We start from the raw sequence: 68205 nt of genomic DNA, 5'->3' as shown, positions 1-68205 counted from the left end.
ATTGCTTTTCATGATTTAAATTTTAGAGTGTGATCTTTTGCATGTTATACATGATGACCCTGTTATCTCAAACTGGCCAATCTGTTGTTTAAACCATATTAACCTGGGAGTTCTTTTCCAGTTAAATACTCCAGTTGATTTTTGATATATTTATTTAAGCATAACATTGAAGTAGCAAATTATTTTGAGATCCTTTATGATGGATGTAATGTAATTATGTAGTTGTGCTTGTTACTAAAGGCTAAAGCAGCAGAGCACACTCGTAGGCTTAACCGCTTGCAAGAAATATTAGAACGGGAGAAACTAGCATAATCATCATTTTGAGATGGTCTTTTTCTTTCATTGTCTTTTCAATTTTCTGCTTTATTTCTTTTCGTCCTTTGGGAATTAGTAGGAACCAATTTACTGGTTCAAGGCTGAGTTTGTAGTTATGAATGATAAAAACTGTCAGAGGATGTCTTCTCTATGAATGATAAAAATTGTTGCTGACCTGAACTATTGTTTAAATCAGCTCGCTCTTAATCAAGCAATGAAGGATGTAGAAGACAACGATGAAGCTCTCCCTGCTTCTGTAGAGGAGGAACCTGCACTTCCACGCACTCGAAACCGTCCAAAGCGAGGAGCTTAGACATGAGCTGTGTTTGGTCTTTTATACGATTTTTAATATGATCATCAGATTCCCTGGTGTCGATGAGACAGGGTAGAAGATTTCGGCAACTCACTTGGTTTCTGTTTCTTAATTTAATGCTGGTTTTGTATTGATAATAATCTGATCCGGAATGTAGATCTATCCACACTCCAGAGTTTGTATGGTATAAGATAGTTGTAGAATAACTGAATTTCTGTATTTAGTAATGATATAAACTTGTAATTTATATGAGCTCATACAGTTCCATTCGAAACTTAGAGATGGAAAGAGAGATGATCAGAGCTCAATTTGATTTTTCTAGGGGATAAAATTGACATTACCTCTGACAGATCGATTTTCTTTAAAAGCTCTTTTTGATTATATGTACAGAAAGTTGGCAATTGTTTACAGAACAGTTGACGACTTGAAGTTGCAGGGGTAAAGCAAAAAAGAAGTTGCAGGGGTTTTGCTTAGGAGGTAAGGGTCAACAAAACATATGAAATTTTGAAAAAGGAAAACCTGCTAAAATCAATTGCAACTAGCATATAATTGCGTATTGGATCCGATGACACCCGAATTCTGTTCAAGTTGAAAACCTCCTACTGAATTTGATTGCATTTTGAACCGGATTCGGGTGGTAGATTTCCAACGGATTTGCAGATTTTTCATTCTTCAATTCTGGTGCGATCGAACACCCCTCCTCATTCGGGTGATAAGCCTGAATAATTGTGACCTTGTTAGGTTTGGGTAGGGGTGCGTGCAATCAAATTGAGCTTTAACTGAACAGTTCAGCCTTGAATTCCAATTCAAGTTTGATACTAATCGAGTTCAAATCTCAGGATATGTTTTGATTAGTTTTTCGAATCTAATATAAAATATAATATATTATATAGGGTAAAATACAAAAACCTCCTCTGAAGTTTCTGACAATTATAAAAACCTCCCTTATAGTTTTATTTTAATAAATACCTCCCCTGAACTTTTGAGAAACTCAACAAAAACTTTCCTTCTGTCACCTTCTCAGATGGAAAACATTAGATTGATGCACCGTTTTTTCCAAATACCCATTCTACCCTTTTATAAATTATTTTACATGCAAAATTATTAAAATAACCATGTTTTAACTCGACAAAAAATGTTAAAAGATGATCATTAAAGGAGGTTTTTGTCAAATTAAAATAGGGTTATTTCAATAATTTTGCATGTAAAATAATTTATAAAAGGGTAAAATGGGTATTTGGAAAAAACTGGTGCATCAATCTAACATTTTCTGTCTGAAAAGGTGACGGAAGGGAGGTTTTTGTTGAGTTTCTCAAAAGTTCAGGGGAGGTATTTGTTAAAATAAAACTATAGGGAAAGTTTTTATGATTGTTAGAAACTTTAGGGGAGGTTTTTGTATTTTACCCTATTATATATCATAAAAATATTATATATATAAAATGCAAAAATATATTAGTTTTTTTTTTAATTTTCAATCTCAATTCAAAATTGTTGAATTGAACTCGAATTCAAATTTAAAAGTACAGCTGAACTGAGGTAAGATATGCTGAAGTTCGATTCATCTTGGCGCACCCCAGGTTAGTATTTTTTGCAATTCTCTCAATAGCTTAAGGCTACATATTTTTTTTTTCATGTAAGTTTTTCTGATTTAATAAACACATCAACATTATATTTGCTTTTACTTATATGGCAGCTGTTTTTGTTTCCAAAAACAAAACCATGCACATTATTGACAAATATACCCCTCAAAAGGGCATCCGCATTCCCTTAAAACCAATCAACTTTCCCATTTTCTTATTGAGCTTTGAAATATATCCTTTTCCAATCTCGTACCCAAGTCCCTAAGCATTGAATAACAATAGAACACAAATGCCAATGATGTGGAGACAAGAAATACTGTTAGGGTCGGGGTTTGTTTGGTTCGCTGGAATAGGGGTTTGGAATCGGAATTGGAATGGTCTGTTCCAATTCCAACTGTTTTAGTTTGGTGGAATCGGATTTCTATTCCTATTCTTGGTGGAATGGCCATTCCCTTCCCCTCTTGGGAATAAAATTCAATTCCAGTCAATTTTAATTCCCATTCTGATTCATGGAAATAGACTATTCCGATTTCAATTTCAATTCTGACTGTAAACCAAAACTGAGAATCTTCTTGTTGTGAGATGGTGGATAAGGCTATTCTGATTGACCCCCAAAGGCTAGAAGAAGATGGTGATTATTGGAGAGAGAGAGAGAACCTTTTTGGGTGAATGATTCATCTAGAATCTTCTTGACATTACAGTTAAGCATTGGAAATATCTTCCTTTTATCTATGAATAGGAAATTAGGGATGTGAGAATAGTTTGTGGATAGCAGATCTATATTTTTTTCTTCAACAAGGTTATTTTGTTCATCTTGCACTGCCTTGTCTAATCATAATTCGAATGTTTTTAAATTTTCAAACCAAGGCTCAAAATATCGATACATCCGATATGTCAATAAGGGCAAATCGATACTTTTTTTTACTTTTATTTTTATTTTTCTCAAAACCGATTCAGGAAGATCAGTTTAGGGCTCATTCATCCTGTAAATCAGTCGGACCCCCGATACACCCACTATAAGAGCATATCGGAGGAATGCCTAAACGATACGTATCAACCGATACAGACCAATACGTGCCAATACTTTAAACCTTGTTTCAAACTTACATTACTTAAGAGCTGTTTGACAGTAGTTGAAGTGGCTGCACTCAAAAAAAAAAAAAAAAAAAAAAGTGGCTGAAAGCCTATTGCTTTTTCTTTTAGCACTTTATTACCAACAAAAGCTTAATGCTTTTTCTTTTGCATTGGTTTGTTTCTAAGTATGATTTGCAATCTTATCTAATAAAAAACCTGTACATTGTCTCATTTTTGCAGTCATTGACGATGCAAATTGGAGATCACATCAGTGGGGCAACTCTGCATGCACATCTTAGAATTTGGGTGAGATGTTCCCAATACACGGTTGAGATGCATCAGTGGGGCGCCCCTACATGCATTTTACTTCTTAATTCTCTCTCGTATAAAACAGAGACCACATCACAAGGAGATACATCATTTTACTTCTTAATTTGCACAAACAAATAATAAAAGTCAAATATGAAACAAAAAAAAAATCAGAATTTACACTCGACCTACTTGATTACTTCTTGCCTCTCAAGTAAATAATCCTCAAGGCGATACATCATTTTACTTCTTAATTTGAAGTCACAAACAAATAACACAAAGTCAAATATGAAGTAACAGTGAATCAGAATTTATACTCAATCTATCTGAACTACAACCATTTACACCAGTGCAAATAAAATTTACATTGCAAACAGACCTCAATGAATTTTAATGAAGTTGCCTGCTCCTTCATTGCTGAAGCTGAAGTTGTAGGTAGAGTGCCATACTCTTGAATGCTTTATCATTTAATCAGTTTACCCATACCCGTGATTGTCATCTGATTCACTCATTGTGAGTATTGCTTAAGAGAAAAGGCAAAGCAGTTGAGTCCTGGAGTCAGATCATAATCATCTCATCTCATGACAAAGTACAATTGTTCAATGACAATTAAGTACTCTACATTCATTTTAATTTGGTTCCATTTTCGTGGTCCTTGTGGATCAGTACAGGTAGTTTTGGACTATCGAGTCCAAAACTCAACAACAAAAACGGGCTTTACAGAGTCCGGTTTTTACAAATGTTATTTGGTGCTATAAACTCTGATAATTTTCCCCGTTTTAGAACTCTCTGGGTTGGGCTTGAGTTGGTGAGTCACCCAAGCATGTGGACTAAGATTCTTGTCAATTTATAAAAGTGGGCCCAGCCAACTACGGCCAATGGGGCCCCAATGCAAGCAAAGCCGTAAGCAAGTTGTAAAGATTGGATAAATCCAGGCCCAACCGACAGCCACCCTCAACACCCAACAGCCTCCTAGTACATGAACTGCGTGTAATTCACTTTCCAGCAAGTACGATGCCCATTTAATAAAACACAATTTCACATGAAACTGAAATAACACCAAAAGGAAATGGATGGATTCGGCACCATGTTCATGTTTCTTCCCTTTTTCTTTCTTGTGGATATGGATAAGATACTGTTCTCATTGTCTGTCAACTCTCAGTCCACAAATTCAGTCTGGAAAGGAAATATCTCAGTAAATATCACTTGAGGGAATCTTCCCCACAGGTTGAAACTCCCACATAAACCATAAAACAAGCAAACATGCATGCAAATCAACAAAGATACCTGGCGGTCAGGATTCTGATTTCTGAAGAAGCTCTTTTAGAGCTGATTGATTGATTTTTCCCTTGCATAATTGCAAGTTTCAGGGAGAAAAGGTCAGAAAGCAATTTACAAGACAGACTACAGATTTGTTGTCTGTGACAACCAAGCATTTCACTATCAAAATCACAACATGGAACAATATATACCTGCTACATACACTTGAAAAGAACTCCCGCAGTTGAAAATCTCAGACGAGGCAACTATTCAGAAGCAAAGGACAAAAAACAACATCACAGATTCTATAGGACTCTGCCCGGCTGGTACCAAGTCTTCCAACTATTATGGAGCTTGAGAGAGAGAGACAGAGAGTCTCTTTAAAACTAGCTTTAATGCTTAAGAAACTGGGGGCTTTTCCCAGCCCCAATTATTGCCTGCATCACCAGATCCATGATGACTAAATGGTCCACAATAATGGACTGAATTCCACCGACTTGGAACCAAAGGCTTCTTATCAATCAGAGGGCGATCATAAACAGAATTCATCCTCCTCCTTCCTCTGCTGCCATTCTTCCACCATCGATCTGTTTGGTAGTCATTTCTATGGAATCTTGAGGTCTTGTACCTTGACATGTACTGAGCAGCACTTTCTCTCTTCCTGCAATTCCTGTTCCATACCCCCCAACCTCCATTTATTTGTCTAGTTTCGCAGTTCTCTAACTCATTAGCATTGTTGTCCCACGGGTCCAAACTCCATGAATTACCTCCATGGTTTTCCCATGTTTTATCCTGACTACCCTCATTTGCCTGAAGATTGTTACCAGATTCCCAAGGATTATGATCAAAGCTAGCATTTTGACCGCGAGGATTGTGGCCAGATTCCCCAGGATTGTGATCAATATTAGCCTCCTGATCACAATCTCCCAAAACTGGATCAGATGACAAATTTTTGGCCATTCTCACAGGATCCTCCTCTAAATCATCCCACCCAGTGCATGGGACTGGCCGATTCAACCATAATAGAGAATCACCAAGACTACCAGCTTTCCCATTCTTTTCCCCCTCATCAGTAGCAACGGGTTCTCGATCAAGGTCCAGTATCAGCTCAGGATCAATGTCAGAATTCCAATCAATTTCGTCAATGTAGATATCTGGGTCAGGCAGAGAAATGTCACAGGGGAGTCCATTGATCTTTGCCCAAAAACGGTTTTTTGCATTGTTGAATGCCTCTTCGCCAGCCGAGTCATTCCACTGAACCACATTCTCATAGAAGGACATTACCTTCTTTGCCTCCAAAAGCCTTCTCCATGGAACTGCACCCACAGAACTGCAAAACTTCTTCTCCCATGAAGGCACAGTGGGCTGCCAAAACCCTGATTTCATGACACCAGAAACAATAACATGACTAAACAGTCATCATTACGGAAAACAAGTAATTTAAGAGAACCTTACAACTCAAATTTTGAATACAATCATAAAACGAAGTTTTCTTTAAACAAGAGGAACCATCTCTGCAATTCAGAAATTTAGAAGATAAACTAAACACCCAAAATATGCCAAACTAAAAATATTTCTCAGCCCATAAAAAGCATTACAATTCAAAAAGAAGCAAGAAAATAAGTAAGACCACTTAACAGAGGCCATGCAAATTATGTCCTTAGTCCCTAAAGCTCACCTCCATGTAAGAAACAGCAAATGGAGGCAGATCTTCTTTTCTTCATTTTGTACATAATTAAGAAATTTCAAAAAAACTTATTTGCTTATACAAACCGCACCCCACCTCGATCAAAAATAAACAAAAACAAAGATTCCTTAAACAGAAAGGAACCCAACGAAGATGGAAGGAGAAAAAAAGAATGAAAGCACCATAAGCAGAAGCCCAAAGGAAAAACAAATAAATCCATTCTTTCTTTCGGAAAAACCAAAAGAACATTCAAAACCCTAGCAATATAAATCATAAGACCTCTGTTTCTCAAATTCTTGAACAAAAATTCAAATTTTCAAACAGAAAACTCCTTCAGATAACATCTTCGAACTATCAAATCTGTTACTAGGATCAAGATAGAGTTCTAAAACAATAACTTCACTCAACAAAAAAAAATGTTGAAGGAAGCTAATCCATTACAAACAAAGAAACAAAAAGAAAATTAACAACCCATCTCTCAACACTAAAGGCTTAGCACTCTCAATCAAAAACCCATCAATAGGAACACATCTATCAACAATTTTAGCCGACCGTTAAACGGCATAACAGGCTAATAAAGCACACCTGGCAGGAAACAGAACGTACCAGATGGTGGTTTTCTGTTCTGTGATTTTGGGGGTGTCCTCGGAACCTCGTGATGATGATAATCAGCTTGGCGCCTTTTCCAATCGTCCATTTTTCACAATCAAAATCCCAAAAAGCAAGAACAATAAAGTTTTATTTAAAGCAACAAACCTCTCTACTCATAAATCAAAACAAACACCCAGAAAACACAAGTCTCCTCTTCTTACGCAAAAACTAGAGATGGGTTTCGAAGTTTCTTCTCAAAAGGATGATCAAAGCCCAGTTTCGATCGATCGGATAGACATAACAGTAAGAAAATTTGAGGTAGACATCGAGACGAATGGACGCGAAGTGGCGGTTTTCAAACGAACGTTTCGACTGTTTATATATTGTAAATTGTAATCCAATCTGAAAATCTCCGGTTTCCGCAAGTAAAATATTTTTGTAGCCCCTCGGTTTTGATTTTAATTACGTTCTTGCCATGATGAAAGTCATGAAGGTAGCCAGGTAGGAATTCTCCCTTGGCCCTTTCCGAATTGGGGAGCATATTTTATTATTTTTATTTGGTAAATTGCTGAAACCTTTCGCGAAGTTTCTGTTTGTTGCTGAACCTCCCCGCTTAATAGTTGTAATACTAATCCTATTTTCTGATATAATGGTGAGTATACCACGATGGAATTCTTCTGAAAAGAGTGAAAAATGTTACTTTTGATAAAATTATCTATATTGTTACTTTTGTTAAAAATATTTTATTTTTCAAATATTTATTTTCTAATATTATTTTTTTTCAAATTTATCCTTCATATGCCAAAACGACATAATGTCTGAAAATTTTATGACTAATTAACTAATATCATAAATTTGATAACCAATCAGATTTTATTTATCAAAATTCATGAGTGGGTTTTGATTGGCAAAACCTCTTTTGATATCATATCCTTTTGACATCAATGATTTTTTTATAAAATTTGTTTTATTTTTTGTTTTACGTAAAAATCAGCCTCCATAGTAATTGTTTAGATATCTTAGACATTTTAATGATTTTTAGAAGATTACACTAGAAAGTTTAGGAAGATAATTGCAATGATTAAATAGAGGTTTCAGCAACAATAAAATATTTTAGGGAGGTTTAAGCAATTTATAACTTTTTAGTTTAATTATTTATTCAAAAAATAACGCGCTTGTTACATTCCTTTTCGGCAAGGTTCAAAGTATCGACATGTATTGGTCGATACGTATCATTCTGAAATCCCTTTGATACGCTCCTACAGTGGGTGTATTGGGGGTCTGACCGGTTTAGGGAGTAGAGGAAACCTAGATCGACTCCCCTGAACCGATTGCAAAAAAAATAAAAAAAAAAGCAACAAAAAACAGTATCGATTCGCCCAATACGTCCCTACCGATGTATTGATATTTTGAACCTTGCTTTTCGGTGGCTGAAAGAAAATCTATTCATTCCTTATATATTGACCGAAATACCCTCCAAATTTAGTATTATTATGATAAAATGGATGGTTTGCAAAATATCCGATTTTGTGTTGGTTTTAAGGCTTTCAAGGTCATCATGTGGGTAAGTATTAAGGAAACGGAAGATAGAGTATGAGGGTGTTTGGTTCTATGGGCACTTATTCAATAAAAGCTACCACATAGGTGCCACTTCAATAGTTTTTCTCTCATGTTCATTTCTACGTATCAAAAATAGCAAAAGGTGATTTTGGTTTCTATGCACACCTACCGTTTAGAGAAGTTATTTTTTAAAGGTTCCTCAAATGGTTAGGCGTTTTTTTCACTGTTATGTTGATGTGATGCGTAATTGTTATAAACGATTGTAGTTATTACCTTTCTCAGTTTTACAAGCAAATAAAGTACAATTGTTGAATGAAAAAAACGCAAACGGAACCAAATGCATACTATATGTTTAGCATCGATGCTGTAGTATGTATGGGTTGGAAGCACCATTTTTTAAGAAAATGGTGTTTTTTTTTGTTTGGAAATGTTGCTGCCAGATATAACGTTTCCTAGAGCATCAGTAACACCTTCTGTTTGGTACTAGTGCTCCATATCTGTTTTCAACATAAGTCCACGTCACTGCCACATCATGTCCTCATTGACAACAACGAGCTCTAATATAAGAAAATATCGAATTCAGCATTGCTCCAAACCACACCTTCTCGATTTTTAAGACATGACTTAGAGCATCATTGTTTTATGGAAAAACAATTCCAAATATATTGACATTTTCTGAAGCATCGATTTTTCTAATATGATACTAATGTGTCACCGTTTTTTGGAACAACAGCATTGATGCCAAACAAACGCAGAAAGAGCGCCTATAACTTGACCGGGGAAGGTGTTGTTAGACTTTTCATGCTTTTTCAAACGTATAAAAAGCAAGATTTGCAGTTGTTTTGCTTGTTTTACATTTTTATTTTTTTATGTGGAAAAGTATAAATAACATAAAAAAAGTGAAGCTTGTTGTTGATAATTGATGTTATTGAGGATTAAAAATACTTTATATTTTTTAAAAGAATTTTTGGATTTTGACCATCACTGAATTTTGCACAAAAAAAAAAAACATTTTAGACTTAAAAAATTAAAAGATTCATTTTCGCCTTCGAATTATGATGGAAAGGTCACTTAGGTAAAAGCAAATGCCATTAGCAGACCGGTTAGACAAATGAATAAAATAATAAAAATATTCTTATGTGACACTATTCAAATTTGAAAAAGCCAATTTTGACTCTGAACTTTGAAAAAGACCATATTAATAATGTTAATTAAGTAAATTACTTCAAGATCTATGATGGTATGAATTTAATTAAGTAAATTAAATAAATTACACTAATTAAAGTAATTAAATAAATTAACCAACTATATAAATTAAGCTATTGAATAAGTAAATTAAATTAGTTAAAGAAACTAAGTTAATTAAGTACAATCTCAATAAGCCAATTAAGCAAAATTTTGAAAATCAGCTCAAAAGGCGAAATTACTTTGGCCATTAGTTTTTGGGTCAACGATTTTGATGTTGCTCGATCCTAGGTGGTGCAAGAACCAAGGTCGCAATCAGATAATCTTTGCCAGTTGGATGGAGTCGAGGTGGAAGGATGGAGCCGTGCAATGAGATATGGAATCAAGAAAGAAGTTAGAGGCCCGAGAAATTATCCTCGGTTAGACACTCCGACACTTAAGTTAATAAGTTAGTAGAAAGCAGGTAGGTGATCAGGTCAAGCAATTAGAGCAGTGCTAGTCTAAGCAGAGTAACGGTATAGGAGTTAAGAGTTGGATCCTTTATTTTAAGCGGGAGATACATTTTATAGCTGAAGATCCATGCCTTGGTCACATAAGGCTTCTAGGGTTGTTGGGATGAGGTTAATCGTCGAGGTCTTCGAAATAAGACCTAATCCCTAGTGGAATTGTCCCCATTCACTCTCCTGTCTTGGTTGTATTTATCCTCATAACGTGGTGCCATCGTGGATGAAAGGATAAGGTGAGGCCATGGAGGTGATGTAGTGCTGATGTGGCCGAGAAAATAGAGAGATTACGTGGCATCCGGAACCAGTTCAACCATAACCCGAACAGATTTGATCAATCTTCCTATTTGAACAAATTGGCCCATAACAATTTAAAAAATAATTAAAATAAAAAAATACCCAAAAATCGTTGTTTGGATTAAATCGTTGACGATTCAACCACCTGAATCACAACAGGTTACTAATCAATTAAACGGTTTTTTTTGCAAAAGAACAGTTTCGGGTAGAAATAGAACTGATCTCCTAATCGATTTTTGAGATGGATAGTCTGACTGTTCGAGTCAATGACTTTGAAAATCAAAAGCGATTTGACTAATCGAATCAATGATCTGGTGATCAAGTCAAGATTTTGTTTTGGAAAGTTCTAGACCAAGTATAAAATAGACCTGTATAGTTGTCTAGTTTTTAGGTTAAATAGTTCAACCGCCTGGATCAATGATGATTTCTATGCAATTAAATCTATCCGTTATCATTTGGCCCAGAACTTTTACGTTAATATACTTTGGGAAAAGACAATATATTAGAACAGTTTGGTTATTAAAAATTTTTATCACATGGGCCTTCTCCCACAGCACATGTATTAACTAAAATAGTCCTTAGTTAGGATTCGTCGGCCATCACTTATAATTTGCCTCAAGAGGATAATGTATATACCATTGGATGGGTGAAGGGTGAAGGGTCCAAATCCAAAATCCAAATGAGGAGATTGTCCATACAAAGAGCAATGCTAGGTATACAGATTTGAGTTTTTGAATGCCTTTGCAAATGTACCAGTCCATGAATATCACTGTTTTTAAAATCGGATAGGATTGGACGGTTGGACCGGAAAAATCGAGAATTGGTCATCCGATAGGTTTCATTTCTCTCTCAAACCATTTTTTCTTTAAAATCGTTGATTTTGGTCAGTAAATCACTGAACTGGCTGATTAATCGTACGAACCATTCAAACTGTTTGAACGATTTTGATCGTTTTTAAAATTTTAAAATTGTTTTATTTTTTTGTCAAAACTAACTAGCCGTTCGGATCAAATAGTCAGACCGTTAGAACCGCTAACCGGACCCCTGACGGGTTCGTTTTTAAAAACCATGATGTATACTACCCAATTCCTACCCATCTAGAACATTGTGTCATTTTGAAGTGGGCCCTCCAACTGTCAATAAAAATATAAGTGGATCCCACTTTACAAAGATCATTTTAAACTAATATAATAATTCATCAAAATGTGAGTACTGAGTAGCACTGATCATGATGAGACAGACTGCCAGGTGGCCTCTGAAGTGTGAAACAAGTGGAACACATTTGGATTGAGTTCACAACATGTGTATCACCCAATACAGCAAATGTGGTAAGCTGTCGGCAAAGTTTCCAGACTTGACTCTTTGAGCCTCCAAATGAAGAAAACCAAGGAAAGGGGTTTTCCACCAAATGGCCATAGCTCATGGGACACTAGAGAGGCGGCTTAGACTCCTACCACACGCCATCGCCATGTATTGCTGCTTTTTCAACCTTGGCAGCTTTACAACACTTGTAGCAAATAATACTGCTTTTCTAATCAAAAGCTACTTGTTTGGCCAATCAGTGATGGGCCCAGAGTTGCTTTGGGGGGGCTATTCTGTTGCCTTAGCAAGCCTAAGCTTTTCCTTTGGATTTATATGAGTGTGCACCAGCACCACATTAATTTATTACACAACTACCCTCTCTTGAATGTGATATTTATTAGAGTTTTTGTCTTGGAATCGACTCTGCATTTCCTCCTTGCATTCAGTGCCTTATTAAGAGAATTATATGGAAGTTTAAACCAAGACAAAGATAAATAGATAATACTTTTGCTCTTTCCATATTTTTCGTTCATGCTTTATTTTGTTCTAACTTCTAAGAGAGTGCAAAATCCTTGGGTATTTCATATTTGTATTTCAAGTAGGGTTGCAAACTGATAGAATCAAATCAGATGAGATTTCTTATAAGTATTTGGACGTGAATATTCAAATCTTATCCAATGGAATTATGTTGGATTTGGATTGAAATTACATATTGAAACAATTTTTTTTTTAATTTAAATAAAATGAATTAAAATAACTCGAATTTTATATATCATTAACAAAATGAATCAAAAGTAACTTACTATAAAACATTTTTATAAAATTTGATTCCTTAATATAAAAGTTAAGGATATACAAACATATATATTTGAATGAAATTGAATAGCAGTGAATCCATATTCAATCTGATCATAATATTGAATTTGGTCATCTTTAACCCGAATTCTGACCATTTACATCCCTATTTTTAATCATATAAAACACTCCTGTCATTTCACATGGGTCATATATAATATATTTTTTTTTGTATTTTATTACCAGAGATTTTGATGACAAGGATTAAAAACCTGTTGATATTTGAAAAACCGTATCAGATCATCATCATCATCATTATCATCGAATTTCGAATGAAAGACCTTTTAGAGTTTGGACAAGTGAATTGATAATGCAATTTGTCCATATCAGGCTCGACCTCAAATCACCATGCAGTATATATTCATGCATTGCTTCCTTTGAAAAATCTTTTGACAATTGTTAAAAGTGGATATTAATTCTTTTTAAGAATAGGCTGTGGTGTTTTAAGGGATAGGTGTCAAAAAAATTTCTAAGTACTCATTTATCTTGCTTACAACGATGTACTTACCTAATCCGAACTGTAATAATAGATCCTGAATCATTTTTAAAAAAAAAATTATTGAAATATTCTTTAATTATTTTCATTTTAAAGATGTGAAAATTGTGCATATAAAAATTTGCAAGAAGGATAGAATTGACAATTTTCTGATCTCGGCTGAGAGGGTGTCACTTCAACTTGGTATTTCAGTTGCTACAGAACACCTATGACTAGAAGAGAACATAAGAGACCTCAGGGATTTCGGAGGTGTGGATTTTGAGGTCAAGTAAACAATGCTAAAAGTAAATAAGATGAGCTGAATAGCTTGATGAGATATATGATATGAGGTGAGGAGAGACAAAGTGAGCATTAAAGGTGTACAGTATGTTGAGGTATCGGATGTATGCCTTGTGTATAGTATTTGACGCAATGTCTTTAAACAAATGAAAAACTGTCTTATTTATAGGAGAGGAGTTTCATCTAAGAATGGGCACATCATTCAAATATGGTTGGATAGGAATGGCAATGGGCCGGAGATTATATTCCCTATCCCTAACCCCGACCCCCAAATCACCCCTCATCCCCGTCCCTAATCTCCGACGGGAAAAGAATTTCTCTTCCATCCCCGACCTCGATGGGGATGAGTTCCCCGTTAGAGACCCAAATCCCTAATTGTGATTTGTGAGTTTTACAGGAACTTGCGAAGTTGCTCTTTGGAAGTATTGAAGTAGACTTAGATCTCTTTGAGAGAGAAACTTCAAATTTGCGACTTGTGAGTAGATACAAATGTGTAACATCTTACATCTGTAATCTATTTGATATTTCAAAAATCAGAAATCGAAAGCACTGAGTTGAGAGAGAGAGAGAGAGTACCGACAAGGTGATGATAGACGAAAAAGGAAGAATATAAGAAGAAGAGTAGGGTACTAGGGTTTTGAGTTTTAGCCGCCACCTCTGTTCTTTCTTTTGTCTGTCGAGTGGTAGTAGAAGAGACTAGAGAGTCAAGAGACTCTCGAGAGTTTTTTGTGTAATGTTTAATTAATTGTTAATTGAAATTGTTATTTGTTAACCAAATAATATATAATACAATAATATTATAATATAAATATCCGGGCTAGGGCGGGGCAGGGAATGCATTCCCCATCCCCATCCCTAAACCCGATCAGGGATTCAGTGTTAGCTCCATCCTTGACCCCAACCCCGCCAAAGCAATCCCCATACCTGACCCCACTGGGTCGGGGAGCCCAGATACTCGTCAGGGATGGGGAAAGTTGCCATCCCTATGGTTGGAGCTTGGGCCACTTGTCAGGCTTTTAATTGAGACATTGTGTGCACATATTAGGCAATGGACCTGCATTGAATGTATTGGCATTAATGTTTTCATAAGCTTGGCCATGTGTAGCATCTATATGGATGTAAGGATGTCCACATTTTGCTTATTCGGTTGACTAGATGTACTACATATTTTGAATTGGTATCAGGTTGGCCTAATACAGATAGTCTTCTGAGGTGAATTCGATCAAGTTGGTTTGGACAAGTTAGATAGTTTGATCAACTTAGTTGCTCTTAGGTTGGCTTAGCGTTAGGTGATGTGAGGTCAATTAACGACTTCTAAGGTGAATAAACACTTCTTAGGTTAGTTTGGAATAAACACTTATTTAAGAAACTTAAATTTTGGGTTTATTTTTAAATACTTATTTTTTAAAGCTTATACCTAAGATTGTTTATTTATTTTCAAAGATTTGTTATAATTACAATGGGGAGTGATATGTAAGTATTCTGCATGGTTTTAAAAAATGATCTGGAAATGGAATCGTTCTGGCCACCGGTTCGACCGTCCAATTTGAATGGGCGGCCCATTCTAACAACAAAAATTAAAAAATAAAAAATAATTAAAAATAAAAAATGACCAAAAACGATTGAATAGGTCAATGAGTCATTAACCAATTCAATAATTTTTTACTAAGAATCGGGTTTGAGGTAAAACAGAATCAATTACTTGAACGATTCGCAGGCCGAACGATCCAACCATACAGGTCAACGGTGATTCGAAAACCATGCTGTTTTGAGTTGAATGGATAAACGTAAGGCTGAAAAAATTATAATTACAATGGGCCGGGACCGGCCATCGTTTGTTGGAGCTGCAAGTGATAAGTACATGAGTACATCATCTTCATTTTTTGCGCTAAAACTATTTTTATATGTTATCTTTTAATCATGGACCACCCATAAGGTCAGAACCATCTTCTGAAAAATGAACCTTCACAGTAATTGTGAAGCTGAGTAATCCGGATGAGGGGTATGGATCAAACAAAAAACAATGTGACCTAAACCTGGATAAGAGCATTTATTAGTTCAGAGAGAGAAAGAATGTGAGCTAAGAACATGAAAATAAGAATCAACCCTACCTAATTCAAGTGGTGTACAATGATATCCTTCCTGGGCACTAAATGCATGGTATCACACACAAAGATGAAAAGTAGTAGAGAGAAGGATATGTTTGGTTCCAATGACCCAGCAAGATGCTTGTTAAAATGCCCAAAACGCCAAATTTTTTGTGTTAGTCAAAATGTATGTTCCAAGTAGACACAAGTTTGGATTGTCCAATTCGAAGAATTTCAATTAGATTGGGATTAGAATTTGGCCCAATTGAAAATTTAACAAAGTCTCAACCCAACCCAACTCTTGCAACCTTAATGACATGACATGGGCTATAGATACACGAGAGGCTGGGTTGAAAATCGTGAAGAAAGGCAGGCCTCCACCGTTTGTGCAATGTGCTATGCCCATTCGTTGTAAGAAATTAAAGACCCTTTGCCAGTGTCAGTAGCACTGATTTAGCTAACTCTTTCAGTTTCAGGCCAAAGTGGAGTGGATTCCCCACAAGCCCATTGTACAGTGTACAGCCTTGCAGCACTAGAAGACGAAGAAAAAGCTCAATTTAGCTAGTGTCCTTTCCTCTTCAAGCTTCACCTTTTCTGCACTGTTCACTGTGAGTGGGCTTGATTCCGGTGTGTGATCATGCCTTTAGGTCAAAATATTGGATAAATAAGATACCATGTGAGCTTGGTAGTGACACAGACCATGCGATGAACATGCACAAGAAAGCAATAACTTAGATCTTTAGGAAATAAAATATTTTTCATGATCAATTAGTTATATTTAAGCGGTGTTTGGGAGTATTTATTTGAAAAATAAGTGTTTATTCTAATTAAGCGCTCATGAGTGTTCTGTCCCACGTATCTCTAGTCGGATGCCTTTCTGTCTCACGACTCCCAAGCAGAGATTTTGTTTGGCTGTATCAAGTATCAACACTACATTGGTGTTGGTTTTCATGAGAACACTGATCATGGGCCGGCTGGGCCAAGCTTAGTACCTATCATAAGAGCTATAGCCCAACTCTGGGTCCAGCCTGGCCTAGACCTAAAATATATAAAAACCCATTTGGGCCTAAGTCATTAAATACATTAGATTTACTATATATAATATTTGATATTACATAACATATAACATATGTAATAGTTTATACAAATACAATATATATTATGTGCTATTTTATAGATAAGAATTGGCAAAAGTTCTAGTTTCAGCTGCCATCTCGAGACAACTCTCCTCTTTTATTTGTGCTCAGGACTGGTGGTGTAAGACCATCAGTAGCACGCATAAAAGGAAGTGATTTGTTACAACTTGGAGGGGCTAGAAGGGTTAGGGGTAGATCAAATGGAATGAAGAAACAAGACTCATGTAGCCAATCCTATATATTTGGGTCCCTTGAAGAGATTCCCTTTTTCTTTTAAATGATCATTTTGAAATGGATATCTTTGATTATTGTGAATTTCTTATTTTTATCATTAAGATTTTGGTTGTTGTGACAGCATGCAAGAATTACAGGTGAAATCTACAAAGAGAAACGTTTTTTTTTTCTCTTCTTTTATTTTCATCAAAATTTGTAAGTGTCTCAACCCATGCAAATACCCTTTGGCTTGTTTGGTTCACAGGAACAAGGGTCTGGAATTAGAATGACCTATTTGGTGTGCGGGAATAGTTTGGAATCAGAATGGGCTAAACTGTTTGGTTGGATGGAATCAGAATTGAAAATCCTATTCCCATTCCTGTTGGAATAGCATTCCCCCATTTGAGGGAATGCTCATTCCCTCATCTCCCATGGGAATGAAATCCCTATTCCAGTTTATTCCAATTATTATCTGAACCAAACGGACTATGGGAATAAACTATTCATGTTTCTGATTCTGAGTGCAAACCAAATGGATCCTTATTTTCTTTTTGTGAATACCAGTAGGGAACCCATGCGATGCACGGGAAAACCCAATGTCTAATTTGCTGGTGAAAATAATCAAAATGATATATTGAATGTCAGCTCCTGGTAAATTTCTAAAAGTATATATACTAAATTATTGATTTTTTAAATATATTAAATAATTTATTTTCTTTTTTAAATATATTATTTACAAAATTACATTAATTTATCTTTTATTTTTCAATATAAGTTAATTAATAATTTCCTTTTCTAAAATTTTCCGATATTATACTAATTTATGTTAATAACAGAAATAATTTGTGTAATTATTGGTTCAAATTAATGTTTTCCTTTACCAATACTAATTTATCTTTAATAATTTAAAATGAAAACCACACAATTTTTAAATGATTTTCCAAAATCTATCAAATGTAATAAAAATTCCCAAATTCCCAAAATATTCCAATAACTTTCAATAATTATTCACTACATTTTAAAGAAAATTTCCAAAATTACATTAATATATATTTTTATTTTCTTCTCCAAAATTATGATATTTTGTTTGCCAATTTGCAAACTCCACCAACTCTTTCCTGGAGATATAATTGTTGAATTTATTTTTCAATTTTATAATTTTTAATTAAATTTAAAGGACATTTATAAAGAAATTATTGATTGAAAATTTTATATATTCATTGATTTTTAATAATTTTTCTAAAAAATAACACAATTTAATTGTTAGTGTAATAAAATTAATTTTAATAAATTGTAACTATAGTAAAAAATAACACAGCCGCCATCAATTGCAGTTTATCTAGACCGTCTTTGGCCTTATTACTGATTAAACAGCCCTTAACACAGCCATATCAATTGCAGCTAATCTAGACTCGCTTGTAAGAGTCACAACTCACAACAAATTATGCTCCTGGAGATGAAACAGAAGAAAGAAATCCGCACCAGATTTTATTCGCATGGAATATGCCTTGGTTTTCTTGTTTGGTGCTTCTTACGATGACTCGATTACCCTCTTCCTCTAACCATCGCTTGTTATATTGTGTGCACGTCCATGCTTTGGATGCTATTGTCATTATGTCTAGTGACGAGGTCATTTTGGTCATACAATTCTAAACATATTCCGGTGATGCCGGTGACAAACTGTACGATGGGAAGCTCTTCGTGCTGTTTTGCCGTCTGCGCCTTCATATGCGTGTCTCTCCTCGTCGCCGGAGTCGATGGCCGTGGGCTGAACCACGGTGAAGGCCAAGAAACCTTCCTTCTCCGAACGAGACCCCAGAAATCACTCCAATTTTCGTCATGTTCTTCGTTCAAGATCGCGTTGTTCGCAGATTTGCACTACGGAGAGAATGCTTGGACCGATTGGGGACCTCTGCAGGATGTCAAGTCCAATAAGGTTATGTCGACCATTCTTGACGAGGAGACTCCAGGTGCAGTTCTTCTCAATTACGAAACTACATAGAATGAGTTCGTTTCGTTTCTGGATTTGGAGCAAAACGAACTCATTCATCTCCATTTCTTTATCGACGGATTAATGCTCAGAAGCATATGAAATGGGGTTTCTGATCTGCTGATTAGTTTTAATTGTAGGATGAAATTGTTTTGCAGACTTCGTGATTTATCTAGGGGATGTCATTACAGCGAACAATCTACCAATTGCGAATGCAAGCCTGTACTGGGACCAGGCAATCTCTCCAACAAGAGCTAGAGGTGTACCATGGGCGACTGTATTTGGGAACCATGACGACGCAGCATTTGTGTGGCCAATTGATTGGTTTTCAGCCAGTGGAATTCCTCAAGTTCACTGCTCACCGGAGAATTCTCCATTTCCAGGTGAGAAGTTGGGAATTTACCTGTTTGACTTGTTAAATATCCACATCCAACCCAGTTCTTAAGCAAGAAAACTCGATCAAGAGAAAATCGTCAATAGGTAATTTGGGAGTCGTCTCCATGATCGTTCTGGTACTCTGAATTAACCTGAATACCGATTATGGTTCTTGAGAGGGTGTAGCGATTAGCCTCTTGCGGGGAAAAAAGTTGGCTGTCTTAAATTCGACAGCCTTGGCTGTCAAAGGTGCTCACCTCGGGCGATATGCTAGTTCACAGCTATCAGTCTTGGTGGATACATGATACATCGCAGGGTAAACTAACGTGTCACGCAGGGGATGCCATTTTGACAGTCCAGGCTGACGAGCGTGGACACCCAATGTTTAGCCTCCATCTTGTAATCGAGAAGACATTTTTCAACCCAGCCCGGAGATGGACCTCCATGGGCCTTTTTCTAATTCACAGTCAAGTTTCCTATTCAATTCACGAATTTAGAATGGGTTCTAGCCCATAAGATTTTTGTACATCTTTGACGATGATCTTGTTGACTGTTGTATACTGTGTTTGGGTTTGAAGTAAACGGGATGAAAAAAGAAAAGAAAATAATTTCTTCAAGAAAATGAGCTTCCCTTTTTTGCCGTCTCTCACTCTTTGCTATCTTCCTCTGCTTTCTCTACCTTTTTAGGAGATAAAAGGCAACAAAAATCAAAGAAAAAAATTTATTTTCCGTCCTCATCATAACTTTTTCTCCTGATTTTGATATTTTGAATTTACTTCAGTAAAATTAAGGTGGTGTTTGGTATGGCTTGCGTTTATTTGATAAACGGTGTCATGTTATCGCCAAATTAGCATTTATCCCATCATGCCAATTTGTACGCATAGGTATTGATAAAAGTTGGTCTTGATTTATGTCTGTTAAGTGTTTATTTACTCTTCTGCTGATGTGAAGCCTAATGACACCTAGTGGTGTCTAGTTGTCAACAAATCCCGAAAAAACGTTTACCAATCACTTTTTTTTTTATTTCGGTTTTGAAGACAGATCAACTACAAACGTTTATTTAACTAACAGAACCCATGTCAAACATATACTAAGTCATTGCCTTTTGATAACTTCTTCCTTTTCCATTTTCTTTGCGAGCAAGTTCAATTTGATTGGAATGTTTAGTAGGTACAACAGAGTCCCCATGAGAACTCCAAGGGGAATAGGGGAATTGATCCTAGTTAAAGTTGTTAACCATCTAAAAAACACTAATTGATTGGAAGGATTGGATCATCAACTTACCATCCTATTAATTACCTTAATTTTGGTTCACCTCCAACTACTTAATTTGATCAACGGGTTCTAATCTGATCAATATGATTTTGAATTTTTCCACACTAGTGACCAAGTATGTCATTGTGACCCTGTGTGCCTGTCAGATCTTGGCAGCAAGTTGGGTGAAACACCTGCTATATGCAAAAGGAGTTTTTAACATGGGCTTGTGTCTAACGTTTCACAGAAACAGAAGAGTGCAGCTTCAAAGGGACACAACGTTTGGAATTGATGAGGAATGAGATAGAATGCAATATGTTGTCTTATTCTAGTGATGGACCGAAAGAACTTTGGCCCAGTGTTTCCAATTATGTACTCAAAGTCTCTTCATCAGGTGATCAGGAATTACCAGTTGCATTTCTATACTTTCTAGATTCTGGTGGTGGGTCCTATCCAGAAGTGATATCAAGCGCCCAAGCAAGATGGTTTCAGCAAAAATCACAGGAGATCAACCCTGACCTGAGGTAAAATAAAATGGAAAAATAATTCCTTCTCTCTTTTAGATTTCAATGCAATAAACTGTTAGAAGCTAGGGAAGTCTGATACTTACTTATATTTTAGGGTTCCTGAGATGGTTTTTTGGCATATACCAAGTAAAGCTTACAAGAAAGTTGCTCCAAAGTTTCTAATACACAAGCCCTGTGTTGGTTCAATTAACAAGGAGAGAGTTGCTGCTCAAGAAGTTGAAATGGGGGTGATGGAATCCCTTGTAAATAGGTCATCAGTCAAGGTAACGAGATAGGTGCTGTCTAAGCCATAAGTCGAATTGATTTTACAAAACAGATATTTGTTACTAAGGTAGAAAGAGTTTGGTTGAAGTGGGTTTTGAAGAATTATAATCCTATTTTTTTTGGCGTTCAATTGGGCTAATAATGAATTGAACCTAGCAAAAAGAGTTCTGGGCTGATGAAACTTGATGAGCCCAAATGAATGCCCAGGAGACCAAGCTGATCTATAGTCATAAAGATGCAAACTGAGTTAATTGTCTTGCATGCATAGAGCAAAATATTTATCATGCTTCCCTCATGCATTCAGTGGTTCATGCATAAACTGATTATAGATACAACTGTAGAAAAAAGACGCAGATTATTTGCTTAAAGTTTACTGTATATGTCATGTTTTTGCATCCGTGTAGGCAGTCTTTGTTGGTCATAATCATGGATTGGATTGGTGCTGCCCCTATGAGAAGCTTTGGTTGTGCTTTGCTCGACACACTGGTTATGGTGGTTATGGAAACTGGCCAAGGGGAGCAAGAATTATAGAGCTAACTCAAAAGCCCTTCTCAATCAAGTCATGGATAAGGATGGAGGATGGTACCAAGCACAGTGAAGTGATCCTGAGTTCTTGATCTGTTTTGTCCTTGTCCCGTATATCCAAGAAAGAAAACAATTTCTTATTGTTCAAATCTGCATACAATCTGTAATTAACATAAGCTGAAGGGTGCAGCTGTCTATATGTAAATATGTTAGTCATCTATGGACGTTTTTTAAGGATCAACGGGCTTCTGTTTAGGAAATCCTACCTTTGCCATCCTTGGGCTGGGTCAAATGGGTTGCTTATTGCCCCTCGTATATTTTTAACACGTAGGAATACTTGGTGAAAGCTCCTGGCTGTTTACACATAGAGTGTAAGAAAATAAGAAAAATAACTACAAGTAAATGACCAAGCATGTAACTAATTCATCAGAACCTATAGAACTTGATTATTAAGGCTCTGTTTGGGAAGAATGCAAGTACAAATGCTGTCATCTTGGCTTGCATATTTGTATGTAGACTAAGAGATCAGGAGGCAACAATATAGTCCATAAGCTCAGCTTCTCTCAGGCTTGGATTGAGGCCATTGCAAGAAAAAAACTCAAATTGATCCGAATAGCTTGGGATTGTTTCTCGTCTTCACATGGGTTAGGGGTTTGGGAGAAGGCTACTTCTTATAGTCTCATTCTGTAGCCCATTTGCCTATGAAGTATAAACAAACAAATAAATAAACAGATATATTTATAGGTGAAGACCTGGCTCAAACACATATACCGGCAAAGTAGTAGTAAGATTGCTTTTCTCAGTGGTTACTCAAGTCGAGTATTTTATTGAAGGTCTAGTAGTTGAGAACTTGAGATTGTCCTTTGGCATCCTTCTAAGTGTTGAGGTGCGGGATCAAAGTCACGTGACTGCAGGTTCTCTATGAGAAGGTCAACGGACCTTCTGTGCATCCTTCTCTATCCCCACCCCTTAATCCCCTGTCAGAAGCATTGAACACTCAAGAGAATTTTATTGCTAGATGTGTAATCAAGGCGAACGCCAGCTGCCTGAAAAAAGTAAGCACTACTCAGGCCTAGAACATTCAGGGGCGGAGCCAGAGGGGACCGGGGGAGCCTTGGTCCCCCATATGACGTAGAAACCCCACTTATATTATGGATGGTTGGCCCCATCCATGTTTGTTCCCCCACCCCCAGAATATAAATAAAATTTGGGCTTTTTGGTTAGCTCCACCTTGATCATGGTTTTTAATATCGGACTGGGTCGGATGATTGGACTAGAAAAATCGGATATTTGCAAAAAATGTTGATTTGATCAATAAACCACTGACTCAGGTGGTTGATCCATTTTTATTTTTTAATTTTTATTTGATTTTTTTTTATTTTTTTGCCAGAACAGATTGACCATTCAACCCGAGAACCAGATTCCTGACGGATTTGGTCTCTGAGTTGGTTTTAAAAACCTTGATACTGATTATACATCCATCGTTGTGGTATTCAGAAGAACTCGTGTTCATGCAACTCTCATTTAAGGAGCCGACTGACTTGCACTTGGGTTAATGAATTAGTAACTGAAACGTAATATGATGATCGATTAAGAGGAAGTATGCTTTCCTGTCTTCATGGAGTTGTGAAGGCTTTCTCCAGCTGAATAATTGCTTCTTGGCCACCAACTCTCTATTTTTAACATGGAATATGCATGTATAGACGACCAACTTTTAGTATTTCTAAGTGAAGTTATCATGGTTTATAATTAGTTCCTTGAAGCGGTAGCCTTTATTGTCATGGCATTTTGCCAATGAAGAACAATGACAAGGATATGTTTCCTTTCCCAGAACCATAAACCGGCCAATGGATTACTGGATACTGCTCAAACTTAGTTAGAACTTACCCATGTTTTTTTCTTTCACACTAAGACTACACCTTTACAAGGATAAAGAGCCTGAAAAGTTCTTAACAGTATTATTTCAACTTGACAACACAACATTTGAGAAGTGCTACTCTTCAAAAATCATGTCTATTAGAGTAATATTTCTAAGATCCCCCAACTACAAAAAGAAAGGGGTAAAAAAAAAGAAAAAAAGCTGTAACACAAGTGTTGAAAAATTTCAGGCATCTGATTTAACTCTATCGGTAAAGAGGGATGTATTGATTGGAAAATATCGATTAAATTTTATATAGCTTGCAAAAGATATTGATGGTAGCATTAATATGGGTTTCTGAAGAGAGAGAGAGAGAGAGAGCTTTGTTTTTTAACCTTTTATGTTGTTCTACTGTTTTCTAACAGAAGCTGAGTACTATTGTAACTGATGGGTTTTAATATGTTAAGGCTTCTTTTATTCGTGGTTAAATATTACATGTGAAAGATGAAATGAGTATTGAATTGGTAATACAACAATTTGAATGAGGAGATTGAAAATAGTCCAAATTAGAGGAGTTGTGAATGTTAGAAATAGATTTTGGTAATGGGCATGAAAACATATTAAATGATATCGAAAGGGTATAGGGTTAGGCAGGCTGCAGACATGCGGTGGGAACATGTTGTCGTTGTTACAGAGAGTATTTGACGTGGGGAAGAGGTCTCAGAGATTTTTGCAGAAAAGCAGAAGAGAATAATGCGTGTGTATGAGTTGTTAGCAAGGGAATGACAGCTGTTGAAAGGGCCCAAGCCCAGACTTGTCATGACAAGCCCCTCATGTCTCATGTCTCATGTCTCACACAATCACCAAAACCTCTCTCTCCTTCTTTACAGTAAGATGAGATACTGTTCAAGGTAAAAGAGGGGTTTGGGTTTGTTCTTGGAAATTTGTGCAGATAAGATGCAGGTCCTACAAGCTTCTCCACATCACTTTCCTTCAGTGTTGTAAGATCAAATCCAGCATCAATTGGCCATGTGAGAAGAGATAAGTCATTCATTTTGTCTGTCTTTTTTTATTTTTTCCTTCCTTCTTTTCTTTCTTTAATAAAAAGAAAATTAAAGAGATGTGTTTCATCTTATTGTATGCTCTGGATTGTCATGTCTGTCCACAAATCATAGATAACCTAATAATTGCAGCTTTCACAGCCCAACTATGCATCATGGTTCATTTACTTGTTGAAAAACAGATGCATGATGAGAGATTTCTTTTGGCCTTCTTCTTCTGCGCCCTCAAACCCATCCATCTCCCCTTCAACAGTTCAACCCCACCCCATCAAATAAATAAATAAATAAAGCAAAAAAGAAAAAAAAGAACATCCTGTGGAGAAAAAGAAGAATGTTTTGATGCTTGATACAGAATATATGTAACCGCGTGGTTGAAGCATGAGAAATGAATTAATACAAAAAATGTCTAAAGAAAAGACCCAGAAACCAAGAGGAGGGTCACTTGGCATCATTTCCATGGCAGAGACGTGGGATCAAACCTTGGGAATTGCAGGCACTCCATGAGGGGACCTCACGTGCACCTTGCTTTGTCCCCATTCCATACTACTGTTCAGGTACCAAGATCCAAACAATACATAGCCATGATCGTGGGGAGTTAACGTAAAAGATAATAATTTCAAGACTGCTCACCTCACTAAACAATAACCTTTTGGATTAATCATCTATATCAACTCTATACCTTATTATGTCCTAATTCAATTCTTGAAACTTAAAAAAATTGTTAAGCTAAGTGCATTATCCCTTCCCTAAAAATTGTAGGATCAAGGATCAAGCAGTAGGTTACCTAGTAGCTATCTGGTAGACTATACATATTTTTTATTTTCGTGGGGATACAACATTGGGCAGTCCATCCCCAAAATCCATAACCCCTCAATCTCTGCATGTTGTAGAAATAAGTTAGTTGGTATAAGGAAGTTAATCACCTCCTTGATCTGACTAGTAAATGATTATAACAAGGCAATTGTTGGCGTTTGGCATAGGGAAATTCTCACAAGAGAATTCATTCTTAATTTGGTGGTTTAGATGGATTCAACAAGAGAAATGTGAAGGGTTATGGGGGACATGCTCAGTTGTTTGAATCCTCTACACTTTTGTATTCTTCATATTGGGCCAGAATTCTCTAGTTCCCCCTCCCCAGGAAAATCCATTCTCAAACTTGCCCTTCTCATTTAATATCAAGTATTTATCCTTTTCCTCTCCTTGTGCCTCCATTTTCTCACCTCTCCCCCTATTAAGAGTTCCATCTCTGTTCTCACATTGCACGTGTTAAGCATGTATTATGTGTAGTATTACTAAAGGAGCCCAGATCTTCTGTTAAACAAAATCTTTACACACACGGCAATGCCAGCTTCACGTAGGAAATATCTCCCGTACATATACGATAAATTCATAATGAGAAGTTCTAATGTATTATTCAAGGTTCAAAGTATTGACACGTATCATTCCAAGACCTCCTCCCCAATCTGCCCCTATAATGGATGTATCGGGGTTCTGACTGGTTCAGGGGGTGGAGGAGCCTTAAACAGGCCCTCCTGAACCTGTTTCAAAAAAAAAAAAAAGTATAAAAAACAGTATCAATATTATTCCGGGACCCCTTGCTTTCAGAGTTTTTGCTTGCAAGCCTTTTTACTGTAAAAAAAGCACAATATAAATGGTGAAATTACCTAATGTCACTCCAAAATCATTGTACAGGAAAATTTGCACAAATACATCCCCAAAACAAATAACAACCAAAACAAGTTCTTTAAGTTGAAGAACAAAAAAAGTAGATGGACCATTGAAAAGAAAGTGAAAGAAAAGAATCCCAACTCATACAACATAAATCTATTGGGAAAAAATAGGACCTAATGCTGAAACCTTTCTTACTGGGTTATTGTACATCTAATACTCTCCTTAACTTTTCCTCATTTCTTTTAAATTCTCTTAAATTTATCCTGACTTTTCAAATTAAACTCTCTAGAAACCCCACTGTCAGACAATTTTTGTTATCAGAAACTTACCTTCCATTAGGTCACCATAAGTGATCATTAACAAAACTATCCGGCTAGTCTATTAATTATTTTTGAATGACCAAACTAACTCTGATTCTCTCTTAAATAATTGTTTAAAAAAGAAAGCAGGTAAAAAAAAATAAAACATATCTCTTCTTTTATCCTCCTCCAACCCAAAGGTACAGCATGAACAGATGAACCACCAAATCTCAAATAGAGGGGCAATATAATAAATTTCATCATTGCATAATTCAACTTTCATTTATAGAAAATTCAATGGAGGGGTGGTATAATAAATTTATAAAAGACCATTCCTCCTAACAGTAGATCTCTGACGAGGAGGGATCTTTGGAGATTTTGAATAGTCAGGATAAGTTAAACAGAAGTGGGCTAATTTATTTGAAAATCATATAAAAATGTGTGCAAGCTGAATAAACCTATTGTCAAGTTTTTCAAGGTGAATTATTTTTTCCCTTATGAATTCCAAAAACAAATTGGTTCCTATAACAAAAAATACAAAACATGTTCTTGGTTGCATATGTGGTTTTTATTTTCAAAATTGACCCAAAACTGTGTTCTTGAATTTCTGATTTAAAGAAAATGTTTTTATCAGGTGATTGATGTCTTATATCACAGACCATGTAATCTCTCTACTCCAAAATTTTGTTTTTGTTTTAGAAACTATTATTTTGGTGCATGGATAATTTCAAAAATATTGATTGATTTTTTCTGGAAACAAAATGGTTGAAGAATCTGTTTTAATTTTTCTGCTGATGTAATGGATTTTAACACAAGTAAAAAAAAAAAACAAAAACATTCCTGTTGTAAAATGGACATCAAAATAGTGATATTGGTCCTGGGTAAGGAATCAATGAAAAATGACTTGACCAGGAATCAAGTGATTGTCACTGGACTAGGAGTCAAAGAAGTAATTAGAGTTTTACAAAGGCAGAGTCAGGATTAGGGAAGGGGGCACTCCATTTGCATGGGTCCACCTTCCGCCAGCTCCCAATGTATATAAAGGGTGTTTTCAAAACTTTGTGGGGGACCATGTCCTCTTAGCTCCTTGGCCCTGCCCCAAGGAATCTATCACTTCACTCAGAGGTCATATGCAGTTGGAGACATTACTATGACTCAGTTCCCTATGCTTGGATGGAGCCAATATAAGGGATTCATAGAGTCAGCTAGGGAGTTGGGAAATTATAGTATAAACCATGGATATATACTTCACTATAGTATATGAAAGCTCTAGTTCATTTAATTTTTGAGATAAGAATCAACTTTTCAGTCCATTTCCTTTAATTACTAGTTTACTACCCATTTGATTAAGAAGAGGTTATTTACCAATTAACTATAAATAAAACACATACACAAAGAGGAAGAGAATGAATTCAAAGTCTTTGATGGGGGGGGGGGGGGGGCATGAATTAAGAGGTCTCCCAATCCACAGACAAGAAGGAAATAGGGTATTTCTCTTTTCTGAAATTTCAGTTGCTTCAGCACCAAGGTCTAGGCGATTGAGCTTGTTTATGCCGGTGAATAAAGAGTTAGATGATTCAAGCTGGAGCTTTCTTCATAGATCCTTTAAGGCTGTGTTTTCATCATAGATCCTTTCCCTAGCTTCTCTTTCAAACCAAACATACATGCTAATTGTCAACTAAACACATTGAATGTATAGGTTTTCCTACCTTTTCCTATCTTTTCTTTCAAACCAAACGTACACATAGTATAATTGTCAATTATACATTGAAATAGTTGATTTTTTGTCTTTTTCTTTTTATTTTTAAAAGTATGCACCATGAAGAACCTTGAGTGAAGAAAACAATATAGCCACTACATTTAATTCCAAAAGAATACTGTGATTTTGTTTTCTTATACTGGTTTTATGAATTAAATTTGCACCAACGTCATTTTTTTCTATACAGTATTTTCTGCCCCACTATCTTTTGGTTATAGTAGTGTTCACATGTCATGCACATTAAGAGACTTCAGACAAACTCATTAAGGTCCCATCTGTGAATATCATACCAAACCATTTAGGGTATTATAAGAAAACTTGTTTCAAACCGTTTTAAGACCTTCAACTTTCTGTTTTTCTTCTATTTTCTATTGAATCAAATGCGACCTTAAGTTGTATTCACTCGGTATGTTCCTAAATCCTAACTGGGTTAATTTTAGATTCGGGTTTAGCAAAATTCAACTCATCAAATTACTTTTAAGAATTACTTCATATAAGGCATTTCTTTCTTTCCTCATTGATCACTTAATTTGTTTTGTGTTGCTTTTATTGTCAATTTCTCTTTGCCTTTGGAAGCAACCTCTCTGTCTGTAGAGGGGCAAGGCTTCATACATCTGTCCCTCCCCAGACCCCTTATTGACAGGAATTTGTAGCATTGGACTGCACTCTCTGCCTTAACTTCATACAGCATTTTACTTCCAACGTTGTTCTATTGGCAGTTCCATACCCTATCTTCAAAGGGAAGAAGACATAAAAGGAAAGTAGCCAAAAAAAAAAAAAAGTAGGCTACCCAAGAGAGCCAAACCAAACCAAACCAACCCTAATAGGATCTGGCTCTGAATCACCCGTCCCAATTATAATGAGTTTGGAACCAGTAAAGCCCCGAGCCAATTATATACAGGTTAAAAGTAGAGTTATCAAATATAGTTGAGTCCTAATGCCTTATTTATTTGAGTAAAAAGGATGCTTTAGTTGGTTCTGAGCCTATTAATATGATTTGAGACTGGTTATGCATATGTATTTATCAGTTCAGGATTGGATCTGCCCAAACCCAACCCGTCCAATTGACAGCAAATCTTAGAAGGATTAAATATGTGTAGCCACCAGCAAAATGATCGTTGCTAACTACTTAACTGTCATATTGAACAATTATTAATTTCTTCAATTTGGTATTTTTTTATGTTAAACATGGTTAATTTAATAAATGTGCTGAATTAAGTGATGATAAAGCAGGGAAATCTATATTTTGTCCTCATGTGGGTTGTGATTCAAATTAAGGCAGCTACATAGTGATCATAGAGAGAATTATTCTTTCGCCTTTTACTAAAAAAAATGTAATGGATCAATTTCTTCTGGTATAAAGATGGAATTTGGTGATTCTTACTTCATTGTGATAAAATGGCTACAGTTAGATTATGATGAACCTCTGTTAGCATAATTTTTCGATTTGATTTAATTTTTAAGATCCCAATAGTATTGTTCTTGAATTTGCATCTCATAAACAAAGATTGAGCATTGACTGAAGCTGGTTTAGTTAACCGAGCCTAAGCTATATCTGAAACTGGGGTTCCTTTCTCATTCTGTCCGAGATAAAGGGGATAAGACTTACCTAGAGAGCAAAGCCAAAAGAGAGTTCGCTGATTGTTGTCACAAGGAGACTCTCCAATAGTAGTGGGTCCTGTTCTGCAGATGTACTTTCCCTTGCTAAAGTTCCACATACAAGCACATCTGCCATTGCAGCAGTCCATGTGGAGTTTTAAAGTTTATTCCTTATCAGCCAATGAGGGTGCCCAATGTGGTAGCCAGAAGGGCTACTGCTCGTCGTGGCCTGATAGCTGAGCCCTAATCCATCCGTAGCTCCCTCCTTTCTAGACAAGAAAAATGTCAACTACTGTATAGTAAAAAGAGCAACAAAGGGAAAATGTACAGAGTCTGGACCTAGAAGAGGCTCACGTAGCTTGAAAAATTGACAGCTCTTGACTTGATGGAAGCTTTCATCTTCACCTTGTTCTACATTTTTAGTACTCTTCGGTGTTCAAATGAAAATAAATTAAATACCTATGAGGATATATGATTCCAATCTCTTGGCTTGTGTGATTTGATAATCTCCTTCCTGGACCCACTTAAATGATACATGATTCAAGAACACCCTCCTCTTTAAAAAGACAGTCTCAGTCTGCTTCATGTGATAATTAAAGGGTCCATGCTTCCATCTGATTAATCAAGGCAGGAAAGAAGGGAAAAATAAAGGAATGTTTGATACTTTGGTTTGTGATGCGTAAAATATTACAGGGCTCAGGGCTCTGGGCATCAGGACCACCACTGGAGGCCCAGCAAAGAGAATGTCCACACCAAAAATCTGAATGATCTGATTGACTTCTAATTTATTAATTAAATTGTGCTATTTCCTAAGCTTTCCAGGAGCTTTAAAAGTGGAAAACAGAGTGATGCAACTCCGTTTACAGTTGAATTTTGGCAATGTAATTGCTGGTGGGTCATGAATAAAATGAACCAAAAACAACTATGAGATTTGAATCGGATAGAAGTGAATCCATATTAGACCCAGTTATAAAGCTAATGAATTCAGATCGCCCTTAACGTAATGGAACTCTTACTTGAATTTGAACAAACAAAATACCACTTACAGCCCTACCTATAAATATACTAAAAAAGACCCTAATTAGGCGAGCCTCTGGACGATGAACGGTCCACTTTATACAGATCTTCAGTCCAAATCAGCCTGTAGCTCCACTTTAATTGATGTCTTCCACAAACAAATTCACTACTGAAAATCTGTTCTGACCTCTGAGGCTCTACCATGTGGCAAAGGTGTCGGGCTACCCGATTACCCGCCTATCCAACATACCTTCTACATTCTACAAATCTTGGATTGGTTTTGACAAGCGGATCCATCTTGGCTCCATACGTTTGAGGCGTAATAGCAAATGGGTCCACCGCCGGACCTGGTTACCAATGAATATTCAAGTATATATATGAGTCTTGAAATTTATAGGAGGTAAAAATGCATATATATATATATATATCTTATTTTGCTATTTATTTCTAACCCAATACATATTCAATAAAATTTATATTTTAGAATTATTGTTTTAGAATAGTGGATACCCGGGTACAGCCGGTAAAACCAGCACCCAACCCGTTTTGAATCAAACCAATTTGCCACGTGGAAACCTCTTTCAGTTTTCTTTATCAAAAGGAGACCCACCAATTGACCTGACTCCTAAAATAATTTCATACATAATATTTAACTATTGAATAATTCTTTTTCTCTTGTTCTGCTTTCGGGACTCCAGGATGCTTTGTTCCTACGGCTGCTGGATTTCTCGAAGACATTAGGTGCTGTTTCTGAACTCTAAAACCAGGTAGGATAAAAATTTCATACCCCGTTTGGTTTGGTAGAGAGAGAGAGATCTAAATGCAAAAAGCTATTGATGACAGTGATCTAAAATTCTGAATAGATGGGGCCTGTGGCTGTAGGCATGAGATTGCGTTGATGTGGCTGAATCAAGCTCCAACGTCAACAAAAAATTGACATGTAACATGGAGAGGCACCATTTTCCACGATGGGTCACTTTCACATGCAAGATTTCCTCAGAGGTGAAGGGGGCATTACAGTCATTTTGGTGTCAGAATTCAGACTTTCAGAGACACTTGAACATGTCAGTTACAGTTAGGACTTAAAGAGAAGGGAAAGCGAGAGTTGGGGTATAGTAAGAGAGAAAGAGAGCCAGCAAGTTAAAAGGACCCTGTAACAGAGCCATGAGATGAGAAAGTAGCTGCACCACTCCCTCCATCATTGAAGAGAAATGGGTCTGGCTTTTTCTTGACAGTTCTTGCCTGCAGGCCCACGTTTTAGGTAGCTCAGTTCATCCTGAAAAAGAAGATGAAAAAACTAAATAAATTCAACAAAAGAATAGGAAACCCACTTTGATTATTATCCACTGATGATTGCTTCAACAGGTACCGGGTGTTTTTCCAGATCAGAAAGAGAAGAATTCTGAATTGAAAATTAGAGTTTTCCGGAAAGTTGGTTCTGTTAACCCATTTCTGCGCAGTTTTTTCCAGGTACACCTATTGGATTCCTATGAATTCGGGATTTTTGTTACTGGTATTTATGTTTCAATATCTGTGAATTCTAGGAACCAAGCTGCTTGATGTTGTGATTCTGGATTAATTTATCGAATTTCAATGCTTATTCGAAATGGGTAAGAGAGCTCCTCAGGTTTTATTCACAGACAACGGCTACAGAGTTTAAGATTTTAGAAGTTCTTCGTAATCCTCACAGGATTTCTCTGCTTTAGCAAATGGGTTTGAGAGATTATGAGGAGAAAGAAAGGAACTGTGGATTTTAGAAGATGATGTTATAGTCTTAGCATAAACAAAGCTGAGTTCTTTATGCAAATCATCAAATGGATTTTTCTTTCTTTTTACCTTTTTATATTTATTTTTTTTTTCTGGATCTGATTCTCTCCTTTTGGTAGAAATTAGATTTTCTGTTGACTTGAATGAGACTGTAAATTTGGGTATGGTTTAATTTATGTGAATGAATCGTTTGGTTCTGAATTCTTTTGTATAAAACTGAGGTCTGCTTGATAATTGCAGACAAATTTGGTAGACACCATTACAATATACTCCTTTTGTTTGAATTGGTCAGATCAGTGATGTCTGTTCATCCTTCATATTCTCCTTGCCTCGTATGATGTGATGTGATGGTTCTCCAATGGCAAAGAAGAAGAGCTGGTTTAATCTGGTGAGAAGGCTTTTTATTTCAGAGGCAAAGGAAAAACTAGATAAGGTACATATGTGGTGAATTTCATTGATTGTGCTGCTGTGCTCTTTTGAGCATCTCTATATGTTAATATTTATAACCATCTGCAGAAGGAGAAGAGGTGGAGATGGATGTTTGGACGGTTCAAGGTCAAGCGCCTTCATGTACTTGCAGCTGCATCTCCAACAAAGGAGAGGACACTGAGCGAGGTAGAAGATGAGCAGAACAAACATGCTATGACTGTTGCAATTGCAACAGCGGTTGCTGCTGAGGCTGCCGTAGCTGCGGCTCAGGCTGCTGCTGAGGTTGTCCGTCTCAGGGGGACATCTAAATCATATGCTCTATGCGAAGGGAGAAGCCGAGAATGGGCTGCCATTAAAATTCAAACTGCTTTCCGTGGTTATCTTGTAAGCTTCTTGGGACTCTAGACCAGAGTTAAAGCATCCTCTTTGTCTTGTTTATGGTTTTGTCCCTATGAATTGTCAGTCTCTATCCTACTAATTGCCATTAACTGATAAGATTTCTGTACTATTTATGCATCTGTACATTTTGGAACTACAAAGACAAAAGTAATATCTAAGTTAATTTGGTTTTTCCATCTCCACCTATTACGTTCTGTCTATGAATTCATATCCACAAGTATTACAGGCAAGGAAAGCACTGAGGGCGCTCAAGGCACTTGTGAAGCTTCAGGCTATTGTTCGAGGTCGAGCTGTGAGACGCCAAGCTATGACTACACTGAAGAGTTTGCAGTCCCTTGTAAAGATCCAATCTCAGGTCCGTGCAAAGAGACTTGGAATAGTGGAGGATAATTGGACGGGTGAAGAGCAAAAAGAGTTGATAGATCCAAACAAGGAATTGGAAGACATGGGAACAAGGGTAAGTGAAGTATTAATCTGTATGCAATTCAAAGAGATGACAATGAACGTTGTTTTGCCTCATTCATTGGGGCATTAAAAGATGCAATGTCAAAGTTATGTTACAAGTTAGACCATCCATGTCTTCTTTATTTTATTTTATTTTTTGTTGCTCAATTTGTAGTTGGGGAAACTCAGATTGGAAAGTCAGAGAAGGTGGGATGACAGTTTGCTCACAAAGGAAGAAACAAATTCCATGTTCCTAACCAAGCAAGACGCCATGATCAAGAGAGAACGCATAAAAAGATACTCATACAGCCATCAGGTAAGCCTGCTTCATTTGAATTCCTTTAAATTATTTAGTCCTATGTTGATGTTTTGAGATTGAATTAATATTATTCAGGAGAGGAGGCGAAGAGAATCTGAACCAAATAATGTAGATGGGATGCTCAGCAACTGGTTAGATCATTGGGTGGATACCCAAGCATGGAAGCAGGAACAACTAGAGAATTTTGACCGAATTGCCTATTTAAATGCCATAGACAGAGATGTAGGAGTGGCACATCTTAGACCAAGAGAAATTCAAAAACATGAAGACTTGCTAGGAATGAATTCCCCATTGTCGCTTCCAAGAAGATCATTTCATCAATCAAATCGGAGCTACAACATGGACAATGATCTTTTCTCTGGTTTTTCTGCTCTTCCAAGTTACATGGCTGCAACCGAATCTGCAAAAGCAAAGGTGCGATCGATTAGCACACCAAGGCAGAGGCTGGGAGCTGCTGATGCTTATTCTGATCATGGTTCTCCATCTAAGAGTAGGCATTCCTTTTGTTCTACAAACGGTAGTGATGCAACTTTCATCAATAGAATTTGCAAGCCGAGTGGTTGTCAACAGAGATCCCCACGAATTAGAGGCATTTCAGCTCCAATAAAATCATACCAGACATCTAAAGATCTCAGCCTTGATTCCATATTTTCATTGCAAAACTGGGACCAACACAAAGCTTTTGGCTGACTTCCAACAACCACGTCTGCCAGTTGATTGCTGGGTTGTTTACTAAACCTAACAGTGCAATCCAAAAGCTCCAAGCTGAAGATACTATGTTTTCTTAAAAAATGGATCTTATAGATATCCTAAAGACTTGAGTGAACAGAATCTGTCACCAGTTCAATGGAGATGGAGTTGTGAATATCTTAATATCTGGTGTTCCTAGATGAACATTTGAAGAGTAAATTTAATTTTTGACAGTCTTTCTGTTTGCTTTTCTTTTTCCCTTCTTTTAGGAGGTTGCTTGTGTTCATTTGTTAGTGTAAATTGCAGATTGATGATATTCTTTGCAGAAACTTTGGAGGATGTATCCCTTTTGTGTGCAGGAGGTACGGTTGGTTTTGAATGAAATATCATACCAGTATTCTTAATCCAATAAGTGCTATATTGTTTCTTTTTTTTTTTTTTGAATTTTTTTGGGTGAACATCCAATAAGAGAATTCGTAAGAACATTGTGGCACAAGCAAATGTTATCTCAATGTTCTGCACAAGTGTAAATGCATGGGATTGCAAATGGTGCAAGTTGTGGTTTAGTTTTGTTTCAGGTTTGACTTTATTTTATTTGTTTGTGAGAAGTAAAATGATGTGGTCCCTACTTCATTTAAAAGAGAATAAAGGCAGGAGGAAGGTTATTTATTTAGGCTCTGTTTGGGAAGAGTGCAAATGCCGGTTCAGTGCATATATGCACTCTGGTTCAGTTTTTCTAGTGTTTGGCAAGAATACATTTGTGCATTTACAATAACAGAAAACACAGTTTTCGAGGCATATTTGCACCCAAAATAAGAGGGAATTTTATATAAAAAAAAATCAATGTACATTTGCACTCAAAATTGATCAAATGTTAAAAATTTTATATCAAAATCGATGTACATTTACCATGTTAAAAAGGCATATTTATGCCTTGGGATTTGTATTTGCATCCATTTCTATTAAAACTCGTTTGGCAAGAAAGTAAATTTATCACTGTAAAACTAAACTAACTTTTCATTTTTATGGATATTTGCCCCCACTTTTTAGGCTAAAAGTTTGCATTGCCACCAAGTGCAAATGAGATAAAAAATGCAAACTTCCAGCAGGTATAAGTGTAAAACATAGTAAAAAACAAATGGATGCAAAGCTAAACCAGGTGCAGATTTTGTATAGATTTCATAATTGCACTATTCAATCCAAACGGCACCATACAGATATACTTTTGATTCCAATGCTCATGATTTAAGCTACAAACACCTCTGTTTGTTATAGAAATCAAGATAAAATAAAACAAGAATGCAACAATAGAGAAGAAAATAGAGGATTTAAATGACATGTTGTGCCTATGTCTACAGATGAAACTTTGAAAAATGTCACTTTTCTCAATTAAAGATTGCAGCATTGCAGAGAAAAAAAAGATTGCAGCACTAGTAGAAGAGCTAATTCTCTGATAAGTGAATGAGGTTTCCCTATACTTCCCTAATTCAAAAAACAATCAAGAGATAAAATACCGTTATTACCCATTTATGGAGGATATATGGTCAAATTTCACATACATTTTTGTTTTTTTTTTTTTCAGTCCAATCAAATACTTGTTTTAGAACCTTCTCAAAAGCTCCATAACAACTTTTTTTTTTTTTTTGTGAGCATAGCATTACCAATAGGATTTGTACCTTGTAACCCAAAAATTTCTTTTTGTCACATACAGATTATCAAATTCTGCTCAATCAGACAAGTGGTGACAAGGCATTTTTTCCCCCAAGCAATTAAAACCAAATTAAGAGGCTAGGGTATTATTGGAACAATAATCACTCATTAACATAACCATTCTACTATGGACACTTTTCTAGTAAACAGAGACAAAAAGATGGAGATGTAATATGATGCTAGAGGTTTTGCAGTTCATTTGGTAGCTTTCTAAGATTGAGTCTTCATTTTCATTATTTTGTCATATAGTTAATACAATCTTCAGAGTTCAGACTAATGGAACAATAGTTTATGAATTGATATCAGGCTTAGGTAATTGAGAAATAGTAGGAATATTTCTTTTCCCAACCCAACAAACAAATAGGTCAGTTGTTATGTCGGCAAAGTTTTGGGCATGAAAATTTCAAAGGAAGCGGGTTTAGAATCAGCATTTGGAGGATGAAATATTTCTGCTTAGATTGTCAGAGTCGTGGACTCCACCTCAAGGCCGTGGATTCCTTTGTTAGGACAGCATATCAAGTTATCAACTCGTCAAGCTTGCCTGCCGATTCCACCACAGTGACCTGACGCATGCTGATGGACTCTACCCTCTAAAACCTGCTCCAAATTCCAATGCTTTTAGAACACAGACTCTGACTCCTAGCAGCGGTACCAAGTTTGGTGATTGGTACTAGTTTCAGAGACATTTCTGAAATATCACTCAAACTTAGCCCAAATAACCGTGTAATTCTGTCGATCTCTGTAACTAGGGCCAAACCAAGTTCAGCTTTAGGTTGGATTTTGCTGGCTTCTTATTGAGGGTGCATCTTGGGTTGGGCCAACCTGAAACTGTTTTCAACTCAAGTTTTAGACAACGTTTCTGTTGTCTAAAAAGTTCTAATGCCGTTTAATACTACCATTAATTCTGATTTTTGGAAAGAAGTCCAAACATGGCCGAAATTGGTTGAGAAGAGGAACTGAAAGACCATACAGTAAACCCATCCCAACACGGCCACATTCACTTGGTATTCTCAATTTACTTTAGAATTTAGATTTTAGACAAAGGACTTCAACATGGGCCAGGCTAGACCGGCCAAAGTGGTGCTGAACCAGTCCATTGGAGACACAAAAAATACCTTCATCTTCTTGGAATATTGCATAGGTTAAGCCCTGACATTGGACCTGCCTCCCAGCCCTGCGAGAGGTCTCAATTATTTGAAGTTTAAACATTATGTGAACAGAAAACCAGATCACCTTGCTATGTTGAATCTGAATCAAAGGAGAGATCTGTCCACGCTTTTATCAGATTCTTAGGAACGGTAGTCACAGTTGATGCAAGCTCGTTTAAACTTTAGAGCCTAAACTCATAATTCATCCTCTGTTTAGGAGTTCATTTTTGCTCCTAGAAAGAAGGGAATCCTCCTTTATCATGAAAAGTTGATTATCTCAAGCATACAGCAACATGGTTCTTTCATCCACCGTGGAAAGGAGCAATTCCAAATACTGTGCTGCTCTTTTCATATTTAAAGGTGTTGCTGCCAAGGATGGGCCGAGGGCAATAAGATAATTTTACTTTGTCCAAGGGTTTCAATATCCAACATAAGGATTAAAGAGCAACTTAGAAAAGCTCTTGGTATTATCACAAGAGCGAAGACTCCAACAGTCAAATTAGTCAAGTGCATATCAAGGGGTTAGACGATACCTGAGGGGAGGATCTTAGATTAGGTCACTCAAATGCTAAAGAACTTGAGAGTAGAAAAAGCCAAAATAACTTACATAGGGAGTGACACATCTATTTGAGCTCGCCTGGGCGTTGGTTGAGGTTGTTAGCAGTGAACAGCCAGGATTTATTTCAGTCGATGCCACATGGCACCATCCTGGTCCTGCCACATGCACCTACATCAAAAGGATTTTGCAAACTTTGATTTCAAATTTCGAAGACAGTTTGGTGGGTTCAAGGTCAAGGGATGCTATAACTTAGATCAGTATTACCGATTCTTTGACCCAGAAATCTGAAGAGAGCTGTGCAAACAGGGAGAAGAGATATGGAGAGGATGAGGAAGAGAACGAAGCAATAGGGAAGGAATCAGATAGGTGACTTGAGGAACTAGGCTGCCATCATCGTTGCAGTATGGACTCTAGTGTGGAGAGGAGATTAGGAGAGGTGAAGCAGAGATCAGGAGCTAGAGACGTGAAAGGGGAGACCATGGGCTTCAGCGGGCCGGTCTGGGCTTAGCATCTATAATAAAGGGACATAGCCTGGGGCTGGTCTAAAAGTGATCACCCCCGTAATGCAATGAAATTGAGTGGATTGAACCTAGATAAAACTCTGCATAATTTCTAGTTTTCGATTTGGGGTAACTACAAAGTCTGACCCGGGCTGAATTGACATTCTCCATTTGGGTTTTACTAAAATAATCAAAAAAAGAAAAAAGGCCTGAGTAGACTGGATAGTTACTTTCATGGATCTTGTATAGATTTGGATCAGATATGGATTGGGTGTGAGAGTGAAACCCATTTGGAAATTATCTTCCCTATGATTTTAAACATAAAAAACAAAAAAAAAAAAAAGAGTTTAATGGAGGGTGTTGATAACTTTCTGTTTGACATATCACTCCAATTATATCTGATTGCATAAACAGCAAGCTACGTGGAGCAGTTCTGGAGATAAGGCCTTCTATATTATGCTTTATATTAAGCATCAACATACATAGAAATAGCGAAGCAGGACCTACCATTAAATTACCATCACATTCATCTAGTGAGGGGATAAACTATGAGGGGCCCTCCTACTGCCCTTAATTTAAGTGTACCCTACCCTTTCTTTAACATGAACATACATCAAAGCTTCAAGCAGGAGTGCAGGACCTTCTTAATCAATACCACAATATTCACATCTCACTCTTATATTAAGTGAAACTTATTTGGTACTTGGGCTGTTTATTTGGAAAGAACAGCCCAAAATGTTTCTCCCTAGCATGTCCACCCTTCTTGTTCTCATCGAACATTGCAAATAGGTATGTTTCTATGGGCTTTCGAGGCTTTCTTGGAGTGCCTCTTCCAGACTTCACATGTCCGATGAGGTTTTTTGTAGTATTTTCTTGCATTTTCTGAAGTGGAAATAGAGTCACCAGAATTTGGCCAACCAGTTTCTGATACAACCACATCCAACGAGCGCCCACCCACCTTCTCAAGAGCATAATAGAAAGAATCGACCATGGCGTCGAATAGATTCTGGTAATCAACTTGATTCACTGATTGGCAAGTAAAGGCATATTCAGGCTTGATGTCTCTTTGATTATGCAAATATGCGAAGAAGGGGTAGACATTAGCAAGTAAAGGTGCCCGCGTTTGGACCAAGAAGAAGATGATTTCACGCATGCCTGCTGAGAGCACCTGAGGTTTGAAGATAGAGCTAGAAGGAGGGTAGGTATCAGTGAGGTCTCCTGAGTAAACTGCAGTCGATACCTTGATTTGGTCATGGAACCCAGCTGTTTGAACTGCAATGTACATGTTTCTCATGGCAGGGAGGATATATTTGAAATCATTTGGATGGGTGCGACTGACTTGATTGCCGACAACAACAAACTTGAATTTGATAGAATCTTTGTATCTTACTATGTATCGTTTGACCCATTTGGATGCATTGTTTTGATCTTTTGCTACAACTTGAAGTTCATGGTTTGGGACGCCTAGCATGAGCTCAATGCTAGAATCTTTCAGAGCTTCAAGAACAGATTCATTTGGAGCATAAAGCCTCATCTTCTGAATGTTGTTTCTTTTATAGAGATCAATGACTTCATCTGGGTGTGGCAAGTTATTGCCACTCATTCCATAGCAAACGCCAATTGCTTGTGTGCCTGCACCCATATATCCATGGTTGGAACTCCGTTAGTTTATTCATCCAAATTTGAATCAAAGATATTACTCATAAAGACAGAATCAGATTATCGCATGATATTTCCTATTACAAGTTATGGGTTGTGCAGCAAATGTTAAAATTTCTCAAAAAAAAAATTGTGGACTTGAATTTCAATCCAAATACAATAAGGTTTTGAGCCTTGGAAGCTGGCCGTCTGATAAGTGATTACAACCAAATGACTTAATGGCTCACAACTTATTCAAGTATGTTGATGACATAAATATAAAGGGACAAACAGCTGTTACACACCAAGATTCTCGCACCTATAAAGTGAAAACTAGAAACATACACAGAAAAAGAGAGAGAAAGAGAGAGACCTGATGTAGCCATTAGCAGAAGCAGTCCAAGATGTAGTAGAAGAAGGGGGTTGATTGTGGCTCTGGGTCAAAGAAGGATGCCAAGATCTGTATCTCTTGTAGCTCATCACCATTTGAGCCCGTTTTATAGGTGCCAAAATTGAAAACTTAAGAGCTAATAACTTCATCCTTTTGGATTACTTTACTGCCTTATCCTTTCAACAAAGGGACTAATCAATTGCAACCTTTTAGCATTCCCAATGACAACATAAATGCAAGACTTAAAAACCCACTTAAATTTGATGCACCACTCGGCGTGCAAATCTTTCTTTTCTTCAACTGAAATTCGTGTACAAACCCTTTGAGTGGACTGAACTAACCCATCAAGGAGATCTGCAGTGACAGAGTACATGATCAAATGGATCGTCGTCTTTGTTCGCTTCAGAACAAAACAATAAATGCTCACCAGTTTTACAATTTCAATGGCTAGGATTGAAGTTATTTTTTGTTAAGAGAGAGAGACCTGATGTAAGCACGTAGCCATTCATCAGCGTGCAAGTCTTCTGGACTCCACAAACTGTGATGACGGTGTCGAGATATTCGATATACTCCAATTTAAGGCAAACGATTCATATATTTCTTTTATGCGTAAGGATTGACGAGGATGGAAATGAAGGGTCCAGTACGCAAAATTTTGGGAGAATGACAAATTAGCCCAGATTACAAGTCTCATAGTACAGGGGAATCCATCCTGACCATGAATTGATATCAAATTCAAGGGCAAGATGTGGTTTATAGGGGGAGTGGGCTAACAGTAAGCGGGGGACTGGAATTCAGAATTCTGTAACGGATGTATTCGTACTTCACAAATTTTTCTTAGACTTGGGATGAGTTGATCATATCATGCATCAGCTCTAACAAATTCCAATGGTTTGATGTGGATATACGTGGCAATTGGCAATTGGGTTGGGTGGGTCGGATTTGGATTGGATCAACATCCTACGAGTTGATTTCGAGTTTAGTTGTCAAATGCTAAAACCTAATCGTAAATGTCTAGGTCAGGATTGACCCATGGGTCAATTTAGGTCATTCTAAAAAATAATCGAAATTTAAAAAAATAAAGAAAAACTATATATAAAATGCCAAAATTAAAAAAATTAATCTTAAAATTCCAAATATAAAATACAAAAAATTGAACATTTAACAATTTAAAAAGTAAAGACTAAATAGAAAAATTAAAGAGTGGAAACTTTTAATAATGCATAAATAGTCTTAATTAGACTTGACAATCAAATCAGCAGGTTGATTCATGACCCAACCCAGTTTTTTTCGGATTAAATCGAGTCGGGTCATTCTCATATTTAAGTAGCTAAATATGAGACCCTAACCCTGTTTTTTTGGATTGGATTGGTTCAGATTTGTACGTTGGGTCAATTTTTTGCCAGGTCTAAATGTGGAGGAAGAGCTTGCTTGTCGCATTGGTGAATGAGTTCATGCTGCATTATCCAACTAAAGAGCTCAAAGCATCACTCTGACCTTGCCATATTTTGTTTTATTTCTTGTCATTAATCATGGACAGAACTTTATATATACGCAATGGGAGAGCAATATCTGCCCGATCTCTCCAATTGAACTTCTTGAGAAGAGAGGAAAATGCTTGTTTTACATGGAACCACTGTCACCTATTTTGTCTAAGCTATGCACTATGTCCACGCATTTTAGATGGTGTTTGGAACGGTGAGATTTTGTTGGGACTGATTTTTAAGAAAAAATGTCCATGTTTTTAAGACCTATTTTTCATAAAAAAATGTTTTAATTTTATTTTGGAGTATTTCTGCCATATAGACGGTGAACAACACTATGTTGTTTGATAAGGTGATTTTCATCACCGTTTTTCATATATGCGCTAACAGGTAAGCACCACATAAGATACACGTAATCGTCAATCAATCAACCGTTGGGGGCAACAGTTCACTGATGCATGAAACGCCAAATTTAACATTTCATACATAGGTGGGGTCCCAATTTACAAGGAATGCCCACAGTTCAAGCATTTTTTCAAAAAACGGGTGAACCAAACAATCAAATATATTGATATTTGTTGAAACACCTATGTAGATCCAACATGGTACTGTTTTTCAGAAAAACGACCACAGTTCCAAACATCTCCTTAGTTAAATAGGGTGGTTCACACAATGGGTCAACTAATAGATATATTGCTTTTTCATTTCCTTTTTTAACGAATAATTATATTAAGCACTTACAAAGTCAGATCTGACTGAATGCAATTCTTCGTAAACATGACAACTAAAGATTAATTAGGATTTCATTATTATGATGGCATGTCTTCTATTCATGTGTGATCATTTCTAGTTTCTAAATTGGCATATAAGCCGTGTCTCAAAATATTATATGATACATTATAAATGACAAATATAATAGATAATATAATATTTTATTTTAAAATATATTTAAGTGTGGAAATAAATTGAGCTTTTTATGAGCCATTCGAGTTCGGATTGTAAAGCTCGCGTGCCTAATTGAAACTAATTGGGCCAGCAGTATGAACCGAAATTGGACTTACATTTCAGGCCTGAAGTTCAAGCTATATATAACCATTTTCATAGTAGATAACCCTGGCCCAGCCCAACCCAATCTATGACCAGGGAGTATGCCTACCCCGTGAAATATGCCCAAATTCCCAAAACCCTTTATTCCCTTTATCAGTACCCCACTGATACAATATGATATGCCTGTTGCCCGATATGGGCATATAGTATCAAAAGTTTAAACTTGGATTTTAAGTTGTTGAGTTGGAAAAAATAAGTAAGAAATTAAAGATCATATTGGGATAAGTTTCATGATTTGTGCATTTAAAACTCAACATCATGAAACCCTAATTTTGGACTCTATGCTTTCGGGCTTAAAAATGTTTTCTCTTTAGATTGTTATGTTTTTAAAAGTAATTCATAACAAACGCTTAAAATACTTACAAATTTTTGTTTTTCCCAGTCCAAAGCTCAAAAGCAAAATTTTAACCAAACAGTAATGCTCAGATTGGAAGGAGTATAAATGTAAATATGTACAGTGCAAATACATATAAAATACAAGGTCTTGCATTCTACATATTTGTACTTGTACTCCTTTCAAACTGTGCCTAAGGAAACATGCAAAGGGTAGGGATCGATATAGTTGATACGATTCCTAGAAAACTGTTAGAATAAAAATAATCCCCATTAGCAGTCGGATCTTTACTCTTCTGTCTTTATCACTTTACTAGCGGGGACCTGGGCGATGCAAAGTTATTGTTAATATCTAAAATTTTAATAATTCTATTTTTCATTTAATGTTGATTCATAGAAAATAATTGTTGTTAATTTAATATGAATAATTTTTTTTTAATAAATTTAGTTTTATTAATAATTTGTAGTGATTTTAATAATTGTTATTATTTTTAAATAAAATTTTGATTAACTTTAAATAAATAAAAATAATTACAAAAGGTAACATTTTTATTAATTTCACTAATAATTAGCAATTATATAGAAATGACAATGAGGTGGGTTCATGGTGAGGCACCCCATCCCTGTCCCTACACCATAGTCAAGACACTCTACCCCATCCTCACCTCGTCCCCAGTGCCAGGTAGGTCCAGGGCTAGGCAACCATTCCTCAATATCGGTTATCAAGCGAGTTCAGGGGCAAGGCACCCCACTCCTCATCAAGGATGGGGAATCCTCAAATTCCCTGCCCCGTCCCTAGTATTGGGTGGGTAAGGTAGATGTGTAAATCGGGTTGTGTTGTGCCAATACGACACCCGCATGCAGCCCGCACTGTGCTGTGTTGGCCCATGGGGCATCTCGGGCCGTGCCTCCCTCACCTATAATAATTTGGGGGGGGTCGGTTGGGCACAACCCACGACCCAAGCCTGCATGGGCCCATGTCGGGCTGGTCCATGGCCTTGGGTTAGGCCAAGGGGCCAAGCTATGAAATGTCCATTTTTAAAAAAAGTTGAGAAAGATGTTTAAATTTGTATTTTATATGATTTTTTATATATACAATTGTTTATATATACAAATTAGACCTATTCATGGGTCAAGTAGCCCTGATGGCCCAACCTAGCCTGACTTGTTATTTTTCAAGCTTTGACAAAATTTTAGGCCCATGGGCTTGAGCCCAGGCTTTCTCAAATAAACCTAGCCCGACACTATTATATATATAAAAAAGTACTTATGTTATAATATATATATATATATATATATATATATATATATATATATATATGCTTCTTAAATTATTAATAAATATCAATTCACTATCAGGAAATATAAATTAGTTTATTAATTTATTACTAAATTAATATAATATTAGTTTATAAAGATATATTTAAATTAAGACAATTTGTGTACAAATCGGGCTCCGGCCTTAGGCTTGAGATTCGGACTTTATATAAGGGTTGGCTCAAGCTCAAGATCTAGGCTCGATGGTTAGGCCGGGCTCAAGCTCGGGCTTGCACATTTTCTATTGATAAAGAGACTTGTGTTAATTATAAAACTATGATTTTTTAAAAAATAAAATTTTTATTTAATTTTAGTCTATTATAAAAAATATATAACATTTATATATATATTAATATAAATTTTTTATTTAAATATTATATAATACTATTTACCATATATACATATAACTTCCAAGTTGAGCTTATTAGGGGTTGTTTAGCTTGGGCCTTATCCGCTAAAGCCATCATTGGACTCCAAAAGTTTGATACCCAATTAAACTTGGAATCTAATTATCCCTTATAATGTGTGGGTATGGTGCATATCTCAGTTAGACCTAACTCAAAAGAAAATAGTTGCTTGAGCGTGCAAATTTATTGATCTAATCGGGTTAGGTTAAGTTATAAATGATTTGTTACTCTTTATTATTAATTATTATAATAATATAATTATTAAATTATTGAATTTTTTAAATTATAGTAATTTCTGGAAATTTTCATATTTTCAAAAGTATTGCTAATTTCTTGGTTAAAACTAATTAAATATAATTTTTTGGTAATTAAATATAACTTTTTTGTAATTAAATGTATTTTTCTACTATTTGTAGCTTAAATTACAATTACTGTTAATTATAATTTAAAAATAATTATTGTTAATTATTTTTAGATCTAATTAGGTTATGTTAAGTTATTGTTAGACCTAACTCAAAAGAAAATAGTTGCTTGAGCCTTCAAAATTATAGATCTAATCGGGTTAAGTTAAGTTATAAATGATTTGTTACTTTTTATTATTAATTATTAAAATATTGTAATTATTAAATTACTATATTTATTCAAAATACAGTAATTTTTGGAAATTATCATATTTTCAGAAATATTGCTAATTTCTTGGTTAAAACTAATTAAATGTAATTTTCTAGTAACTAAATATAACTCTTTGGTAATTAAATGTAATTTTCTACTATTTATAGCTTAAATTATAATTACTGTTAATTACAATTTAAAAATAACTATTATTAATTATTTTTACATCTAATTGGGTTAGGTGTAACTCAAAAGAAAATAGTTGCTTGAGCCTTCAAATTTATAGATCTAATCAGGTTTATTTAATTGTTGTACTTATATAAAATACAATAATTTCTGGAAATTAGCATTTTTTCAAAAATATTGATAATTTCTTAGCTAAAACTAATTAAATGTAATTTTCTGGTAATTAAATGTAATTTTATACTATTTATAGCTTAAATTATAATTATTGTTAATTACAGTTTAAAAATAATTATTGTTAAATATATTACAATTAATAATTAAAATACATATTTTTTTTCATTTTTATTTTGTATTTTTGCAATAAAATACAATTATTTTAATTTATATATTTTTGGTATTTTAATTAAGCTTTAGTTTTTTTATAATTTTTGGATTTTTAATTAATTTTTGGTGTTTTTTCATTATTATTCAATAATTTTTTTGCATATGAGTATTTTCAATAATTTTCACTATTTTCAGCATTTACTTTTTTATATTAGTCACTACAAAATTAATTTGCAATTGCTTTCAATAAAAATAAATTAAATAACTAAATAAATACCATAGTTAATAAAAGAATACATCTAATTTTCAATATTTTTCAATAATTCTGGCTTGGGTACTTTTAATAATTTTTGGTAATTTTTAATAATAAAGTACTATTATTTGTACTTTAATTATTTTGCGCAAATACTCTTATTAATATAAAATATTGTTAGTTTTGAATATTTTTTAATTATTTTTAGTATTTTAATTATGTTTATGTTTTTCAGATTTTTTGGATTTTTACTTAATTATTGGTATTTTTTCATTATTATTTAGTAATTTTTGCATATGAGTACTTTTTGCAATAAAAATACTATTAATAAAACAGCTTTTGAATTTTAAATTTTCTTTAATTTTTATCATTTTAATGAGTTAACTATGCACAAAAATGGTTTCAACTCATAAGTTATGTAATAATATTATTAAAACTATCAATTAATATTTAAATTTCTTATTTTTATTAGCATTTATTAAGTTTGATTTTTAAGTGGAATTGAAACACATTTTTAATATTTACTAAGTTTTGTTAATATTTATTTTTATTGAAAGTTTAGTGGATTTTTAAATTAATATATTTTTGATTGTTTATCCCAAGGTTTTTAAAACTGAACCGTACAATGAATCGATTAGGGGTCCAGTTCCCGTGCATCTCATGGGTCTGACCGTTCAAACCGAATGGACGGTCTGTTCTGACAAAAAATAAAATATTTTAAAAAATAAAAACCGGTCAAACTATTAAACGGTTCGACCGCTTGGGTCGATGGTTTGGTGACCAAATCAACAGTTTTGGGAGAAATAACAATTATGGGGTAAAACGGAACTGATCACATAACTGGTTCCTGTTTTTTCTGGTCCGACCATCCAATCCGGTCCAATTTTGGAAACCATGGTTTAACCTCAACATATTTATATTATTACTATTCTCTCTCTCTCTCTCTCTTTTAAATGTAATAATAAACATGCATTAAAATAAAAGGCTTTGAAAAACCCAAAGGTCTCTTTCTTAAATGTCTTTTTTAAATGTAATAATAACATGCATTAAAATAAGAGTCATTGGAAACCGAAAGGTCTTTCTAAGAGTGTGCAACTTTATTAATTTAATCAAGACAAGCAATGATTATTGTTTTATATATTTAAAACAAAAGAAAATAAGAAAAAACGCAAAAAATGAAGAAAATAGAGATTACAAGCAGTTTAAAAAAAAAAAAGTTGTTGTTGAATTTAAAGAACCTCATTTTTGTTTTTTTATTCAAAAACTCGCAAAACTTTAAGGGGTTGAAAAGTAATGTGATGTAAGGCGACGTGGATAACATAATTATAAGTATATAGATTTTCTTTTCTTGTTTTCAACTCTCTCTTGAAGGAGATGATGAGAATTGAGGAGCAAATTATCAAACTGATCAGCCGATAAAGACTTTATTCTTTTCTGTTCAAACTTTAAAATTGAACTATAATATATTATTATGATAGTAAAACTAAAAAACTTTCATGCATTATTGTAAACTTCACATACAAAGAAGCCACTGGTTAGAGTAATTTTTCCTTATTCGACTCGTGATTCATAGGTTTCTAACCTTTATTTAATATGAAAATACATTAAAATAGATACTTGGGTTGTTTATTTGGGAAGAACAGCCCAAAGTGTCTCTCTGTCTCTGGAAGAGGCTTTTTATTCTCATCGAACATGGCAAATATGTAAGCCTCAATAGGACCATTTGGCCTTCTGGGCGTACCTCCTTTCACATGCCGGATCAGGCCGTTCAAATAAGTCTGTGCATTGGCCGTGGTTGCTGCAGATTCACCAGCATTTGGCCAACCACTTTCAGATACGACAATCTTCACAGAGGGTCCGCCTGCCTTCTCAACAGCAGCATAGAAAGAATCCAACATGGCATCAAAAAGGTTCTGGTATCTGAACCGGCCATCAGTTACCACAGTCCCTGGTGCAGTAAACAAGGCATAATCAAGCCTAATAGAGCTGGGGTTTCCGATATAAGCGAAATAAGGATAGATATTAGCGCAGAGTGGTGACCCTTTTTCTGCTAAGAAGCCGATGATAGGCCACATGTATTGCAGATACTCAGCTCTGAAGACGGAATTGGAAGGAGGATAGGTTTTATCCAGGACTGCAGAGTAAGTAGCAGTTGTCACCTTCACTTGGTTTTGCAACCCAGCTGCTTCAACTGCCCTCTGAATGTTTCTCATGGCAGGGAGGACATATTGGAAATATTGGAGGTCGACTTCATTACCAACAGCAATATACTTGAAGTTGATAGTAGCTCTGTTGTCGACTATATTGCCATAGACGAAGTCATATGCCGGGGTTAAGTCGTTGCCTGCTATGCGTTGAAGGTCTTCGTTTGGGACGCCAAGCATTACTTCAATATTGGAGCCTTTGAGAGCCTGAAAAGTGGGTTGATGAGGCGCATAAAGTCTCATCTTGTTTATATCATTGGCTTTATACAGGGCCACAACTTCCTGTGGTGATGGTAAAGGGTCACCTAACAAACCGTTGCACACACCTATAGAATATGCACCTGCAAAAGATGATCGAGAACAATAAAATCTTAGTTTAGTTGTATGTAGTTTCAACACTAATTCTGGAGGTCTCAATAGAAACTTGAACACGAATCCTAACTCCCCCCCCCCCCCCCCCCCACTTAGAGTCCCAAGCGCTTGGGAGAAGCTTGTTGGAATTGAAGTCTTGGGTCGTGCAGATATTCTTGTTGTTGTGTTCAAGTTCTAACATAATAGGCCTTCATTACAACAATTAATAATTCTAGGTTATATGGGCTCATTGGAGTCATATATGCCCAGATCAAATCAGCCCCCCACAAGATTGCCCCTCACGGCATCCCACAGCACATCCTCATCATGTATTGGGAATATCTCCCGATGATGATATCATCTTTCTGATATTATCATTAGGAGATGTTCCCAATACATGGAAGAAATATGCTGTTGGGGGCTGATTTAAGCTCATATGTACCAGCTAGAGCTAGGCATGACTCCGCCTTATTCCCCACTTTTCTTCCAAGGGTGCAAGTCAGGTTGTGTTGGATTGGATTGGATTAGACTAAGGTAAGCCCCTGCCCCAATTCGATTTGTTAAACCCTAAAGTCACTTGGCCATTATTGAGTTTCTACGTACTTGGGTCGGCCTACATTCCTCACTTCTTTCTGCTCTAAATGAATTTTCTCACTCTCGGAATTAGATCTAGTTGGTTTGGAATTTAATTCGGAGTCCAATCCCCTAATCCCCACCTCATACAAAAACAAAAATACAAAAAATATCTGATAACTTTCATATATCAAATAAGAACTTAAGCTATGTTGGATTTATCAAAAATAAGAGAGAGACGGAGCGGAAGTTCTTAAGGCTCAGTTTGGAAGGGGTACAAATAAATGCATATAAAATAATTCAAAATATAAGGTTTTGCACTCTACATATTTATATTTGTACTCCTTCCAAACTGATCCTAAAGGAAACTTAGGATTCTACTTTTCTGGTTTGCAACCAAACATAGACTTAGGGTCCACAAGTTACAAGCACTTCTTTGATAATATTGATTAGACTAATCCATAATATAGAAGTCTAGAGGCATGGAGAGAGAGAGAGAAACCTGTAGCCATTAAATTTCAGTCGGAGATGTATTTATTGATTCCTGCTATACACCCAAGAAGAGCAAAAGCCTGGATGTATCTCGTTATGTAGCTTGCCACCATTTGGGCCCCTTTTATAGGGGAAGATGGGGTTTAAATTTAAGAGCATAAACAATTCGGATAACTGCTATTGTCTAATAATGAAAGACTAAAAAAAAAAAAACTCAAAAAACTTCACCTACTGTGTCCATTGACATGCATAGAATAAAACTATAAATGCAAGACTTCACATCTTCATCATCTTTCTTCAAACACAAAACGTTGCTGGTGGGTTGGTAGTTTGAGTTCGATACGCTGGGAATATGCTTATTGGATTGCTAAGCCCAAGCCCAACTACTAGATTGACCTTTTCTTTTCCTCCTTTTAATAAAGAGTAGGAAAATCTATGATGTGGAAAAAATCTTTCGCTTTATCAGAAAGAATTATATAATTCAGTAATGTAATATCAATTACATTGATTAGCTATTTATTAGCAATTAATGCATTCGCCCTTCGATTCTTCAAATATGGTGGGATCCATAAGATACGGTTCCAATTGTCTTCAACGTATCTTCGGGAAGCCAACGGATGATGATGATGATCCCATCTCATCAGTCCAAATCCCAATTGAAATCAACAGAGACCCGGCTCGACCGGTATGAGTGAGTCATGAGATAGTTGGACTTGTTGAACAATGGGCCTCCCCTTTGCTCGGTCCATCTTCGGGGTTAGAGATAGAGACAGCAATTAGTTTCATATTTTCGCATATGCGAAATACGTACCCAGCCCGTCGTAGCCTGTTGACCCATTCAATCGAAGCATTGATTAATTCATTAATACGTTTTCATCCAACCAAACAGGTCCATGTCCCACAATGTAACCCAAAATAATCATAGACAAAAGGAGTAACCCCAATACAACGTCTAGCCCATGGGAAATCTTCATCTGATCCCATTTGTTGTTTCTTCCCTACTTGATAATCCAAAGACTTTTAACCAGTGTGGAGGCAAACTAGCCATCCGATCGTTGACCACTTAAATACATGACTCCAAGGTTAATTAATAAAATGATCCTATCGATTCACTCCGTCCTCCACATGCGTAATAAAAACCTATTCAGATATCTCATCTAACAACAGCTTGAGGTTGAATGGTTTTTTAAGATGGTATAGGCTTGTATTTGTCCACATTTATTAAAGTCCATTGGGTTTTCGAATGAATGGGCATGTTATAAAATAAAAACCTAGTAAGAGCTAAACCTTTGAAATTGAACAATTCCTTAGGTTCAGTTTGGAAAGAGTATGAATACAAATTTATAGAGTGCAAAAACGTATTTGTATTCTTTGTATATGTTTGGCATCAATATTGTAGTTGTAGTACTGTTTTCTCTGCTGATGTGTGATTTGGAGCACCGTTTTCTCAGAAAATGGTGCATTTTTTTTGGTTTGGAATTGTTGCTGCAAGGTAGGACGTTTCCTGGAGCAACAACAACCTTTTCTTTTTGGTACCAATGCTCTAGGAAATGTTTTCTACACTTCTACCCATCATCCACTGCCACATCACTACCCTGTTGGCAGCAACGAGTTGCAGCTCTAGGAAACGCCAAATTTAGTGTTGCTTCAAGCCATGCCTCCCCGATTTTCAAGACATAGCTTAGAGCACCGTTTTCTATGGAAAAACAGTTCCAAACAAGAGGCTGTTTCCTGGAACACCGTTTTTTCTTACATAACGTTGCTGTAACACTATTTTCTAGAGCAACAATAACGGTTACAAAGAGACGTTTTACAAAGTATTCCTCCCTGTTTTGTTGAAGAAGTTTGAATATCGATGAAGTGACTTTGACAATTAACATCACCATGAAGATGCAGCATAATTCCAGGAAGAGAAATAAAGTTCCCTATCGATGATCACTTATCTACATGATATACATCCGCTAAAAATGAATGATTAACTCTGGATTATTTTGTGATCACTTATATAATCAGATTTTACTTCTTGTTTTTGATTATGAACTCATGAACTTTGACATATTTACAATGAGCACGGCCAACACTAAAGCTGTCTTGCCTACCCAACAATTGAATAATTTTGATCACCAAAAGAAATAATCCCAATTCTACGTTCTGCCCACGGGATATCTTCATTTTATCCACTTGCTTCTTCCCCGCTTCATAAGCCAAAAGACTTTTAAGCAGTGTAGAGGCATATACTTGTTAAATGAATTTGAGGCAGATGAAGTATTATGATATTATGTTTTTATTAACTTTAATAATTTTTATTAATTATAGCTATTTGATTTCAAATTCTATTATTATTATTATTATTATTGTTGTTGTTGTTGTTGTTGCATGTTGTGTATGACACGTTATGGGTTAATAAAAGTAGCAGAACCATTTTTGAAAATGGGTCAATACATACCTGTTTAACTTGTCTTCATTGTCTGAGTGATAAAACGGGTTTTACATTTTGGGCACTATGCACAATAAAGGTTTGAGCTCACAAAAACTATTAATTTTAATAATATTATTAATTAATTAAAAATGCATTAATATAGAGTTATCTAATAAAATAAAAAGAATAAACAAAACAAAATACAACATTGGAACATGGATTCTATTTGCAATATATCAAACTCATATTTAAATCATAACATTATTAAAACTATTAATTAATATTTTTTATATTTAAATTTCTTCTTTTTATTAGTGTTTATTTAGTTTGATTTTTAAGTGGAATTGAAATGCTTTTAATTTTTACTATGTTTTGCTAATATTTATTAGTTTTAAGTGGAAATTTAGTGGCTTTTTAAATTAATAATTTTAAAATAATATTTTTATTTTTGGTGTTTTATGTTTGATTGTTTAACCTCAACCTATAATATTATACTTTATTATGTTGACTTATTATTTTTGGTGCATGTTTCATTATTTGACTTATTAATATTTTATTTTATCATGTTGTATTACTATGCCCTCTCTCTCTCTTTTAAATGTAATAATAACATTTAAAATGTCTATCTTATTTTAAAAATAACATGCATTAAAATAGAGGCCTTGAAAAACCCAAAGTTCTCTCTCTCTTAATTGTCTCTTTTAAATGTAACAATAACATTTAAAAAGTCTTTTTTAAGAGGCATTGGAAAACCCCTTCTAATAGTTTGCAACTTTAGTAGAAATTTATGTGAGTGCCTACCATATGCAGACATTGCAAAAGCAAACACGGTCGCATTGATTTATGTGCATGCCTACCGTTAGGGGAAGCTTCATTTTAGCAATTCTTCAAATGGGTAGACATTTATTCACTGATTTACTAATGTGGTGCCTAGTGACGCTTAGTGGTGCCTATGTGTTTATTAACATTTAGTGAATAAATGCTCATGGTTCCAAACGCATAAAAAATGGTTTTGATCATTACCAATTTTTATTAGATATTATTAGAGAGTGTCTATTAAAAATTAGTCTTTTTAGATAGAGGCCTTGGCAAATGTGGGTAAAATATGAATTTCATCTTTCATCACAAAAATTAACAACAGTTTATTTCATAATTGTAGACAAACAACCTAACCTATTATCTTGATTCTTAAAACAACTAAATGGGTGTGAGTTTCTACAAAAAAAAAGAAAAAAAAAGAATGGGTTGTATGAGTATATAAAAATTAGAAAGAGAAAATTGATTTTTTTGAGAGAATTGTTCAAGTAGTATAATTCATTCATCCGAAAGAGAGAGATTTTAGAGTAATGCTAAGTGCATCGCTTTCAAGAATGAAAGGCGTCGGCGATGCACTTAGCATCTGCAGCATACCGTAATTATATTCATAGAAACATGCCCAAGCTTCAGCTTCTAAAAGCAAACACTGCTGGCACAGTGGCACTCATATTTTGATCCCAAATCATTAGATTCACTCCTGACTTCAGCTATTACTAACACTAACATCAAAATTTGTCCTGATGATATTGTGGACAGGTTTAGTGCAGCCTAATTCAGATGTAATTCCTCTGTTTCCATGAGTCAGGAATGGCCGCTCGATCAATCTTCAGATGGAATATGGAATCCATATGGAACGAGTAATTGTTGTAATTGGGTCGAAACACAACTGCTTAAAGATCAATTTGTTGCAAGTCCACCAATCTACGGCCTAGGCAAAAAGATGACCCGAAGCATTGAAGCATTCGCAGCCACCAATGTGCTAGCAACTCGCCAAAGCTTCTTTGGAGCATGAGGATCATAAAGCAGATTGAGGACCCAACCAACGAATTTCAGTTATACATCGGAAACATTTCCTGAATTTTATATTATTCTTTATAGGGAGATGTTGTTAATACATGGTGGGATGATTTTTTTTAAGAGATCAACAATTTCATCTGTACGTATAAAGCAAGTTATTGTCACCCAATCCATCTTATAATTGTTTGTGTAGCTGCATCATATAACAATCTAACTTCAATTAATCAAACCAACAAAAAAAAATCAAAGGACTCAGTTATTAAGGTAGAATTAGTGTATAATATTTCCCATTACTAGTTATGGGTTTCATGTACAATAATAGGGCTATCAATAGGCCAGATATTGGTCCAACCTGAGCCAGTGCTATGAGTCCATTTCGATTAGACGATGTTCAATTTAATCTGACGAATACTTTGAATAATTCTGGATTGGTACCATGGTTTTTAAAATCGATCCGGAGATTGAATCGGTCAAAGGTCTGGTTACAGGGTTGAATGATCCGATTGTTTGAACCGAATTTTCAGTTCATTTTGACAAAAAAATAAAAAACAGTCAAAACCGTTCGAATAATTAACCGTCCGGTTCAGCGGTTCGTTGACCAAAAGCAACGATTTTGGGGAAAAATCCGGTTTTTGGGAAAAACGGAACCGGTCACCGGTTCTCAGTTTTTCCAGTCTGGTCTAGTTTTGAAAACCATGACTGGTACAATTCAATGTCTAGACTTCCAATCTAATCAATTTGGTTTTAATTTGGATTGAGTCCAAGGCAAACCTGACTGTACTCTTTATCTTATGTCAATGGACTGGTTATTGATTTAAGGGAGAATGACTATTCAACCCACCTCAAAATTCTATGGTGGGATGAATCCTGACAGTGGACGATGCCAAATCCACGGGCAGGATGCAGTTTATAGAGGCTACTAATAGACTATGGGGGGCTGTAATTTCAGAATTCTGCAGTGGGCGTTTTCCATTGATTTAATCCCACCCAATTCAATAAATACTTTGGACAATTAAGACCGGACTGGTCCAATTCAATACCGTCTTAGTCTGTCCAACCTGTTGACATTGATTTTGATTTGGAGGGGTCCAACCCAAATCCAATCTGTTGACACTCCTAATGTGCAGAAAATGTTGCTCTTTCTCCATATCTCAATCAATGGCAAATAAAACTTTAAGTGCATGAATGCATGTTAAAAAATCCTTCAAAAGCATTCAACATAAACTAATCTAAAGAAATTTTACATATTAAGCTTGTGAATTTGAATTTCAATCCAAATACAATGTGCGAAACAAGTATTTGAGCCATATTAGAAGCTAGCTGTTTGACAGCAAATGAATGAGTTAGGCCCCATTTTGGTCTTTTCCTATTTGGTTGGAAAAAGATCTAGCCTCCAAAAGATGCCTCCCCAAAAAGACGAGTAAAACCCATTTTAAGCTATTTTCGGAAAGCTCCAAACAGAGTTTTTCGAATTTTTTCATCATTTCTTCACGCAGAAAGACGCGCCTTAATCAAATTGACTCAGTTGGTAAGGTCTCTAGCTGGCTGTAGAAGAGATTTAGATCAATTACTGCCTCCACTTAGGGTTGGAGGGTTATGGATATGGGGATGAACTCCCAAGAAAAAAAATTGAATGACTTATTTCCATTCAGCTATCCTATAACCCATCACAACTTCGAGTCCTAATCAACTGCCAACAAAATACATTCCAACAGCCTACCAACATCATCTAACATCGCACATCCCATACATGGCGGATCCCACTTTTATACTGGGTCCCCAGTTTCAGTGAGATATGCGTGGTAGATCAAATTGGTAGGTGGTTGGAACATGTTTTCTTGGCAGGAGATACCAACTCTATTAATTTTTGGATTTCCTACCCACAGAACACTGCACTAAAAAAAGTGTTGACTTTGGTAGGAAGAAATCAATTCCAGAAACTGGACTGTTATCAGTAGGGGTGCAACCTTGGGCCAACCTGACATTGACCCCACCCATGAATTGGCATCAAATCTGAGCTGGCACCCACCCTAACTGTACATTGAGCCTAAAAATTCTGACCTTGGGCTGAACCATTATTCTCCAAAAAAAACCCATAATTGTATATAGGCTGAGTTGGGCGTTTGGTTTTCCGGCTGGGTCTGGGACCAAAAATTTTGTTGGTTTTAATTTTCATGTTGGGCTTGGACCTCACCGTTAAATAGCTTGACCCAATTCAACTATGTACATATAAGGGTGTGAATGGACCGGTTTTGGATTGGACCCCGTCTAGTCCAAAATCAATTTGGATGGATTGGATGGACCAACAAGACATTGGATTGGACCAATCCGGTTCAAAATATTTATTAGATTGGATTGGAATTGGTTCGTCCGTAACAAATTTATGTTGGATTAAGCCAATATCTGGTCTATTGATATAAGATAAGAATATATGTCAATGGACCGGGTTCGGGTTGAAACCAATCTAAATCAAAATGAATTTGAACAGATTGGATGGTCTAGACATTGAATTGGAGGTCCAAATTGGTCCAAAACATTAATCGGATTGGACTGGACCTGGTCCATTTATAATCGACTCACATTGGACTGGATCAGGTTGGACCAAATCTAGTCCAATTGACACCCCTATGAACATACACGTATGTATATATAGAAATATATTTACATTCATATATGCATATATGTATTTTTTTTTGATTAATCATATATAAATACATAAACGTATATAAAGATACATTTATATCAAATTTTAGTGCATACTCATTAAATAAGTTGGACCAACACAGGGCCGAGCTCAACCTGAGTATATCAAATTTCAGTACAGGCTAAGATAAAACAAGGTTGGATACAGTTTGGGCTTGGGCCAGGCTCTGGCATTAGGTCAGGTTTTAAGGATTGGGCCTCGGTTGAACTTAAACCTGGCCCAGCCCAAGGTTCAAAATATTGATAGGTATTGGCCCGTATTGTTCGATACATATCATGCTAGTGGCTTTCTGATACGCCCCTACAAAGATTGTATCGGGTCAGCCACTGATTCAGAGAATAGCCAAAAACCGATTTGAAAAAAAAAATAAGTAAAACATAAAGTATCGATATTTAGAACCTTGCCCAGACTACCCGACTTGCAGCCCTAGTGATCAGGTACGTGGAGGGAAGATCAGCCCTAGGCATCTCCATGAGTTTTGGACACATTAATTATTTGAAACCATTAATTGTGTGGAGGGGTCACTCACTAGTTTTTAGTATAGATTTTTCTTGTTCTTCGACTCTTATTTTAAAGATGAGGAGCAAATTATCGAACTGATTTGCAAATAAAAATCATAATCTATCATTGCAGTAGGGATAGAAAATCAACAATTAGAAACCTCTTTTATTCAAACTTTACAATTGAATTACAATTTATTGCTTGTAATAGTAAAAACTTTGATTATGACATATCTTATACAGAACACAAAGGTAAAAGTAAAACAGCTACTGGCTAGAGTCATTAATTTTTCCATATTCCATGCACTCGTGATTCCTATGTGTCTAACCTTTATTTAATATGAAAATACATTAGAACAGAAACTACTCTTTGTCACGTTCAAGGTTGAACCATCGTTGTTAACTGAAACTAATTTGGTACTTGGGATTTTGATTTGGGTTGAAAAGCCCATAGTGTCTTTCTGTTGTCATTGCCTCTGTCTCTGTCTTTAGAGGAGGCTTTTCATTCTCATCGAACATGGCAAATATGTAGGCCTCAATAGGACCATTTGGCCTTCTGGGAGTACCCCCCTTCACATGTTGGATCAATCCGTTCAAATAAGTCTGTGCATTGGCCGTGGTTGCTGCAGATTCACCAGCATTTGGCCAACCAGTTTCAGATACGACAATCTTCACAGATCCCCCGCCTTCCTTCTCAACGGCAGCATAGAAAGAATCCAACAAAGCATCAAAAAGGTTGTGGTAGTTCAACTGGTCATCAGATACCACAGCTTCTGGAGCAGTAAACAAGGCATAATCAAGCCTAATAGAGCTGGGGTTTCCGATATAAGCGAAATAAGGATAGATATTAGCGCAGAGTGGTGACCCTTTTTCTGCTAAGAAGCCAATGATGGGTCGCATGAATTGCAGATACTCGGATCGGAAGACGGAATTGGAAGGAGGATAAGTTTTATCCAGGACTCCAGAGTGAGTGGCTGTTGTCACCTTCACTCGGTCTTGTAACCCAGCTGTTTCAACTGCGCTCTGGATGTTTTTCATGGCAGGGAGGACATATTGGAAATATTTGAGGTCGACTTCATTACCAACTAGAATATAGTTGAAATTGATAGTATCTTTATTGGCTACCACATTGCCATATACAAAGTCATAGGCCGGGGTTAGGTCGCTGCCTGCGATACGTTGAAGGTCTTGGTTTGGGACGCCCAGCATTACTTCAATGTTGGAGCCTTTCAGGGCCTGAAAAGCCTCTTGATTTGGAGCATAAACTCTCATCCTCTGTATATTATTGGCTTCATAGAGAGCCACAACTTCACTTTTCGATGGCAAATTATTACCCAACATTCCGTAGCACACACCTATCCTTTGCGCACCTGCTGCAGAAGATAGAGAAAAACCGAGTCTTAACTGTAGTTTCAACACTACCTTAATTTGGAGGTCCTAATAGAAACTTTAACAAGAAACCTAGCTCCCCTCTTAGAGACCGTTTGGGTGGGCTTCAGCATTGATTTAGCTGCAATAACTGAGCCACTTTTGAGAAGCTAGATTCAGCGCAGAGCCAATTTCTTGGCTCTTGTTAATGTACTTTTAGCTTCATAGCTAGTGTTTTTTTTCAAACACGACTTCAATTCATGGCTTCATTTGAGGTCTACCTTACAACATGAGAAATTTATGCCACCCAAACGGGCTTATGGCGGATGTAAAGTTTCAGGTTGAAATTAATGTTTTGGATCTTCTAGATATCCTTGTGTTAAAGTTTTCACATAATAGGGCCTTCATTACACTAATTGTTCCTTGAGGAACAATTTTATATGGTATATGGGCCCATTGCACTTATATATGGCTTAGCTAACATAATCAAATCATTGAAATGATTCAATGGTCAACCGAGACCGTGGTCCTTGTAACCAACCCTAAGTTGTTGGGCTTAAATTTTCACATCTTCAAAGTATTTTAAGATTTTTCCCAAGACAAAATTGGTTATAAGGTTGGTTTTTTGAATTGGTCAGGGAAACATAAACCAGCCTGAGTAGGGGTTATATGACCACCCTTTAATTCAATGGGTTATATGGCCAACTGCAAACAGCCTTGGTTTAATTCGCAGCAGGTCTGTGGTAGCCTTTGGTCAGAATATTGAATGATCTGCTTTTTTGGTTGGATAACTTTACACAATGGTGAGGCCAAATGTGTAACCATAAGTCCACAGTTCGCATTCCTTATCTTAAGGATTTGTTGTTTCCTTTTTAATTGCGAAAAAGGAATTAAATCCTTACAATAAGGAATGCCAAATGCAGTCTTAGAACACATAGTTGATTCTATTCTATACCTTAGAGATGCTTGAAAAAAAAAAAGAAAACTAATATAAAGCTTTTAGATTATCAATTAGCTAGAAGAAAAGGAGAATAATTGAAGGTGGCTACACGAGTTTATAGAATGGGAAAGAGGCCCACAGTGGAGGCCATTACTAAACAGAATAAAGAGGGTTATGAATTAATAGAGAGAGAGATACCTGTGATGTTTGAGATAGCCATTAGAAGCACAAAAAAGAGCATTGTAGCTGTAGCCACAGAAGGGCCATTGCTTCTTTCTGCATAGAACTTATCCATGATGAATAACAAGTAGAAAAGGAGATTAAGAACTTAGAGCTGAAATTTTGATATGCTATCAATCCATCTGGTGTATGTCCATTTTATAGGAATCGATGGAGCTGAAATCCTTTTAGGTGGTTAGACGTGGAACTTGGGAGAACCATAACACCACCTAATTAATATATATATATATATTTTTTTATAAGCTTTAGTTAATTAATGATTTCGTAAGTAAGCAGCCACCTTCTTCGGCAACCGCATGGAAACTCACATATAAATACATTCTCTCTCTTTCTCTCTGGGACGGGAAATTGGTCAACGTCACCATGAGTTAAAATCAAAGTCAAGAGAGACCCAGCTTGCCCGAGTGAATCATGAGATAGTTAGACTTCTATAACAATGAGTCAATGACCTTCCCCTTTAATCATATATTGTCCCATCTTTGGGGTTAGAGATTGACCCAATCAATAGAAGCGTTGATTAATTTATTAATACGTTTTCATCAAACCAAACGGTCCATTGTCCCATAATGTAATTCTATAATTGTAGACCAAAGCTATGACATATATAGCGGGTACAAATTGGCAAATTGTAATTAACGATTTAACCTAAAATATTAAGCTAGGAGGATGGAATATTAAACCTGAACCATTCAACTTAAAAGTTTAAGCTATCAAGTAAGATCCTTAAATGGATTTTTATTCTCTAACAAATACCCGTAAAGCAAATGCTGCACTTGACCCCATAACAAATGCTTACATGGGTAACTGATATTCAATTTCACTTCTACGTATTGACAGTATACTGCGCATGGCCAACACTAAACCAGTCTGCCCTTCAATTTCCAATAATTAAAAGAAATAATCCCTATACACCCATCTTGCTTTGGCCCATACGAAATCTTTCATTTTCTTGCCCGCTTGATAATCCAAAGACTTAATCAGTGTGGATGGCTGGGTGCAATTAAATATTCGATCGTTGACCATTTAGCTGCATTATATTTATATCTTGGTTGACTGTGGGTATTTTGTAATCATATATGATCAAATTTCAACTTCTCATTCTATTACAAACTTCTGAACTTCAAGTATTGACAATGGGCATGGCCAAATAAGGGGTGTCAATTGGTCCAATCAGATCCAGTCCAATGTGAATCCATTACAATGGATCAGGTCCAATTCAATCTAACGAATATTTTAAACTAGTTAAATTTAATGTCTGGACCATCTAATCTGTTCAAATTGTTTCAATTTAGATAGATTCTAACACAAATCAAGTCCATTGACACCTATATTCTTATTTTCTATCAATGAATCAGATATTGACTAATCCAATACAAATTCATTACAGATAGATGGAGTTCAATCCAATCAAGAAATACTTTGGATCGTTAAATTTGAACTGGTCCAATTAAATAGTTTTTATTGGTCCATTCAATCCGTCCAAATTACCAATCCATTGAAACCCCTAGCCAATACTAAAGTAGTCTGGCCTTCCCAACCACTGAATAATTTTCACCAAAAGATATAATCCCAATGCAACGTTCAGTGCACAAGAAGTGATTCCACTTGTTTCTTCCCCTTTCATAAGCCAAAGACTTTTAAGCAGTGTGGAGGCAATTAATGGCTCAATTTCGTACCAAACTATATATCTTACTTGCTAGTTGGGACGAAGTTGAGGCAGAGGGAGCATTATTATATTATCAATTGGGCAAAGCCGGATCTGACCGTAACATTAATTTTGGGTTTTGTATTATTAAATTAAATTTTATTAATATATTTTAATATATATATATATATATATTATTAATATTGTGATTTCTTTAAAATTTTAATTAATAATAAATATTTATAACAATATTGATTCATTATTATTAAATAAATCATCATCATCATTATTATTATTATTATTATTAAATCGATAATAATAATAATAAGAGTAATAATATTATTTCATCACATTTGAAATGCGTATGCTTTTGGTAAAATATGAGACTGGGTCTTAGCATTTTAAATGTCTTTTCTCTTTTTAGATGTTAGAAATAGATGTAATCTCAAACATCCCTTGCCTCTGAAAAGCAAAATTTTCAAACTTTAAATGTCCACAAAGTATTACCGAATGCCACCTAATAAATTATTCATGACTACAGATGACAAAATATCACACGAAGTACAAGATCGACTTGGATAATAAACATGCATGCTTAGCAATATTGAGCTCGGGGTGCTTACAGTTCAGTTAGCTTAACCATGTTTTGAACCGAAACCAAACAGAATCACTTTGTTAACGAGTGGTCAATTCAGTTTTTGTCCAGTTCAATTCCTTGGATTTTCAATTTTTTTAAATCTCTCTCTCTCTATATATATATATACACCAATCAATTTGATGAACCACATTTTTTGGTTTCACTCTCTTTCTCGATTTCTTATGAGCACCCCTAACCAATTTTTTTATATCTTAGATAAATTTGTATCAAATTTTTTATTATTTCTAAATGAATTTTAGTGTTGTTTCATTTTTACAAATATTGTTAGATAACTTGGTTTTGAGCATTGCCAATTTTTATTAGGTATTATTAGAGAGTGGCTATCAAAAATACACCGATTTTTGGTAGAGACCTTAGCAAATTAATATGGGTTAATTAATTCATAATTGTAGGCAAACAACCTATTTATCTTGATTCTTAAAACAAAATGTTTAAATCAGGCATATATAATGATTCCACAATTGGACAAGTCCAGGTCCCCATCGGCATGTAAGATCTTTAACCTAGAAATAGTGGTATATGGAGGCTATAGTTGTCTTTTTCTTTTTTTCCTAATCTTTTTGTCTTCGTTTTTTTCAGTGATAGGTTAGGTTGGGTTAGTGAGGGTTATGTTGGAGTTCAATAATTTAGGTTGGGCAATTGAGTTAAGTTGGTCTCAATGTCGTCTGAGTTCAAGGGTGTAAAATCCGTTTGAATGGCTTGAAGTTGGATGGTCCAGTAAAATATATTGAATTAGACCAGTCCAGACTTAAAGGTCCAAAGTATTTATTAGATTTGATTAGACTTAGTTTTGGATTGGATTGGACCTGGTGCATATGTTATGGATTTATATTGGATTGGGTCAGGCTGAACCAATATCTGATAGATTAGGGGTGCCAATGGACCAGGTTTGTGTTGGATCTGAATTAAAACCAATTTCAACAGGTTGGATGGTCCAATAAGACATTGAAGGGACCAGTCTAGTCCAAAATATTTATCAAATTGATTGGGCCTGGTCCCATCTGTTATGGACTCATATTGGACCAGATTGGGTTCAATCAATATTTGGTCCATTGACAGCACTATCAAGGTTGCACCCTGTTTAATTATTAACTAGCGGAGGATCCCTACATTGTAGGGGTAGGATTGGAATTTCAACATTGCTATTTGCTACATCAAAAAAGATAATGATATCTTAATAAGAAACTTGAAATTATAAGTACTCAAGTCTTAAAACTCATATAAAGACTTAAAATAGATTATTATGTGCTTGTTTTTTAAGTATTGTTTTAACAAAGTATCTCATATAAAAGAGTGCAATCATACGGTGATAGTTTTGATTTCTACTTCATAGTTGTCCTTTGTTTCATATCGGGAACTCCTACTTGACCCGGATAGTAGGACTGCTCGGCTTGGGAACCATCCAGGCAACTAGTTCCATTTTACCCCAAACTCAATCCTTGGCCAAAAATCGTTGAATCAGTCAACAACCCATTGACCCGGACGATTGACCTATTGACCCGTTCAACGGTTTTTGCCCATTTTTTATTTTTTAATTTTAGTTGTTAGAATGGGCCATTCGTTTGAACTAGATGGTTGAACCATCAACCTAGAAACCGGTGGCCAAACAGTTCTGTTTCCAAGTCATTTTTTCTAGATGTCAATAATTAGACAAAATAACTTTGTAGTCGTAGTCATGGGAAATGTGAACATTGCAAGGGATTCCAAAACCTTGAAAGATAAATCCAAAGTGAGTTTAAACATGGAAAAAAATTGGCGGTGAATCCACTAAATTGGAAAACCAAGGAAAAAATCAGAAAATTGATTCCAAAGTTCCACTTTGAGACTGAGTTAAACATACATGCAATCAAAGAAAGGGACAAAGTAGATCGTGTTTTAAGAAAAATAAAATAAAAAATAAAGCATTGCACAAGAAAACCTAAAGAAAAAATAAAAGGGAAGAAATAAAATGGAACATACCACACACGCTCGAATAAAACCCACAGTAGAAGAAACCTTTGAATAGTGAAAATCCAAAAGCATAAAAAACCATGGTTACTGAACCGCCATTGACCCGGACGGATAGATATTTCAGCCTGGGAACCATCCAAGCAATCAGTTTCATTTTACTCCAATCCCAGTCCCTAGCCAAAAACCATTGAATCGGTCAACGACCCATTGACTCGGGTGGTCGAACCGTCAACCCGTTGACCTGTTCAATGGTTTTTTGCCATTTTTTATTTTTAATTGGGAATTGTCCAGGTAGCTGGTTTTGTTTTATTCCAATACTGGTCCCTGGCCAAAAACCATTGAATCGGTCAATGGCCCATTGACCCGGGTGGTCAAACCATTGACCCTTGACCCGCTCAATGGTTTTTGGCCTTTTTTTAGTTTTTAATTTTTTGTTGTCAAAATAGGCCGTCCATTTGAATTGGATGTTCGAACCATCATCCCAAAAACTGGTGGCCAAAATGGTTTCATTTTCGGGTCATATGAGTCAAATGCTTGAATGACATAACACGTATGATATTGCTTAATAGACCTCATACACTCAACTTTTTGCTTATAACTTTTGTTGCCAAAATGGGTCGTCTGTTAGAACTAGATGGTCGAATCATCGTTTTCTTTTTATTTATTTTTTAATTGGGAATTGTCTAGGCAACCGGTTCTGTTTTACCCTAATCCTAGCCCCTAACAAAAAAAAATGTTGAATTAGTCGATGACCAATTGCTCAAATGACATAACACGTATGATACTGCTTAATAGACCTCACACATGCAATTTTTTGTCAATAATTTTTGTTGTCAGAATGGGCAGCTCGTTTGAACTGGATAGTCGAACCATCGATCCAAAAACCAGTGACAAGAACGGTTCCATAATTTTTTACCTGTAATTTTTGTTGTCAGAACGGGCTGTCCATTTGAAATAGACAGTCGAACCGTCGACCGAAAAACCAATGGCAGCTAAGATATATAAAATTTCTTATGTTTGTTTCTTGTAATTTGAGAATTTTGAAGAATCTTTAGTAATTATAATGGATTTAAATTACTGCCATTATAATTGTTAGTAATTTTGCCTGTAAATATTGTTGTTAGAATGGATCGTCCATTTGAATCGGATGGTCGAACCGTTGATCGGAAAACCAATGACTAGAATAGTTTCATAATTTTTTGTCTATAATTTTTGCTGTCAAAACGGGCCATTTGTTTGAAGCAGACAATCAAATCATCAACCCAAAAGCCATTGACCAGAACGGTTTCATAGTTTTTTGCCTATAATTTTTGTTGTCAAAACGGGCCATCTGTTCGAAGTAGACGGTCGAACCGTTGACCCAAAAACTAGTGGCAGATAAAATATATAAAATTTCTTATGTTTGTTTCTTGTTATTTAAGAATTTTGAAGAACCTTTAGTAATTATAATGGATTTTAATTACTGCCATTATAATCGTCAGTAATTATAATGGTTAGTAATTATAATCAATAAATTTAATTAGTAATTAAATTAATGCCATATAATCGTTAGTAATTATAATGATTAATAATTATAATTATAAATTTAATGAATAATTAAATTAATGTCGTGTGGCGAAAAGGGAGAAAACCCCTTTCATATTAATAAATATACCAGCGGAGGGGCCCACTTCGTAGGGGCTGGAATGGAACTGTAGACCAGTTGACCTAGTCCCTGGCCAAAATTCGTTGAATCAATCAACGACCCATTGACCCGAGCGGTCAAACCATCAACTAGTTGACCCATTCAATGGTTTTTGGTCGTTTTTATTTATTTTTTAATTGGGAACCATCCAGGCAACCGGTTCTGTTTTATCCTAATCTCGGTCCCTAGCCAAAAATTGTTAATTCGGTCAATGACCCATTGACCTAGGTGGCCAAACCATTGACATGTTCAATGGTTTTTGGTTGTTTTCTTTTTTTTTTAATTTTTATTGTCAAAACGGGCCATCCATTTGCACCAAACAATTAAACCGTTGACCCAAAAACAGGTGGCTAGAACGGTTCCGTTTTCAGGACATATGAGTCACACGCTCGAATGACATAACACATATGATATTGCTTAATGGACCTCACACACTCAATTTTTTTGCCTATAATTTTTATTGTCAGAACGAGTCGTCCATTTTTTTATTTTTTTAATTGGGAACCGTCCATTTTTGGGTCGTATGAGTCACACGCTCGAATGACATAACATGTATGACAGTACTCTATAGGGGTGGATTCGAGCCGAGCCAAGCCGAATAGTACCAGGCTCGAGCTCGACTCGGCTTGTTTTATAATTTATAAAAATATTTTGTCGCATATTTTATTATAAAAATATTTAGAAAAAAATATTTTATAAAAATAAAAATTATATATAATTTTTTATTTTATATTTAAAAAATTAAGAATTATAATAATTAATAATTATAATATTTTTATTATATATATATATATATTCGAGTCGGCTTGCGAGCCTCATGACGCAAGCTCTAGTAGGCTCGAGCTCGGCTCGTTTAATAATCGAGCCACTGAATTGGGCTTGAGCTCGGCTGAAACTGAGCCGAGCCATGCTTTTTACTTGTCGAGCTCGAGCAGCTCATGACAAGCTCGGCTCGTTGCCACCCTATTGACCCAAAAACTAGTGGTCAGAACAGTTTTGTAATTTTTTGCTTATAATTTTTTGTTGTCAGAACGGGCCATCTATTCGAACTGAATGGTTGAACCATCGACCCAAAAACCAGTGGCTAGATTGGTTCCATTTTTGGGTCGTATGAGTTACACGCTCGAATGGCATAACACATATGATACTACTAAATAGACCTCACAAACTCGATTTTTTGCCTATATTTTTTGCTGTCAAAACGGGCCATCTATTCGATTCAGACAGTCAAACTATTGGTTGTTAGAACATTGTTAACAACATTTATCAATAATAGTAAATAATTATACTATTTAATTAAATAATCAATAATGATTGTTTTAATAATATTATTTAGTTATTTTTAATATAACAGTAATTATTAAATTTATGAATAGGATTTATTAA

The 68205-nt window shown here is 35.7% G+C and overlaps 5 protein-coding genes and 1 pseudogene across 12 annotated transcripts; 2 read left to right on the top strand and 4 right to left on the bottom strand.

The window, feature by feature from the left end:
* Positions 1-3810: 3810 nt before the first annotated feature.
* On the bottom strand, positions 3811-7493 carry LOC104608895 (uncharacterized). 4 transcript variants are annotated; one of them, XR_016078237.1, is made up of 3 exons: positions 7145-7493; positions 5064-6227; positions 3811-4767 (listed from the first exon to the last, which is right to left on the bottom strand). XR_016078237.1 is itself a non-coding variant. In XM_010275021.3 (2 exons), the coding sequence occupies exons 1-2, from the start codon at positions 7233-7235 to the stop codon at positions 5251-5253; spliced, it is 1068 nt and encodes a 355-aa protein (XP_010273323.1). In that variant the 5' UTR covers positions 7236-7493; the 3' UTR covers positions 4898-5250. The 4 variants fall into 4 exon arrangements, 2 of the variants coding, with proteins under 2 accessions (XP_010273323.1, XP_088747049.1); XR_016078236.1 differs by lacking the exon at positions 3811-4767 and adding an exon at positions 4898-4939; XM_010275021.3 differs by lacking the exon at positions 3811-4767 and having other exon boundaries at positions 4898-6227.
* Positions 7494-18509: 11016 nt separating this feature from the next.
* PAP16 (purple acid phosphatase 16) lies at positions 18510-22237 on the top strand. Its single transcript, XM_010275022.3, has 5 exons — positions 18510-19012; positions 19191-19415; positions 20909-21185; positions 21283-21451; positions 21857-22237. The coding sequence occupies exons 1-5, from the start codon at positions 18634-18636 to the stop codon at positions 22067-22069; spliced, it is 1263 nt and encodes a 420-aa protein (XP_010273324.1). The 5' UTR covers positions 18510-18633; the 3' UTR covers positions 22070-22237.
* Positions 22238-32130: 9893 nt separating this feature from the next.
* On the top strand, positions 32131-35698 carry LOC104608897 (protein IQ-DOMAIN 12-like). 3 transcript variants are annotated; one of them, XM_019199696.2, is made up of 8 exons: positions 32131-32502; positions 32607-32711; positions 32786-32851; positions 33301-33441; positions 33525-33821; positions 34063-34293; positions 34456-34596; positions 34675-35698. In XM_019199696.2, the coding sequence occupies exons 4-8, from the start codon at positions 33367-33369 to the stop codon at positions 35287-35289; spliced, it is 1359 nt and encodes a 452-aa protein (XP_019055241.1). In that variant the 5' UTR covers positions 32131-32502; positions 32607-32711; positions 32786-32851; positions 33301-33366; the 3' UTR covers positions 35290-35698. The 3 variants fall into 3 exon arrangements, with proteins under 3 accessions (XP_019055241.1, XP_088747666.1, XP_010273326.1); XM_088891540.1 differs by lacking the exon at positions 32786-32851 and having other exon boundaries at positions 33249-33441; XM_010275024.3 differs by lacking the exon at positions 32786-32851 and having other exon boundaries at positions 32132-32502.
* A 3923-nt stretch (positions 35699-39621) lies between these two features.
* Positions 39622-41334, bottom strand: LOC104608899 (glucan endo-1,3-beta-glucosidase, acidic-like; annotated as a pseudogene). The gene is made up of 2 exons (XR_016078911.1): positions 41218-41334; positions 39622-40838 (listed from the first exon to the last, which is right to left on the bottom strand). The product of XR_016078911.1 is annotated as a glucan endo-1,3-beta-glucosidase, acidic-like (transcript).
* A 7470-nt stretch (positions 41335-48804) lies between these two features.
* LOC104608900 (glucan endo-1,3-beta-glucosidase-like) lies at positions 48805-50898 on the bottom strand. The gene is made up of 2 exons (XM_010275028.2): positions 50889-50898; positions 48805-49803 (listed from the first exon to the last, which is right to left on the bottom strand). The coding sequence occupies exons 1-2, from the start codon at positions 50896-50898 to the stop codon at positions 48863-48865; spliced, it is 951 nt and encodes a 316-aa protein (XP_010273330.1). The 3' UTR covers positions 48805-48862.
* A 7581-nt stretch (positions 50899-58479) lies between these two features.
* On the bottom strand, positions 58480-61058 carry LOC104608901 (glucan endo-1,3-beta-glucosidase-like). 2 transcript variants are annotated; one of them, XM_010275029.3, is made up of 2 exons: positions 60841-61058; positions 58480-59707 (listed from the first exon to the last, which is right to left on the bottom strand). In XM_010275029.3, exons 1-2 carry the CDS (start codon positions 60935-60937, stop codon positions 58734-58736), a joined length of 1071 nt encoding a protein of 356 aa, XP_010273331.1. In that variant the 5' UTR covers positions 60938-61058; the 3' UTR covers positions 58480-58733. The 2 variants fall into 2 exon arrangements, with proteins under 2 accessions (XP_010273331.1, XP_010273332.1); XM_010275030.3 differs by having other exon boundaries at positions 58480-59704.
* Positions 61059-68205: the final 7147 nt, after the last annotated feature.

This window comes from Nelumbo nucifera, chromosome 7 (genome assembly GCF_055504915.1).
Source record: "Nelumbo nucifera cultivar China Antique chromosome 7, China Antique-T2T, whole genome shotgun sequence".
NCBI classification, from domain to species: Eukaryota; Viridiplantae; Streptophyta; class Magnoliopsida; order Proteales; family Nelumbonaceae; genus Nelumbo; species Nelumbo nucifera.
This window is presented reverse-complemented; position numbering and strand designations above follow the sequence as displayed.

Bases quoted from the DNA above. Each gene is read 5' to 3' on its own strand.
- LOC104608895 (XM_010275021.3), bottom strand. From the start codon at position 7,235: ATGGACGATTGGAAAAGGCGCCAAGCTGATTATCATCATCACGAGGTT. The intron at 6,228-7,144 runs GTACGTTCTGTT...TCATGAAATCAG, and splicing joins GAACAGAAAACCACCATCTG to GGTTTTGGCAGCCCACTGTG.
- PAP16 (XM_010275022.3), top strand. From the start codon at position 18,634: ATGCTTTGGATGCTATTGTCATTATGTCTAGTGACGAGGTCATTTTGG. The intron at 21,186-21,282 runs GTAAAATAAAAT...CTTATATTTTAG, and splicing joins GAGATCAACCCTGACCTGAG to GGTTCCTGAGATGGTTTTTT. The intron at 21,452-21,856 runs GTAACGAGATAG...GCATCCGTGTAG, and splicing joins TAAATAGGTCATCAGTCAAG to GCAGTCTTTGTTGGTCATAA.
- LOC104608897 (XM_088891540.1), top strand. From the start codon at position 33,367: ATGGCAAAGAAGAAGAGCTGGTTTAATCTGGTGAGAAGGCTTTTTATT. The intron at 33,822-34,062 runs GTAAGCTTCTTG...CAAGTATTACAG, and splicing joins CTGCTTTCCGTGGTTATCTT to GCAAGGAAAGCACTGAGGGC. The intron at 34,597-34,674 runs GTAAGCCTGCTT...AATATTATTCAG, and splicing joins GATACTCATACAGCCATCAG to GAGAGGAGGCGAAGAGAATC.
- LOC104608901 (XM_010275029.3), bottom strand. From the start codon at position 60,937: ATGGATAAGTTCTATGCAGAAAGAAGCAATGGCCCTTCTGTGGCTACA. The intron at 59,708-60,840 runs GTATCTCTCTCT...TATCTTCTGCAG, and splicing joins GGCTATCTCAAACATCACAG to CAGGTGCGCAAAGGATAGGT.